The sequence below is a fragment of the Amborella trichopoda genome, chromosome 2, assembly GCF_054954075.1.
Source record: "Amborella trichopoda isolate Santa Cruz 75 chromosome 2, AtrichopodaSantaCruz75HAP2 v2.0, whole genome shotgun sequence".
Classification (NCBI taxonomy): Eukaryota; Viridiplantae; Streptophyta; class Magnoliopsida; order Amborellales; family Amborellaceae; genus Amborella; species Amborella trichopoda.
In genome coordinates this window covers 3,184,496-3,247,500 of record NC_142337.1, presented here as the reverse complement: position 1 = coordinate 3,247,500, position 63,005 = coordinate 3,184,496, and the positions used below count along the sequence as shown (strand labels likewise).

The window sequence follows — 63,005 nt, the reverse complement described above, 5'->3', positions numbered from 1 at the left end:
TGAACATTAAGAGATTTCTTGATGAACCTATGTATAATGCTTTTGGCCCAAAGGTGTACTTTTTAATCCTGAATGCGAGGGGTTGGTCCATGTGTACAGATTTGTCCTGGAATTGTCTTTGAGTGTGTAATGGATTCATATATCTCTAGTTGAATGGAGATTTTCATGGTCTGTGAATGTTTTATCAGGGAATTTGCAGGAAATTTGTTTAATATCCATGCATTAACATAACTTTTAAAAAAAATAAAAAATCCATGCATTAACATGGTAGTTTCTGTTGGAAGTATTGAATTGGAATATTGGTGGAGTTTCCATGTGTACAGATTTGTCATGGAATTGTCTTTCAATACCTTGTTTCTGTTCTGTAGTCTCTCCTCTGGCGGCACTAATACTACCAGCCTAGTGTCCAATTTTTCCTTTTAAGCATCTCCCTATTGATAACATTTTGTTATTCGAAAAAAACCTACGAGGATCTCTTATCTTTGCTTTCTCTCGTATTTGCCTCTTGTTACATACATCTATTTTTGCCTGTGTTATTTTAGTACAACTTGATTCGCACATCTGTCAGTTAATGAATGAATAGTCACATGTCTGAAAATATAGTAATTCGTATGTGCTCTCTATGTTCACCTTATTATTAAAATTTTATGAAGTCAACTTTATTTGATAATGTTCCGTACCTTTATGTTTGTTAATTCCCTCATGAGCCAGGGAATGTATTAGATGCACCTAAAGTCTTTCCTTAGTTTATGTTATTCAAAATTTAGGGCTTACATATTCTGATTAGGCTGAGGACTCACTTTTGTCTTCACCATCAGAATTTGAATTTTCTGACACATCTCCTCACGAGCTTATCATTGATGGTCTTGTGAAGAGCTGTGTATGCTGTTTCATAAATCAGTTTCTATATCGTTGTATTTAATATTTACTTCCATGAAAGTTTAATCCTAAGTTTAGAGTTTTGATGCATAATTGCGACACTTCCAATATTGGGGTCTCCGTGCATGGAAGGTACACACCGTAGAATAGGGATTACACATATACTTATTGGTATTGACTATATTTTGTGCATATTATTTGTTATAGTTATGCAATAGTTCTTAGTAAAGCTTTGCCATTTCTTGGTGTCAAAAATGTTATGTGGTTAAGACTGTGGTTGAGACTGTGGTTGTTACCTTTGACAATTGCACCTTTTTTAGGTGGAGTCCATTCTGGACAAGGAGAACTTTACATTGGAAGAGCTTCTAGATGAGGACGAAATAATTCAAGAATGCAAGGCCATCAATAGCCGTCTTATAAATTTGTAAGATTCTGTAGTTCCATTGCCTCCTAGTGTTCATTTTCATGTAATTAATTTTGTTTTTAAAATAGTTGTTTTGTTGCTTAATCTTATTAACTTGTAACGATGTGGATGGCGAGTATGCATGTTGAATGTGTGCGTATTTGTGTGCATGGATTTATGGTGGGTGTGAAAACATAACTTTCATTGTGTATGTGTGCATGACTGTCATTTGTTTACAGAAAACTGTTCTGTGGGTTTATATTGAAGCATGTTTTACAACTTGTCAACACCTGATTCTTCTTGTAGTGGAACCTTTTCTATTTTATTCAATTTTAACAATATCATGGTTAGGTCTATTTTATCTTATTTTTATTTTTATTTTTATGTTCAACTCATTGAACTTGTTCTTTTTGAAAAAATTGAAATTTCAATCCATTTCAATGTTTTAATTTCTTCAAGTGTCATTGCATGCTTTACATGTAATTATTTAATTGTGTACATTTATTTTGGTCATTGCATTGGGTAATGCTTACAGTACAATTAATATTCAATCGCTATCCATTTTTTCAGTCTACGAGAAAGGACGCAAGTGGAACAATTGATCCGTTACATTGTTGAAGAGCCTCCAGAAGATGCTGAAAAGAGGCGTATTTTTAAGTAAGTCAATTGTGGACAAGAAAATGATTTTCATTGTCTATGTCTGATAAATCTTTGGATACCATGATATGTAGAGTCGTTGTTCCTTCTCGGTTGTTTTTTTTGTTTTTCTGAATGCATTATTATTATGTTGCTTTTCTTTATTGATGACTGTATTCTTTTTGTTATTATACAGATTTCCATTTATATCTTGTGAAGTATTTACTTGTGAAGTTGATGTCATACTCAAGACCTTAGTAGAGGATGAGGAGGTAAGTCATTTCAGCGCCGCTGTTGCATACTTCAAATTTGGAAGCTAGTTGATGAGGAATATTAGGACATCTTTTTAGTTCATTCTGTGAGTGAGAAATTTTTTACATAGTTGTGCAATATAACCTTTTTTGCGCATTATCTATTTTGCTATCTACAGTTGATGAATTTGCTCTTCTCATTCCTTGAACCAAATCGATCACATAGCACCTTATTGGCTGGGTATTATAGCAAGGTAACGTAAACTTGACTCACAAGGTTGTTTGTTTTCTTTTGTTCTATGGTTTTGTATATACACAAAAGTGATTTAAGCTAGCCCTGTGTTTTACATCTTAAGTTATTTTTCTTATTTTAAAGGTAGCTCAGGGTTATTAATTTGCATAGCACTCACATTTTGCCAGGTTGTAATATGCTTGATGGCACGAAAAACAGTTCTTCTTATGAATTATGTTCATGTAAGTTTTTATTCTTTTCTTTCAGTAGGAATTGTTATCTATAGTCTTTTATTCTTTTGCAATTATCAATGCATTATTGGCATATAGCATACATTTTGAAAAGTTACCTTGCAGCAGAATTCCTGAAGCTCACAACCAAAGTTATCAGCTTAGAGTGTCTTCTTTTGCTTCTTTTTCTCAAACCAAACCCTGGGTGCTCCTTGAGGAAAGAAATTGAGAAAATCTACCTCTCCAAAGAGCCTTACCCACAAGAAACCCTTGAAATCATGTTCCTCAAACATCTATGAAACGCTCAACATAATGCAGTTCATACAATCCTTAAATCCCCCCAATCTTTTAAAAGTTTTATAGAAATGATGTTTTCCCCTCCTTGGAGCTAATGCTGCGAAATTCAGCTGTTATAGTAGTCTTCACCATCCGTAAACATTGACTTGACTTCTCTTAATTGTTTCTCACCATTTCATTGCAAAATGAGTAGAGTTGAAAATATGAACCAAATATTGGTCAATTTCATGATTTGAACTTTAGGAAAGGAGTTTTGACTAATAGGTTTCAGTTCAGATGCATTTGTTTGTTGCTTGTGTATTCAATTTGATAGATGACATCTGACTTATGATGAATACACTTTATGCACAGGTTTCATACTGATACCTGATAATCCTCTGATACTTTTTAGTGTAACATGACAGAACTATAAAAATTATATTATGTGTGAAATATAATATCATGCATAATAATATGGAATATGCATGCATCGTTGTGTTCGATGCATAAATTGATGGAATATAATGCTATAATACAAATTTATCATGGCTTCGGATAGGATACTTGGACCCGTATCTTGATTTTGAGGAATGCATATTTGTGTCTTCTCTCTGTATCCATTCCCATGTCCTTCCCATTTTGGGTCTTCTTGGTATGTCTCTCCTTTTCACTTTACCTTCCTTTTTAGTTGTACTTTATACCCTCAGCATGGCTGTGGTATTTTACCATGCCTCACATTTTTGGCGTTGGTATCAACATCTTGTGTCTTGTTTCTGCTTTTCATTCTTCCTTTAGAATTATAATAAAATAGAAGGTTTGTTTTTAATGAAACAAAAAAAGATAATTCTTGTTCAATTTTAAGAAAAAGAAGGGATGATTATTGTTGCTCACATATTATTTCATAGTATTTGAATTTTTTGACATTTTGCTTGTGCAGGCTCATCAAGAAATTTTACACAAACTGGTCGATTTGATTGGAATCACATCCATTATGGAGGTCAGTAACAAACAATGCCAGTTCTGTTGTATTGCTGTTCTATTTTGTACCTAAAGAATTCAATTGCTTGTGGAATAGGTCTTAGATTTTGTGCATATGCTCTTAGTAGGAACCTTGGAGTTTATCTTTATTTTTTATTTTTTTTGAACTGTTAAAGAGTGTTGACGATGTATAGGAACCTTGAAGTTTATCGTGTGGAACTACCGGTTTACCTGCAGCTGAAAGCTTTTCTAATAGTGGCTTTTCTTTGTGATTTGTGATTTCTAAACAGGTTTTGATTCGTCTAGTTGGTGCTGATGATCACATTTATTCAGATTTTGGGGATGCGATCCAGTGGGTAGCTGATACTGATGTGCTTGAGAAGATAGTTGATAAGTTTAGCTCTTCTGTGAGTCTCATTAACATGTGTATTATCGTTTCATGAACTTCTTGGTGGATTTCCTGTGTAATTGCCTGTGGCAGTGTCCATAATGGTTTTCCTTCCTTTTTGGGTAATTAGCAAATGTCGTTATCCATGATGTTTTTGCTGGAAAATATTTTCTCTTTCATGCTCTCACCATGTAAATTCTAGTGATCCTGTGATGAGCTCCTTAGGAAGCCAGCCACTTGTTTGCTTAGCCATAATCACTTTTTGTTGATCTCATGGACAGAACTCCCCTGAAGTACATTCAAACGCAGCTGAAATACTTTCTGCAATTAGTCGTTGTGCTCCTTCAGCATTGGCTACCAAAATCACTAGCCCAAGGTACATCTTTTTCATCATTCTACCTCTTTGACATTGATTTCCTTCATCATTGGAGTTTCTGTTGATTTTTTATTGTCTAATGTCTAATAAAAATTTTCATCGCTCTGTGTCATTTGTACAGCTTTGTGGGAAGATTATTTAATCATGCATTGGAAGATTCCAGGCCAAAATCTGTTTTAGTTCATTCTTTATCTGTCTGCATCTCCCTGTTAGACCCTAAGCGTACCACCTCAGTTCTTTCTGGTCACTTGCACCGGGGCCAACAGATCTATGAATCCTCCTCATTAGCTGCTAATCCTGAGACAGTTGATGGTATGCTGCAGAGGCTAGGTAAGTCATTCTATTTCCTGCTAAACGTTTTACTTATTTATGATCTTCTTATTCTCTTGCTCTTTATTTTTCATCTGGCATTTTCTCTTTACCAAGTGGATAAGGGGCTAAATCCGTTTATACCCGTTTCAACTGGCTGGTGCAGTTTGGGTTTTTTTCCAATGGCTGGTGTATCATGTGTACATTGTGTACAATGAAATTGTTTTATTGTTGCAAGGGTAAAATGTCATTCTGTCCCCAAACCATATGTGTATAAGTCTTGTTTTTTTTTTTTTAAGAAATTGTGAACTGTAGGCTTCATTATCTATTTTATGGGAACATATGTCCAATTCTTGCTTTGGCATAATATTAGAGACCTAAAGAAAAGGGCAAAGAATCTGCAGTTTGCATTTGAATGTAAAGTCCTCCTTTCAAATTCTTCATGCTTCTTCATCATGAGAATGAAGATATTAGGTTCGCTCTTGTGGAACATAGAAGTGCTACTAAAGAGCAACAATTTCTCTGACATTCTACTTTAGGGGTTAATATCTATCCAACCGTTTGTGGCATTTGCTGTGAGGGCATCAACAATTTGAGCTCTGTTTTGCATGTTATTTATATGGTTGTTACTGTATTGGCATTAAACATTTGATGGATTTCCAGCTTGGCTTGTTATTACATTGAGTATAGGTTGCCTTGAAGAGTTGTCTGTTTTGAGTGCCAATGGTCTTCCTCATTTGAACTTTTTCATGTGCATTAGATTTCTTCCAATAGTTTGTTGGGAATTTTAATCAAGCACATGTTGTGAAAAGGAATATCCAAATAAACAATGTATATGTACATGTACTGTTACAGATCTGAATAGTACATACAAAAGGAAATGTATACAATGAGATTATTTACTTTTAATACAAGGAGGTCACATTCATCGTTGGCCATTAGATTTGAAATTGGGTGCTTGAGGATGTATCATTGCTTGGGCATAAAGTCCAAAATAAAATTTTTCAAATATTGTGACACTTTCATCTACAGATTTCATATCTAATGGCTAAAAATAATTGTGACCTCCTTGTAACAAAAATAAATGGACTCATAGTGTACAATCCCAATACAAAAATATGATATGTTTGGGATAACTCAGACATTGAAAAAGAAGAGCGCTTTGGATTAGTGCCCTGAAAATGTAATGAGCACAGTCATGATATTTTGATGCAGGTGATTTGCTTCAGCTTCTGGATGTTTCTTCTGATGAAGTTGTTTTACCTACTACATTTGGAAAGCTACAACCTCCCCTTGGGAAGCATCGTTTGAAGGTATTCTGGTTTGGATCTGTGATTCTGTGTTGCATTTGTCAATGATATTATTGTTCATTAACCAATTTATTATTTCTGAAATGAAGTTTTCTGTAGGTCTAATTTTCTCTGTGGTGATTATATTTGAATTTCAAACTTTCAGATTGTAGAGTTTACCGCAGTTTTGTTGATGACTGGTAGTGAAGCCTCTGAAAAGGAAATGGTTAATCTTGGAGCTATTCAGCGGGTTCTCAATTTGTTCTTCGAGTAATTCACATGTTCTCCTTTATGATGATCTTTTACACTGTTGAAGTTGGAAGTGCTTTTATTTATTCTCATAATGATGAGATTGCAGGTATCCGTATAATAATTTTTTGCATCACCATGTGGAGAGCATTATTGTGTCATGTTTGGAGAGCAAGAGGGGTACAGTTATTGAACATCTTCTCAAAGATTGTGATCTTGTTGCGAAAATTCTCAATGCAGAGAAGCATTGCACATTGTCCACTGACTCAGAAAAGGTGTGATACTTGATTCGACTTTGTTATTTAGATTTCATTTTCTTTAAAATTTTCCATTTGTAATCAGATCTCATCATCTTGTTTTGTTGATGTTTTTCAAGCACGTTGCTCTTATTATTCTTTTCTTTTGCAGCCAACCATGCCTGGTGATGGGAAATCACCACCTCGGATAGGAAACATAGGACATATTACACGCCTGGCTAACAAGCTTGTTCAATTGGGGAATAACAACAGTCAAGTTCATGCATATCTTCAGGTTTTTGACTTATTGCTTGTTTCAAAATCTCTTTGATGAGTGTTTTCGTTTTATTGCTTGTAAAGAGGAAGTTGAAGGATTTTGGTTCTTGTCCATTACACAGGAAAACAATGATTGGCTTGATTGGCAATCTAATGTTCTCCTCAGACGAAATACTGTGGAGAATGTGTATCAATGGGCATGTGGGTATGCACTTTTGCAGAAGTTATATTAAAAAAGCAACTATTCCTTTATTTTTTGTTGTATAACTTTTTGTATTCATTTATTTATTTTGAAAAATGTTAGAATTTTCTTTTCTAAGTCTTTAATGTGCAATTGTTGATTACTGCAAGGAATTCTGGAAACTGGAAACTTTAACTAACTGAAACTTCCTGAGGTTGGATTTTGAAAAGAAGAAAATATAAAATGAAAGATATCTTTTTTGAGACAAAGAAAATACAAAATTAATTTCGAGCATGACTCGCATGCTTTCCTCTAAAAGAGAAATAGAGAACCGAGTAACATGGCAACTTGACAATCATGCTGTTAGCTATATGGAGAAACTTTAAAGGTGGAAGGTGCAAGGTGTCATGTAATACAGGCAGGTAGAGGCTAAAATAGCATGCACAAAGCACATAAGACAAAATTCTTGGTGATCTTCTGAATTGTACTTGTTATGTGAGGCTGTTTTAACTTCTTGTTGGGCAAAACTTCTATTTTTCTGTTTTCAAATGGGTTTTTGATGGTATTAAGTGCTGCTTCCTATTCACATCTTTTTGCAGTCGACCAACTGCATTGCAAGATAGAACCAGGGATAGTGATGACGACGATTTCCGAGACCGAGATTATGATGTAGCTGCACTAGCGAGTAACTTAAGTCAGGCATTTCGATATGGCATCTACAGTAGTGACGACATTGAAGAGGTACTTAAAATTGGTGTTCTGTCCAATTTCTTTTCTAGGTAGAGTTCTCGTCCACAGGAAGTTTGCCATGAAAGTGTTTTTTTGCACGAGTTCTCTTCTGCCTCTTCTAGGAAAATAATTTATTGTGCCCATCATAATTTTTTGTCAAGCGGAATTAATTTGGGATTCTGGAATTTTCATTAGAGTGATCTTCAGCTTCTGGTGTTTTCCTTTTTTTTCCTTTCAGATGTTTCATGAATTTTCCTTCGCATTTCAAACACATAGATAGGTTGATATTTTTATAACCACCTTTGCAAGTTTTACGAGACTCAATATCATTGGGTCGTTTGGGATACTAGAATATATTTGTATTATATTATAGTAAATTATTATATTACACCATAATATTATTATATTTTTACTACAATATTATATTGTTATTGTGTTTTTATTATAAAACACAGTAATTTATTATGATATTTTATAATAATTATCATATTATTTATTATAACAATATTATAATAATTTTAATTATTATGATTTTTATTAATTTATTATGATTTTTATTAATTTATTATAATATTTATTAATTTTGTAATATTATATTAATACTAATAAATATATTATTGCATAATTATTATCAGTTTAATATTATAATAATTTACTATAACATAATATAATGATATTTATTATATTATTATAATATTTATTTATTATAATATTATAGTAAACTGATAAAATGTTATATGTAATTATTATAATTTGGATAGTATTAGATAACTATTTATGTGTATTATTATTATTATTATTATTATTATTATTATATGATTTTGGTTATATGAGTGTCAAAATAAGATCTGAACGGTCTAACTTCTTTATCGTGCTATGGATGTCTTATTTTTAAGAAATCATTTTATTTAGACATCAACTACTATAGAATTATCAACTTATGAAATGAACGACTAAACTAGTTTAACAGCAATTTCTCAAACCTTATTTTCAACTTAGTATAGCCAAACTGGGGATTTGTCCTATATTGGGTTTTTCTAGAAGCTAACCAAACGGCACTGTTGCTAAAACCAGGTTTTACATATGCTAGAATTTGCATACCCAGCTTTTCAGCCATATCCAGAATTTGTGTATCCAGGGGACCCAAACTACCCATATATTTGCTGTTCTACAATTCCCCTTCTTGAGATAGTTTTTGTTGGTTGCTCAACATCTGTAGCAACTACCTGTGACAAGATGAATATTGAGGTAGTGATAATTTATTATACTTTGCTGGATATTTAAAATAATGTGGTTTGCTGGTGACTTGTGCAGGCTCATGGTTCTCTTGATCGAGATGATGAGGTGTGTGCTTTGGTAGACTTTAACATTAATCACATCAGTCCTCCGCCAAATGATGTTTAGTAATTTTGACCATAAACTACTACTTGCCATAAAAAATATTTCTGTGCAAGAAAACATTTAAGAAGAGTATATGTTGCAGGATGTCTACTTTGACGATGAATCTGCAGAAGTTGTCATATCTTCTTTGAGGCTTGGGGATGACAGGGACAGGTAAACGCCAAGCCTCTGTATCTCTATTCGTGAGAGTGAGAGTGAGAGTGAGAGTGAGAGAGAGAGAGAATGAGAGAGAGAGAATGAGCATATACTCTTACTCTTTGAGTGCGCAGAAAGAGAGGAGCACCTCTCTATTCCACGTCATGCAGAGAGTAAAAACATGCATATAACTTGATTCCTTTGTGGCAGCACCTCTCTCTTCACAAACTCAAACTGGTTTGCTTTCGGGGACGACAGAATTGTAACCGAACCGACACCCACCTCCCATACTCCTGATGACTTTGGGCTCTTGAGCACAGGGCCAGCTGCTGTCAGCGGTGGCAGCAGTAGCAGCTATGACGAAGTCATTGTAGGCGAAGATGAAGACTTAATCGACACCGCCTCCTCTTCTCATATACCGAAGTCCACCTCCAAGCCAACATCCAAACTTACTTCCAAACTGAAAGAGCCCATACTTGAATCTACATCTGAACCCATATCGGTGCCTACACCAGAACCCATGTCTAATCCCATTGACGGGTCCACTCCTGAACCCATGGCTGAGCCCACTCTCAAGACTATTTCTGAGTGCACAGATGGTTTGGGGCCTGAAATCAGCCCTACCGAGAATGGCTTACTCACTGACCCCATGGATGAGCCCACTGTGGCCACCATGGACTCTGACGAGCCCCTGGAATCCAAAGGATGTAGGGAGATGTCGGAATCTAATGAAAATGTGGGTTCTACAAGTTCAGACCCACCCAAAGAAAATGGGGAGCCAAGTGAGCTCAAAACCAATGATCATACTTCTGACCCCAGTGATGCTGAGATTAACGTGGACTCTGATGCCCCTGGACCTTCGAAATCTGAGGGTGTGAAAATAGGAAGTGGATCAACAATTGAGGCCATGGAGCATGATTTGGAGGAGGGCAAAAAAGAGCAAGGAAATTGAAGCCTGAGAGTTGCCGGATTACCGAGACATTCATCTCTGTGGTCTGGGGTGTTGTAACTGTAAGAGAGAGAGAGAGAGAAACTTGTACATTTTGGAGATAAGGGGCTGGTGTTTATTCTTTTCATCCCATCCATCCATGGCTGGACTGTACAGTGGCTGCCCTCCCTTGTGTGCATGGGGAGAGCATCCATCTTCTCATTCTTATCGCGTTTTCCTGATTGTTCCCAGACCAGCAGTGCTTGGTCCTCGAGACGATTAATTATACTCTCTCTCGCTCTCTCTCTCTCTGCGCATTGGTATACACGTTTTCACATCATATGGACCCCAAGGAAAATATAATGTACTCAGAGACATCTCTCTTCACCTCTCTCTCTCACACACGCACACAAAACACATTGATACGCTTATAGCTCGTTTGCGTTTCACAACACAGGGAAAGGTAATAACCTGAATGAAAATTTATCAAAAAAATGCCAAGAAGCGATGAACTATTTAACAATTTATCCCTCAGGAACTATTTCAACTCGAGACCATATTGTATGTTATGGGCATTTTCAAATTAAATCAAAATATGAGTGAAGAGTTAAATTGTTAATTTTTTGTGGTAATTTGGTAAATTGTCCTAAATTGTGAATTTCTTGTGGGGATTATCAACGTACATAGAAAGCTTTAGTTGGGAATCGTCCACTTTGCCGAATTATTGTGTGCAGGTGCATGAGATGCTTATACGCGTGTGCAGTTTATCTGTATCTATGTGCAGCAGATGTGCATAGAATTGGTGGGGTGGTGGATGTGTCGTGCACCTGTACACTGTGGAACTCGCCTATTCTGGAGTGTTAAAAAACACTGGCTCGTGATGGGACTCGGTAAGGTCTCAATCCCGGGTCACCTGGTCGGACTCGAGCGAGTCCCAAGTCGGACCTGTGGACTCGCATATCCTGGAGTGTTAGAAAACACTGGCTCGTGATGGGACTCGTCAAGGTCTCAATCCCAGGTCACCTAGTCGGACTCCAGTGAGTGCCAAGTTGGACCTAGTTAATGTTGACCAGAGAAGTTTTGGTTCGGAACTCGGGTGAATCCTAATTTTCTGCTTTCATGCTCATTGGGCCTCTGATACAATTTGGTCGCTTTCATGTTCATCGGGGTGGACCCCTGATACAACTCAGTCGAGTCCCGTCCGAAATCTCCAATTAAATTATTCGAACACAAGTATGGATTGGTCCAACAATCATCTGATCTCAATGGACCTGGTCATGAACATGTTGATGCTTAAGATTTGGATAGCAATGCTAGCGATATGGAGGAAATTTCTAAAAAAACTTATTTAGCACTAATTCTGATTCTTACACTAGATAAAGGGGCTTCTCTTTCTTCAATTTCTGTTTTTAACAATGTAATCATTTTGCGATAAGCGACTTTCATCAATAAAATTATTTGAGATTGGTAAAACAAAAAAAAGGGTCTGGGCAGACCCCGACCTGAGTAGGTCTTAGTTGGACCAGGACCTAGGTTAGGTCCAAATCATTGGACTCGGTCGGGTCTAGTTGAGGCCAAGATAAAAGAATAATAATTTAATATAAAAACATTATGAGTTATGTATATAATACATTTATAAATATCAGGTCAAAGTCAACTCAAGTGCTTTAGGTCATCTCAACCCAATTGCCACTTCTAGTATATTGTCCGTGCTTATTTTTCCAATTATGCAGTATTATTGGCTATCCTACTCACTCTGCACTAGGTGCCATGTGGTTTGGCTCAAGGAATTGTTGTTAACTAGTATTTGACATAACTAATGACTTACCACACTATTGCCCTGCAATTTGTTTGTCCTTTGATCGTTAGATGTGATCAGGTAGTTGGCAGCATGTTCTTTTTCGCATAAAGTTTAAGAGAGACTACCGCTTGCCATCATGTGAAATAGAACGAGTAAATATCTGTCATTGATCATATTCAAAGTCAGAGAAGTTGTGTTGAGGACTTTGAGCATGCTCAAAACAGAAAGATTTATCAAAAAAGATGCACTCAATATACAACTGTTGTTCAACACGTACTCTCCCTCTTGGAACAAGTTAATTCTAGAGCAATTTTTTCATAATGCAACCAATTAAAAAATTTATATAAGAAACTCAATGCATTGATTAGCACAAAATTGGAACGATACATAAAAGATTAGCATCCACTGTGCGAGGATGACACGCCCAAATCAAGAAACTCAATGCATCGATTTTGTAGCAAAGTTTAACCGTCTTGTTAATTCAAATGACCTAAGATACCACCCCTTTTTCTAGTTACATTCAGTAAGTGCGAGCACTATTTTCTTGTAAGCGTGTGCAGAGTGCTCCCACAGGAGCATACTGTACAAAAACTTCCTCGGGCTAAATAGATCCTCTATAGAATTTCTTTTGATCCGAATTTTTGGGATTAACCACCAAAGTATTATAATAAAGAAAAAAAAATAGATTTTGACTTCTTGAAATCCAAATCTTCCCTTCCAAGAATTTGATGATTCTTATTCAATCTTTGGGTGGTCACCTTTTTTTTAGGTACATTTTTTTTTTAATTTTAAATTTGATCACTGGATTCTGAAGATTACATTTCCAAAACTTCAGGTCCTGAAAATACTTTTGGATTGTGTTTACCCATGAGGAACATGAAATCTTTTCACTCCTCTAGTAATTTGGGTTCAGGTTGCCCATGAGAAACATGAAATCTTCACTTTTCTAGTAGTTATCCATACGATTACTTGAATAACGTAGAGCCATTTCTTTTTGGTTTAATATAAAGCCATATCACTATCAAACTCATATAATGGAAACTCATATAATGGATGTCATTTTTGTATGCATACAAATTCAAAAACAAATAAATTACCTGGCCCCACCTAAACTCATCAACAGTGCCACAGTGGGCGACCTAGCCCAAAAGTACTGCCAGAATTGGACTAGGGTTGAGAATGGCATGGCCTTAGTGGTAATATTGCCGAGCCCTCATAATGAAGTCTCTGACTCTATTCTCATCATGGTTATGGGGCCCAAATCCCCGCTAACTTACCAATTTATAACATCATTTAATACCCACATCAAATTTTTTTAAAAAAGTGACAGCATCCCCATTCCTACCACTAACTCTACGCTACTAATACCTTCAAAAATCTAACTCCTAATCAACTTAAAAAACGGGTAAAGGCTGTCTTCTTTCACTGAATTACCAAAAAAAAAAAAAACTGGACCCAACCCGTTTGGCCCAAGATTTGGCATTCTACATATACCCAAAAATACTAGGGCAAGCTTTCTATACTTCCCTTACAGCATAAAACTTATATACTTCCCCTTATCCAACCGTCCATTTTGAATGGACGGTTGATATGGCTCCAATCACAATGTCACGTCCTTACACTATTTTATTTTCAATTTTTTTATAAATTATTGACACCAAATTTTGGACTTCCACTTTTAAAATCGCACCTGTAAAAATATATAAAAAAATATTACCAATAAAATAAAATGACCAAAATACTCTTAGAAATTTTAAAAGGTATTATGATCATTATATTTTATGAAAAAAAATTTTAATATTTTTTTATGTGTGCCCCATTAATACGATCAAATTTCATATTCATACAATATATATAAATAAATAAATAAACTAAGAATAAAATACTCTAAGACGTCATATCTAAGATCAAATGGTCAATGACTCACTTAATCTAAATTGGACGGTTGAATGAGAAGAGAAATATATATCTTTTATGTAGTAGGGGAAGTATAAAAACCTTTACCCAAAAATTACATGTAAAAAAGAAAAAAAAACCAAAAACCACCAAACAAACACAAAAACTACTCACACACTGAGAAACAACATCAATTAAAAAAAAAAAAAAAAAGTTTAGGCCCCCCAAAATGCGCAAATAACACCAGCTGACATATGCCCTGAATTTCAAATTCCTGCCATTTTACAACCTAAAGCTCATAGGAACTGTATTTCTACCTACCAAAAGAACAGTTAGAAGTTCAAAACTGTGGATGCTCACATGCTTGAAAAGAAATATAAATAATGATTATTAGAAAACTAAAAATCCATATAAGGGGAAGATCATGAAATACACGATAGATGAGAACAGCTGAAATCATATGCTCTCTCACCTTTTACAATCAAAAGCTCTCCACCTTTACAATCAAAAGCCTCTACAAAACTGGTTATCTGCTTCTAATCTTCCGGAAGCCAGAAAAAAACGAAAACTCGGCCAAAATTTTACTTCTCATGGAAAAACTGGATTCCTAATCTGCAAGCTTAATGGAATGAATCGCTACTCCATTTAGGCCAGATGGGATGCGCCCCCATCTACCCACACGCGGTTCCTGACAAACAAATATAGAAGCACATGAGAATAAGGGTCTATATAAACATTAATCTATAAATGCCTGTTATGAAGCATGGGAGCATGAATGCATATCCACAGGCACACATGGGAACGCGCACACGCACGCAAAGCACATACAAATCTTTTCATGAGTTTCACAAATTCTTCTCTATTATCATTTCATTATTTTGTTTGAGTGTTTTAAAAGCCAGCCTGCCTCAGCACCTTGAGGTGAGCCAAGACCTTAGGCAACTCGCATAGGGCTAGGCAGGTGCCTAGACAAGATGCCCTCCTAGATGGCCAAGGCGCAGCCTAGCACCTTTGCCCGCCTAATTAAGGGTGGCAATGGGCAGGGCCAGGGCTGGGCCTAACCAAAAACAAATGAAGACAAATCAAAGAAAAAACAAATAAAAAAAAAAAGGGGGCCGGGCCTGCACTAGCCCCAGTCTAGGGCCACATTTTGTGGCCCAGACCCTACCTTTTTAGGGCCGGCCCCCTGCCCACTGCCAGCCCCATGCCTAATGGCCCAAGGTGGACAACTTGTGCCCTAGCCCAAAGGCAGAAAATGGCTTCCGACAAAGGCATTTCTTGACTTTTTCACCCCTAAAGTGAGAAGAGTTTTGGGGATATTCTGCCCCAAACCCCTTGTGCATCATTTAGAGAGAAAAACTAATTCAACAAAACCATGTGTGAGATGTTTTTTTAAGATTGAGAATTTTTTTTATTATGGGTTCTTTCGAAATCGAAAAGTATAAAAAATTATTATTTATAAACCTTGGAAGTGGTGGCAAAAAAGAGGTGTCTCAGCTACCAAAGCTCATAAATTCAATCCAAGTTTGATTGGGACTTGATTTGTAAGGTTGGAGTATTTTGATTATGGATTTGGGGATTCATGTAATTTTCAATATTGCGTTTGGATTTGTTTGTTTTACAAGATAGCCATTTGTTTTTTGTGGCTTTTTTTTCAAATTTGGGTCTGGATTTGTTTCCCACTTTCAAGATTGGGTTTGGGTTTAAGTTTGACATTTAATTAAGAATGAATTTAGGTTTTGTGATTTTCATCTAAGTTTATTGCCCATTCTCCATTTTTTTGATGATTTTTCTCAATATTTGGTTTAGTTTAGTGATTCATGTGACTTTCTGGTGTATGATGGTCATGGAGATGGCATGGACCGAGTATGGCATGTAATGAATGTAATAATTTAATACACAATTCCATACAAAATACCATGTTGTATGATTAAGTCTGAAGTGATTGTTATTGTATTTCAAATGTAACTTTCAAGTTTGGGCAGGTTTCAGTCTTCTAACATTTAATAATTCGACTTTCAAAATCCTAGTTTGAAATAGCACAAACAATACCGCACATGAAATGTCGATTACCACCCAGGCGACGCCTTCTGCAATTTAAAACATTGTTTCCTTTATGATTATATGTTTTTGCCCCCTTCTATTAAATTTACATATAATTAGGGGAGCACGAGCAGTGAGACAATGCATAAATATCCTGGGAAACGTGATAATAAGTTCTACCAAGAAATTAGCTCTACCCTATAAACATCCAGTTCTCTTCCCTGATTGAACAATTCTGCAAGGCACTTGTCCTATTCTTTCTGAAAAGAGAAGAGGAAGGTTTTAAATTGATCTGCGAGATGTGTCTCATTCAGACATGCCCTTGCTGCCACCCAGTTGGAGTATGGACTATAAAATCCATAATTCTCTTTAACTAGGCATTCCACAATCCAAAAGCGCCCTAGGGACCAATTTCACTGCGGAAAGGGTTCCCAAGAGAGCTACTATTGAAGTTTAACTACAAAATCTGCAATAGGAGCTTACCAACATCAACCATTTTTCCTTTTGCTCATAGGACTCGAGCATTGTGATGGGCCTCGTGAAATCACAAGAGCAACTGTCTTCCAGTCCCGAATCCATGTGAAAGAAGAGAACATTGACGAAAAATATTAAGTAACAAAGCGCCACTGTCTTCCATTCTCAAATCAATGTGATCGAGCAAATCAGTGGAAAACACGACATTACTATCTGTCAAACTCTATTGATAGAATGATAACCTCTCCAAGAGTAGCTAGGATATCAATTTTCCATTTTCTGCCTCCCTCAGACTTTGGATGAGCACCAGACCACTATTTCCAAAATGCTCACAGCAATCTTTAACTCATGCATCTGGATTTAAATACATTATGCCAGATAAGGGAAAACATACCTTAGGAGCACCTCTCATACCATACATCTTCCCAAAACATAAAAGCACAACCATTACCAACCAATTCTGACTAATCCCCTTCTTGAATCCCAAACTTGACTATCCAAAATGTCTCCAACCCCAGAGAATTCACACTGCCTATAATGATACCCACTCAAATCCCTAAGTCTCAATGTGGCCTCCTAATAATTTGGAAGACGCTACCATAGAAGTGTGTTATTCATCTCCTAATGACCGCCTCCTGCAAACTGCCCAACTCCGTACCAAATAATCAGAATTACTTCCATAGAAGCACCTCATTCATCTGTTCATTAAAGCAATTTTTCGTCTCCTAACAACCAGTTTCAACAGTCATCATACTCACTGCCACAGAAGCACCTTATTCATCTCTTGGAGCCTCTTAATCACTCAGTCCCTTCTTTTGATGCATATTGCGCCCACGTGACTGAATGGAATTCATCAAAATTTCGCCTCACTTCATGAAACTGTCATAATACTTCCCCCCTTTTTCTCAGGAATAAAAGCAAAGAAGGTATAGGAACCTAGAATGCACCTCATGGTTCATACCGTATCCCCTTCCTTATTCAATTTACCCCACATCTTATCCCCACTATGAGGCTCATTATGCCCAACTCCAACACAAATAATCATATAATTTGTTATTTTTCCTTTTATTTCCTCATGTTGTAATTTTCATGATGGCTTCCGTCATTTTTTCCGAAAATTTTCATTTTATCACATGGTCTTCAATGATTCAGGAATAAATGGAAGTACAACCACTACTACGATCATTACATGCAAATACACAGGAAAGACCTTTTACAAGAGAGAGAGATCACCAAAAGATAAAGTTTCATAAATTAAGACTGACCTGTCCAACTCCGGCAATGAGGAAGCGCCCAGATTTTGCAAAAGCGAGGGAATTTGCAAAACCAACCTGTTAAATGGCAAGGATCACTAAATTACTATAAAATTTGAGGATATACTTGCTTGATCATAAAAGTCCAAAACACAATTCATTGCCTAACTTGCAACTAGAAATAATAGTCCTTTATGAAGGCAAAATGACCAAAATTTAATTCAAACTTTACTACCCCAAGTTGAGGCAGGATATTAAGCTCCTCTCTATCTTTAGTCAAAATTGAGTTCATCAAAACATAGTCATGCCCCAATTGATAAGACAACCATGAGGTCCTCACTGAAAGCTTTCACACCTCAGCAACAAAAGCAAATATAGGCTCTTGGGGACTCATAAATAATCAAAATCCCAATTGCATGATCTAAATGGCCATTAAAGTGGATAAAGAAACAGGGTTAAGAGTCTACAACTGTTACACAGAAAAGAAAAAAGACGTGTGAGGAGAAAGAGAAAATAGGGAAAAAGAGGGCAAAGAAGGGGGGGTGTTAATGTTTGCAGTGAATAAAATATGCACAATAATTTTAAACAGGTGTTGAAACAGGGAACCCATTTTACTGAAACAGTTTAAAGAATGTACGGAAAAAAGGAACAAATGTTTGAAAGGAGCTCCAGCTATTGAAGAAGAAATGGATGTGGTCTATCACTAGCAAAACAGAAACTATCAACTCGAGCAAAGCAATCATTGAATAAACATGGCCTTTCAAACACATCCCATCTATGATCAAGCACTATGCTATTGGAAAAGTAATGGCACATTTCGAATTTTTTCTTCTTAAACAGAAGTATGATGCTTATCTTGATATAAGATGATATCATGATAGTAATTAAAGAAAATTTTGCAACGTTCAAGAGTTCATTAAAAAACACTACATGCTGAAGCCCAAAACAACCATTCATCCAACCTAAAATAGCCAGCACAGAATCAACCACTGCATAAATGTTAACCTCATTAAAAAAAAAAAAACCTACAGTTCAGAGGCCCAAAACAACCATTCATCCAGCAAATCAACATGAAAATAATAACCACTTTGTCATAATATTATTGACCCATGTGATTCTAAATGTATAAATGTTTTTCATCGAATTAAATTGCCAATATAGAACAGGACATTTATCAGTGGGAGATGTAAGCAATACCAGGGGTACATAATACAAAGGCTGAATGCTTTTATTAACATTATTAATTGCCCATAAGCGAACCATGCCATTGCCAGCTCCTGATGCAGCAAGATCACTTCCTCGACAAAGTGCAACTGATCCGACCCACGACTGCACTGATGAACTGGAGCTTACTGGCATGGAATGGTTATTTTCTGCATTAACATCACAATGGCATGTCAATTCATGCAATGCAACTAAGGAATAGAGCAAAATGCTCATCTGTAAAGGTCATGTAAGTAGGGTAAATGAAGATAAAAAATATAATGTCAAGGAAATCAATAAGAAAGGAATATAAGAGGATTAGACGAGAGATTCTAATGCAAGAACACAAAACTTGCTGTAGATCAGTGTTTGAAAATTCGGTGGTTGTAGATCAGTGTTTGAAAATTCGGTGACCCGATCCGGATCTCTTGGTTGTAGATCAGTGTTTGAAAATTCGGTGACCCGATCCAGAATCAGGAGATCCGGATAGGGTATCGTCCAGACCATCCCGGATCCAAAGAAAAAACGGGATTCAGCCGTCTGTACAGTGAAAACAGGGCTTCCCGACCGATTCCACCTTTTTTTTTTAAGGTTTTCTATTAAAATATCATGTGTTGGCCGCACCAACCTCGTAGCCCTTGCCTCATTTTCTTCAACTCACACGTAAGCTTGCACTACTTTCCAGCACATCACATTTACTTTGTAATAACGGTGATCGTTTAGCTTTTTATATGCCGTCTTCCTCCCACATCTCTTCGATGCGGGATAAATCAAATGGAGTTTCAACACCATCTAATAGACTAATACTACTACGTACTCAGCCATTAGTTCATAGGATAATATTATTAATATTAAGCTATTAGCTTATGAGATTATGATTAATACTAGGTTATTAGCTTATGAGATTATATAATTAATACTAGGCTATTAGAAAATTAGGATTAAAATGGAAAAAATATTACTAGCTCATAGGATAATAAAAAAATAATAATAATACTAATACTAGTTTATTGACCATTAAAAAAAAATAATAGTTTACTAGATATTTTAAGAGAAAAAAATAACACTAGCTCATATCACTTTAGAATCTAGTTCAAGTGGCTTTATCAGTTGAAATAAATAAAGAAATGAATTTATTTATTTCTTTTTATTTTATTCAAATATGATTACAAATTTATGTTTCTATATTCTATATTCTTGTCCACACTATTTATTACACATTGGATTTATTTATTTGTGAGGGTCATACCCTTGTTTTTTGAACCACGTTTATTATAATATTATAATTAATAATTATATTAATTACATTGATAACCAACACTTATATTTTATTTAGTATTATATTTACATTACAAATTATATAATGTATTATTTTTTGTTATAATTGTAAATTATATTTTTTTCAAATTAGATAATATTAGAAGACAAATTTCAAATTTCAAATTTATTCTTATTTGTATAGTAAAATGACTATAAAATATAAACTAATAATTCCAATTTCAACATATAATATTATAATTAGTTAGGTTGTGATAATTTTAGACAAATAAAGAGAATTAATAACTGTTTGATGTGATATTGATTTCACTTTATATGGGATTTTTTTAAATATTATAATATGGAAGTGTTTTCTAATATTTTTAAATTATTTTGTTTCAATATTACAATACTATATTATAACTAACAATCATACAAACATCCAGACAAAAGATCAACATCTCAGTATTCCCTATTTTTATAAAATAATGAAAATACATAATGCACCACTCCTAATTTCTTTTAGAAACTAAAAGAACACTACTTTTAGAGATTTATAGTGATTTTTTTAAATCTTTTTGGGACAAAATTTGCCAATTCGGCCGATTCTCCGATCTGATCCACCAATTCCCCAATCCGACACAGGTATGGGTGTGACCGATCCGTTTTTTTAAACACTGCTGTGGATAGTGAAGACCCCATGTAAAGGGCCAAGGTGGTTGGAGGGCCGGAGGAGGCAACCTAGGAGATATAGAAGCTTTATTTTGATAGCGTCTCCTTTGACTCTCCTGGCTCTAAGAAGTCAATTTCAAGGTCTCTTGTTTAATCTGTGTACTTTTTTCTCATGATTTTGAGGCCTCTGTATAAATGTACCAGTAAGCCTTCTTTGAGATTAGGAATTACAAAAGGTACGCTTTTTTCAAATCGATACACACATTATTGCACTATAGTAACCTCGTTTGGTTGTACCTGAAATCACTCCATCTTTCTTCTCTAAATCGTTTTGATGGTTGTCCAAGCTATGGGCATTTTTCACTATACATGTGGGCTTCTTCCTTAGCATGCTCCAAAGCTCAATACTTCCATCATCTGAGCCTGACAGATACTCCTCATTGCTGACAAAACAGGCACACTCCATAGATGCATTAGGTGCCCGGAAGACTAATTGTGATTCCTCTGGAACCTGGCATGTCAACAATGACATAAGGAACTCCAATATTACAAGCATAGAAATACCACAAACAATATGATGTAACTTGCATAAAAAGGAACAGAACTGTAACCTTTGCAGGTGAACAAAGTCTAGATGGGCTGCATCAAGATTACTGTGCAGAAATTCTCTCATGACTTCACATCTTGAATTTGAAATAAATAAGAGCGGTAAAACATGCTCATAGCCATGTGATTGATGCTCCAATTTTGATGTTCTTACTTATGGTCTTTTCTGCCAAACTCAGGTTATGTGTGAGGGTTAAGGGTATGCTCATGTGTGCAAAAACATTCTATGGTTCTGTGGGTCAATATTATAGTAATTGGCCGATCTCCAAATTCACCACTCTATTAGGTGAAGGACCCACAAAGGAACCAAATCAATTTTAGTTGGAGGAGAGTGTTTTAGAGGTTGTTTGAAGCCTTTGTGGATTTCTCACCGCATCGAGAATAATGGATTTAAGGGAAGGCCAGTTGCTAAAGTATTGACCTAGGACCATATAATCTTTTTCCTCTATATATTGACCTATTCAAGAAACTGATGAGGTATACACCAAGTTATACAAGAAGCACAGATAAATCAAGTGGGACAAAAGAAGAAAAAAGAATATATGGAGGGTAAAGAAATAAATTTGGAGGAAGTCAGAGTCAGCCAACAGAAGACAAGGAGTTTCCAAGAGAAATCTCATTAGAACGCACCACGTCCAGCTATTAATCAGCTACACATTTCATTTCTTTCAGAGAATAAAATCTTGCAGAAACCACTCTTAGAAATAATATCCTCCATTATGCAACTCTCCAAAGTTTGGATATGTTGGGTGGATCATCCACCCCACCAACCCCAATCCGGTGAGTCGAATCAGAAATCTGGCCAAAAAGAAAAAGATAAAAAAAATGATATATAGCATGTATCTCTTTAATCATTTAGCAAGGAGGGCTGAAGTGATTAGTGTATTTTGCAGCCTTCTTAAGAGGTGGAGTTTCATTTACCTCCTACAGCATTTTCTTTTTTCTAAGCTTAAAAAAAATTAATAAGAAAACATTAGAGGATTTTTAAAATGTGGAGTGCTTGGTGGGGAATTGAACTCTCAGCCAAGGGTTATCAGTGCTAGTCGACTGAGCCATTGAGCTTAGTTGACATAATAATACCCATTATATATTATATAGCTAACCTTAATTTAAATAAGCATTAATAAAACAAAAAGGTTTGAGGTTTTTAAAAGGTGGAGTGTTTGGTAGGGGAATTGAACCATCAAACAGCGTCCTAGCCGACTGAGATATTGAGCTTACTTGATGTAGTAATACCCATAATACACTATACATAAGAAAACCGGGTGATTCAGACAAGGAACCGCAATCGTGCCTACTGATTTGGATCGACCAATTCTAATTCAAGTCGTGTTTATTTTAACATAGTGCCAACCAAATGATGCTAAGCAAGTTCCCCTCCTTCAATTCTTGTCCTTCGACAATAACAGACAAACTCTAGGAGTGGTTAATAGAGCAGTGGGTCAGTCATCAATGAATCAAATGTGCCAGTCAGTCCCAAGAAAGGTACACCCATGGGTTCCCCATCAGTTGATAAATAAAAAATGTTGCTGATTTGATGGGTTTAGGTTGATCACATCGATAGTGTTTCCTAATTGAGACATGAATATTTCCTCTATACTTTGCTAAATCTATGAGGCCAAATGAGCTAGAAACAGCACTGAATGGGAATTCGAACATGAGACAGTGCTGCAATTGTCAACACCGTAGCCAAGCATATGCCCGAACAATGATAAAAAAAATGCTATGCAGTGCCTAGGTGGTCAAGGGGGATTTGGCTGTCTAGGCACTAGGCAGTTGTCTCGGCTTCAGGCATCCACACACGCACTGCGCGTGCACAACAAAATCATTGAGTCATGCTTCAGAATTGTAATAATCTGTATGTAAGATTTAACTAACAAACCATAAAGATAAGATTTAACTAACAAACCATAAAGATAAGATTTAACTAACAAACCATAAAGAGTAAAAGATATTAGCAACAATATACCCAATATTCGAAATATCATATAGCTCAATATGTTAAGCTCATGGCTCTAAGTCAGGTGTGAGACCATAAAGTCATAAACTTAAAGTACTCAAATACTGAAACACAAAACTAAAAGTACATAGTCAATATATATATATATATATATATATATATATATATATCCACAAAATAGTGAATATCACAAAAATAAAACCTTTCTTGATATTGACAACAATCCAAAAATTATGTTTGAGAAAACTGCTTAAATTTTTTGATATTGATTTTTTAAAAAAAATCCATAAATTTTGAAGCCCGCTCTGGCCTCAAGAGCACTTAAAAATGGGCACCTGTGTATGGGGTTCCCACAATCCCCCCAACCCCAGGGAAAAAAAAAGAAAGAAAGATACTTTTTCCCACTAGAAAGAGGGGAATGATGAAAGTACCCCTTGATCAAGGGAAATTTCAGCCCTCGGGCTGACCAACACCGGTGCAAGGTACCGCTAGGTCCACTGCCTAAGTGATCAGTATCAACCTAGGCAGGGCACTAAGGCAGCCACCGTGCCTTGGTTCGGCCACCTAGGCAATAGGCAGGCCATTTTTTACAACATTGTGCCCAAATTTGCATCTTTATAAACAATAGAAAACAGGACTATATATGACTTTTCTTTTCAATTGACAATATGACCTGCATGTCCTAGAAAATTATAAAATTTGTAATAAGATAGTTTAACCTTCTCTTTTTTTTCTTCTTTTTTTTTGTTTTTGCTTTTTTTTTTTTATAGACATCTTAATTTTTTTTACTTCTACACAAACATCAAAGGTATTTTACTAACTTCTAGAAAAACAATGATAATAGAACAGTGCTCACAGAATTATTATGTTAAAAACATATCACTAAAGCCCACCTTAAACAAACGCAAGGTTCTGTCACGACCAGCAGTCAAAACACGTTCTTTCCAAAGGCAATCAATTGTTAGTATCTCACTCTGGTGACCAAATAACGTGTCCATGTAAGTCCTGTCTTCAGCACTCCACAGCTTAATAGTGCGATCAAAAGATCCTGACATAAGCTGTGAAGTGCCCTGCCTGAAAACTAGACAAGACACCGGTCCCCTATGACCTGGAAATGCCTGTTACAAAACACAAGATTGCAGAGTCCATAAATATCATAATAAAATACTGAACTCAAAATACCTTTTTGAGAAATAAGCTTAGAAGAGTTAATTCAAGGGTACCTGAATATGCTCCCTTGTACGAGTATCCCACAAATGGATATGCCTATCTAGGCCACCACTGGCGAGATAGCGACCATCAGAGCTGACAGATAATGCTAGAACATGTTTGCTCCATTTTATTGAAGGGTTTTGAGGGTTTTTTGCTCCATGAGAAATCAATGTTTCGTGGTTTGGCCATTGATACTTCTCACTTTTTCCATTTTCCACATCCCAACAAAGAATTGCCCCATCTTTGGAACCAGAGAATCCCTTTTTGTCATCCTCTGCCAAGCAAACTGCAGTCACAGACTGCCGATGTCTTTTTAGGACATGAAACTCCTCAATAGCCTTTGGCTTTTGAACCCTACAAGATGTCAAAAGCAGTCGATTTTCCATTTTCACGATCCAGGATAGAAAAACTTAAGTGCTTATTTCCCTATCTTCTAAATGGTTTCAGGGTCATCACATACTTCCCACGCAATAAACCGCATGAATTATCATTAAAGTGTTTGTAAGAGCATTTACATTATCTTTTGACAATGAAAGATGTAAAAAATATTTTAAATTATACAGATGTCATTGAGAGATGCCACTTCTAAAAAAAATCACATTGAGATCATGAATTTATAACAATAATTGCAAGCTGAGCCCACCATAAAGCTTCATAAAGCTTCATTCTATTCTACTATAACTTACTGCCAAATTGGCATGTTATAGGAAATACCTTCATGTAACCATGCTTAAGTCAATCAAAGTTCCTTTAGAGTTTCATGTACTAGCATCCAACAACAAACCCAAAAAGGCATACAGAGTCAAAATAAACAATAATATACTAAAATAATACTTCAGGATAGCATTCACATTTCCGCTGCAAAAGGACTTCAATTCTACTTCGATAGTCTTTCCCATGATACAATCAAGCTTCCATAAATGGATGTTAGGATTATAAACAATGAATGCATACTTCTTTATGAAGACTTTTTTATGCATACTCGTGTCTTATTGAAAGAAAGGATACCATGTCCCTAACACGTTAAAGCTCATCACATTTTTATTTTCACAACTCTAAGATGACTTGCCATTAGTCAAAAGATCTATCATGGACTCATAACATAAAATTTGGCAGGATGCTTACTTGGAAGATTGCAGAGCCGGTAACAACTATACAGGTATCAAATAGCTTTCAATGTGAGTATATCATGACATATGTTGCATGTAACTACAGTATACAACTCTCGACTTGGATGAATATGCAGTAACATAATTTTCAAGAGAATCAAGACATTTACAGTTTCCTAGAATTCAATGAAAAAAAAATTGAAGCCCCGCATTCATCTTTCAAATACAAAAGGATATTGCAAAAATTGATGTATCCTACTAACATTTGCATCTATGCTGCAAAAGAAGGTGAAGTACATATTCGCAGTCTTTGCACTCAATTAAATAAAAAACAAACTGAATCCACACAGGGAATTAAAAGCATCCATTGCCCACCTAAATGAACTAAAATCCAATTATGACAAACAAATCCATTGCCCACCTAAATGAACTAAAATCCAATTATGACGAACAAATCATCTGAATCCAATTCACACAAAAGAGAGAAAAAACTATATGAAACAGTAATGACCTGGAGAATGCCAAAGGATTCCTTCTTCCATTAAATAAATTAAAAGCCAATTCCTTTTTCTATGTTTAACTAAAATCCAACTTTATTGCACCAGAAGAGACCGGAATAAACACCAAATCCACAAAAAGTAAAGCAATTCACTAACACCTATACCACTTGTTTCTCTCGAACATTTACCTCGACGCAAGCAATCTCCGAGTACGCCCACTTTCCTCAAGTTGTTCTTGCTGCAAAAGCTCTGCAACCAAAGAATCCCTTTTGCCAAGCCTCTCAGCTTCAGTTTCTTGACCAATCCCTTCTTCTTCTTCTTCTTCATCCTCGGCCTGTCCCTTTGTTAACTCCCTAATCCTTTCCAAATAATCTTTGGCATATATTAGACGTTTCTCAGCTGCTGTTTCAGTGTTTTCTTGCCCTAATTCCTCTTCCTCGCTGTTTTGTGAGAACCCAGCTTCATCTTCACTTTCTTCACTGATCAAAGCTTCATCTGATTTTTTTTTTCGCTTCGGTCCAGACTCAAAGAAAGAGTCTTTCTTAAAAGAAACCTTCTGTTTCTTCCTGGCTCCATTTGAAAGGGATGATCTCTTACGATTTCGATCCTTCATGTTCAATGTCTTATTGCTGTCAAATATGAGATAAATCCATTCAATGAGAGAGAGAGAGAGAGAGAGAGAGAGAGAGAGAGGAGAGGAAGAAGAATTTAAGAGGAAACTAATGAAATTTTAAGAGAGAGTCACCTCCAAAACGCTGAACCTCGAGAAAATGGGGCATACCGAGAGAGTTACAATGAAGATAGAGAAACTGAGGAAGAGAGGGATTCCCTTGTAAAACCCTAAACCTTGAGAGAGAGGGAAAGAGTTGCGAGGCGATAAACTTCGGGGAAAAAGTTTATGTAGAGCCGAGGCTCTAAACAACCAAATTTGAGCTAACCTTAAAATTTTTGAAGCGGTTGTTTTGATGCTTAAATATGTTATGATTTTAAGTTTTGAAAATAGTGTATTTTGTAATGTATTTTTTACGATTAATTTGATTGTTTTGATGCTCAAATGTGTTATATGTGGATTTTAAGTTTTAAAAATAGTACATTTTGTAATGTATTTTTCACAGTCAATTTTCAAGTTTTAATAGATCTAAATTTATATTATTTTTGAAATTTTAAACTTTATAAATAAATATTAAATTATATTTTAAAGGTATGATAGAGATTTCTAATATTCAAACTATATTTCTCGACAGTAGAAGGTACGCTCTAATTTGATTGTTTAGGACCTGAGCTCTATAGAAATCACACCCTATACTTTCCGAGAGAAACCGAGAAGATAAACCCTACTTATGACTTGGGCTTAGGCGTTAAAAAAATATCAATAAAAAGGAGGAAACTTTTCACTGAATGAGTTTTAGTTTTACTTATCAAAATACATAGGGGGTGGTTTCTATAAGGTTGCAACCTTAAACAATCCAATTAAGGTGCACCTCTAAATTTTATCATAATATGTAACGTTGGTTTAAAAGAGTATTATGATTATCTTAAAATCTATTTTCATATCTAATTATAGAATTTTAAACTTCAAAAATAGTTAAAAACAAACAGATCTATAAACATATGAAGATTTTGAAAATGGACGGTCTAGATAATGTGTTGTAAGATGCACTCAAATTTATTTATTTTTCATATCCATACATCTCGATGTCAAGATAATCAATTAGAGGGTTTTTCAACATTAAAACAAAATTTCCCGATGGATTTTTTAGGTGCATATGTAATTCTACATTTAAGGTTGCAATCTTATATAAACTTTTTCCAAATATAAATTCATGGTAATTTTTATAAGGGTATGATTTGCATAAGGTTGCACCCTTAAATAATCTAATTAAGACGCATCTCTAAATTTTATCATAAATGCAGTTTTGGTATAAAAAATTATTAAGATAGATTGAGAATCTATTTTCATCTTTAATTATAAAAATTTAAACTCTAAAAATGGTTGAAATCAAGTAGATCTATAAACACATGAAAATCTTGAAAATTGACAGTCAAGATAATGAGTAACAAACACTATTTCGTGGACTCAAAATCTTTTTTTTCTTTTCATATTCATACATATCAATGTCAATATGATAAATTATAAAGTTTTCCAATAAAAAAACTCCTTCTATTTTTCTTTTGAAACGACATAAAAAAACCCTTAAGTATTTCAACGTACCCCATTATCTCTTCTCTTCCACATTTATTGACTTTTGACCACAAAAACTAATCTCAAAAGATTGTTTTATTCTATCTCAATCACTTAGGTACTGAAAGTGCAAAATAGGGTTAAAAATACTTTTGGATTGAGATGGAATAAAACAATTTATTAGGGCTAGTTTTTGTGGCTAAAAGTGACTCGAGGGTTTTTTTTTATGCCGCTTAAAAAAACATAGAAGGACGGGTACCATGAAATAAGATGGAGAATTAGAGGACTGTACGAAATTTTCCCTTTCTCAATATCTAAACAACATTTTACAATGGATTTTTTAGGTGCATATTTAATTCTACATTAAAAATTTGCAACTTTATATAATGGAATATAACCATGCACTACAATGTAGGAAGCCAATCGCATTGCATATTTAGTTCACGTTAATATATTTTATATTTTAAGAAAATATTATTCATTTAAAATATTGTCTCATGTGGTTAGGTATGAAAATGTTTTCAATCTCAATGTTTCTTTTCACATTAAATCAGCAGGTAATTAGTATGAAAATGTTCTTTTACGTAATCACATGAAGGAATTTTTCACAAAATATTTTTTGAAAAATATTTTCACACAAACCAACGAAGTAATAGTTGAGTAATAGAATAACTTCCTTTCAGAAAGATTTATTTATTGGCTTTTTAGTTCTATCAAATGGGATTATTTTTGTCGCGTGGTCCTCTCTCCCTTACCACACTCTTTATCTACTTCCTCAGTATGTGCCATCAACAGGCTTTTCCTCACGGAAACTGCATCAATTCAAGGTTGATGAAGAGCATTCGGTTTATTCTTATGAGGTTTTTTTGTTTTTTTTTGACATATTGGGCGGAGGAAAGGAGTATCATCTAGTTAGTTGGGAGAAAATATATACATCAATGACAGACGGTAGTCTGGGTATTAGGAGATTGAAGCTAGTGAATCAGGCTTGACTGACAAAACGGTGGTGGAATCATTGATAGGGGGTGAATAGTTACGGAATGATGTTTTTGTTTCCAATTATGGATTGGACAATAATGGTTTGATCGGTCGGGGTGGAGAAGGAAAATTTCAATATCGTATTTGGAAGTGCATCTCTGTTTCAAAAGATTTGGTTGTAATAAATGTTAGATAGGTGATTGACAAATGAGGACATGACACACTGTAGAGCTCACGAATAGATTGGAGATAGGCACTAAAGGTGTAGTGTAAGGAGCTATTCGACAAGACTACAAATCAAAGCTTGAAGGTTAATGAGGCTTATGTTGGTGATGATATTCAGGTTATTTGGAGAGCTATTTGAAAATGCTACAAATCAAAGCTTGAAGGTTAATGAGGCCTATGTTTGTGATGATATTCAGGTTAATTGGAGCTTGCAATTTACTTATAACATAATCATAGATGTCCTTATTACTTAATTCACTTAATCTCATTGACAAATTGGAAGCGGTTTATATTTCACCAAATGAAGAAGATGAGGTGATCTAGGAGTACACTAATGATGGATTTTTTTAAAAAAAATTTACCTATCGTCTTCTTTTCCATATTCGTTATAAGGTGGTTGCAGTGAGGTTTGAAACGTATTTGGAAATGACGTATTCCCCACAAGGTGCAAATGTTCATTTGGATCTTATCTCAAGACAAAGTCCTAGCGGTTGACTATTTGCGAGAAAAAGGGCTAAGTTGATTGTCAATGTGTGTATTTGCAAACGAGTATGAAGAGATTGTGGATCGTCTATTTTTACTATGTTGTGGGTCTTATATTCTATGGGATGTTCTTTATCCCTACCACCTACTGTGTTTGTCTAAGAAAATTATGGTTATTTAAAAATATGGTTATTTGGGAGATCAGGGCTTTGCTTTGGGAGATCTAGTTGGAGATGAATATACATACTTTTGAAAGTGCAAGTTCAGACCTTTATAAGGTTAAAAAAAAGATCATCCACAATGTGTGGTTTTGGTATTTCAAAATGAAGGAACTCTCAATGTTCACAATTTGGTTACTGAATCTTTCTCAAAGGTTAAACCAAAAGGAAGATAGACACCACAATTGGATAGGTGTGTTAAGCTAAACTCTGAAAAGTTCCTTTAGAAACCTAGGGTCAGCTAGAGTGGGAGGTGTTCGTAATTTTGAGGGTAATGTAGTTTTTATTGTAGTTTTTGTTTACTCTAGGTGGTATTGTTACCGTTAATAATGCTGAATTGTTGGCAGTTTTACAAAAACTCGAGTTTGTGATAACTGAAAGGTAAAAGTCACCTGTAAATTGAAAGTTCTTTTTTGTTGGGAAAAACTAAGTTATTTAAAGAAGTTTATGAGTGTATATGTATAGATGGAGGTTTTAGATATGGGTTTTGTTAGGCTACATCATTTTGCAGTGTATACCCTTAAGTCCTCAATTTTTTGACACTTAGATGCCCATATCCTATATAGTGTAGCAACTTTTTGTTTATGGGTATTTAAGTAAGGAAAAAGTTTATATAAGGATGCAACCTTATAATGTAGAACTATGGATGCACTTAAAAAATCCAACAGAAAAATATAGGTTTTAATGTTAAAAAACCCTTTGATTGATCATCTCAACATCGAGATTTATGACCATGAAAAATAAAAAGATTTTAAGTCTCATGAATAATACATTTCACAACATACTATCTACACCGGCCATTTTCAAGATTTTCATATGTTTATAGATCTACTTGATTTAAGCAAATTTTTAAATTTAAAATTTTATAATTAGATATAAAAATAGATTTTGAGATAATCCTAAAAACATTTTTCATAAAAAATGCATACCATGATAAATTTTGAAGGTGCATCTTACCTCTCTACACCTACAGATGCATCAGTATGCCAAGTGGACCTTTGAGTAATTAGTCAAGGGTAAAATAAAAATTTATGATATAAATATTTAATAAAAAACAAAAATATTTATTAAGACATGATGTGTGACATCACCCTCAAGATGCTTTAATTGTTTTTTAACTATTAATAAAATGCCACTATTTTTATAAAAATATCAATTATAAATGACAAAAAATACCTCTAATTGAAAAATTCCATATTACAATTTAATTGTATTTAACCACGTCTTTAGGGACGTTAAACAGATGGTGGATATGTTAGCAAAATCTGGGGCTTCATTCTTTACAATTATTTGTAATATGATATAATTCATTATTATCAATAAAACTATGTGCCCTTGTCACAAAAAAATAAAAAGAAGAAGCTTGAACTTATGGAAACTTTATCCATGAACAAATAATATAAGCATATATTCCAAAAAAGGCGTGCATACTCTTGATTTTGTTGGGCCATGACGAGAGGATCATCTTTTTCTTTTTATTTTTTGGGGATTTTTGAATTTTGAAAAAGAAAAAAAAAGAACAATGTTAAGTAGTTCATTCCTCATATGTCCTTTGATAATTTTTATTTTTTCATTGAAACAATGGGATTCTAAAGCGAAGTCCCAATTCCCAATTTTCAAAATTCAAAATATTATCCTTATTTGCATCTTGGTAAGCAAGTCGTTGAATAACAATATATTGGCAAACCAAAATTATTGTAAATAAGTCAGTTTTGTCCCAAAAGGTTGAAGGCAAAAAAATTAGGTAAAATATATAGATTTCCAAAAAAAATTAGGTAAGTTAAAAATCGTGAATATTTTAGATTTGGGTCAAAATAACAAAGAGACAAATTTGGATATATACAGGTGACACAAAATAATAATATGATTTATGGTTATTAAATAGGTACAATAAGGTCGTTGAACAATAATTTCAAGTATCATTATAGTAATACTTGATAAATGTTGGGTTAAATCAACAATGTTGATCTACTGCCACAACATAAAACATATGATGGATTTATTAGGCGCATGTGACGAAACGACAATAATAAAACCAACCACAAAAACTACATTAGCAAATAACAAGAACTATAACACAAGGTATATGATTATTGTTAACAAGAAAAGAGAAAAAAGACCTTCAATATAAGATTGCAGTTTACTAAAACCACAAAACAAAAAATATAAGTTAGTGGTCCATAAAAAATGTTGTATTGTATACACCAATGAAACAACAAAAAATGAAAATGTGAAGAAATTGCCAGAATTTTTAAACAAACCCAAATATTCGAACCTCACGATGATTTCCCAGTTGCCTTAAATTTTACTTGTTACTGGATCTCATTCTCGCCATTTATAATGATACTTTAGTTTTAGCGAAAAAGGAAAATATTTCATATATGATTATTTTTGTATATTATTGATAATATATTGCTTATAGCTATTTAATGCACTTTTTTTTTTTTTTTTAAGGGAGTGTATTGGTGAAATTTTTTAATAAAATCTTTTGTCAAACCAAGATTCTTAGTTCACTCCCATTATTTAATGTGCTTAAATTAGAATAAGATTAAAGACATCAAATCAATAAAGGAAAGGGAAGTTCAAATGCAGAATAATTTTTTTATAAAACCTAAAGATTTTGTACTGCGGTTGCAGCATGCTATCCATCTAGTCCTTTAGGCAAAACTTATACTAGGAATATCTTTTAGATCTCAAAATTTGAGAATGCGATCTCTAGAATGTGGAAACCAACCTCAAAAAAAAAAAGAAAAAAAAAACTCACTTTCTATGTGCATAAAAAAATGGCAATCCAAATTTTGACTGGAACCATCCAAAATTTTGGAGGGAATGTAGATGTTCAAGAAATCAAAATTCATTTATTGTATTTGAAAATAATCATCTATTTATAATTAGGTGGATCTCAATTTTTTTTTTTAAAAAAAAATCTCCCTAGTGTTTTTTTTGATGGTGTAAATGTATAAAATGATCCTAAAGGAGCATAATATATGACCTCTTCTATAAAAAAAGCTTTTATGAAAAAGACAAAAATACATATATTAAATTTTTTAAAATATTTTTTTTAAAAATTATAAACAACAACAAAAAAACAAAAAAAAAATGCAGAGAGACGATTTACTTTTGACGCTAGAATGCCATAATCACTCTTGTCCATCCAGTTTTAAATAAGGTGATTGTAAGTATATTGTTTATTAGACTCAAAATTTAAAACAAAATTTCCGGAATTTCATAGCAATTCTGAAGGTATACAATTTGACATCTAACAGCTAAGCTAGGAGTGGTTGTGAAATAGTAGTCCTAAAAACATGTTTTAAGTCCAGACTCGCTAATCACGCCCTGCATATAACATGTTCTCGCGAGAGCACGCTGTACATGCTCGTGGACGAGTTAAAACGGAAAAGGACATGTTTACTTGTTCAGCCTCTCTCTCTCTCTCTCTCTCTCTCTTTCTCTTCGTCAGGAGAGGTTTAGTCTCTCTCTCCCTCCCTCCATGGAAACATAGGAGTCTCTGAGTCTCTTTTCCATGTTTAAAGTCTTTTCCCATCGGTTCCTCTGAACCTCACTCTCTGTTTGCCCTAAAACCCTTATTTGGTTATCGCAGTTTATCCTTCTTAGTTCCCGCCTTCTCTCCCTCTAAAACCCATCTCAAAGAATTGCAGCTCTAATTCTTGGACCCATCTCTCTCTCTCTAATGAGCCCATCCTAGAACCCAAAAAGGCCCTAAAATGGAAGAACCAGAAGGGGGCCTCAGCTTCGACTTTGAGGGTGGCCTTGAAACAACCAACAATCCAAACCCAACCGCAATATCTCTCATCCAAAATGATCCAAACGCCCCAATTTCTAGCAATTCAGTTGCCGGAAACCTTCCTGATCCGGCCGCCATGAACCTGCAAGGTCGCAGGAGTTTCCGGCAAACAGTTTGCAGGCATTGGCTCAGGAGCCTTTGCATGAAGGGAGATGCTTGTGGGTTTTTGCACCAATACGATAAGTCTCGAATGCCAGTTTGCCGATTCTTCAGGCTCTATGGAGAGTGCAGAGAGCAAGACTGCGTTTATAAGCACACAAATGAAGATATCAAAGAGTGTAACATGTATGTATTATGCTTCCTACTATGCAATTATGTGTTCTAATTCATATTATTGTGTTGTTAATCTCGTTTATGTTGTTTTTGTTTTTTGTTATTATCATAATCAAAATAATTGCTACTACTTATGCTACTTTTGTAGTGATTTTTGTTGGTACCAATATGATTTTTGTTATCTTTGTTATAATTTTCCCCATTACTTGTTAATTCATAGTGGCCTTATCATCACTCCCCATTACGTCTGCTGGTATTGTAATTGTAGTTATGATTATTATTGCTGTTGATTTTTGTGGGTGATACTTTTTGTAATTACTATTGTTTGAGGGAAGTTTAGTTTGTGTGTTAATTACTGATTTTTACGTGTGTTTGTACGCGCGTGCATGCTTTTGTGCACGCCCGCTCGTGTGTGTGTTGCTGTTGCATTTTAATATTACCATGGTCATCACTGTTTGCTGTTATTATATTTGATGGGTGACTTCTATTAGAGCTTCCACTATTTTACTGAAGTTTAATTTGGCCGTTGTTGTATTATGTTTGCTACTGTTGATATCATGTTAATATTCTCGTTAATTTGCAATTTAAATGTAATTTATGGATCTTTTTGTTTTCTATGGGCAAAGTTTTTTCATGGCTCATTACTACCATTACTGACTAGTAGTATTAGTCCTAGTGCTTTCCTATCTGGAATTTTGTTGGGAGACATTATCTCAATGAGATAGTTTAGCCAAATTGATTTTCTGAAAAGGTACTTGATTTATCAACTGAAGTTTGCATTACTACATGTTTACCAAAATTCTATGATCCTTACTGCAAACTCTCAGGAAGAGGCAGGTTTGGTAGAGAATTTTCTGGACTAGTTGTCAAGTTAGGTGCTAGAAGAATCACTCTATGAATCCAAATTGTGGATTTCTGTATCAATCAGTGTAGATTGCATACATATTTTAGATGTGTAATTCATATGGTTCCCTTTTATACATATCATTTACGCAGTGATGAATGATGATTGCTGTGATCTTTCTGTCTTGATAGGCAATATGAACAAATGTTTTTTCTTTTTTCTGTTGTTTTTAACCAATTTTTGAACCCTTAGACTGCTTGAATCCTGTTCCACTAACTTGTGACATATCTATTTATGGAAATGAGCGGGTGCAACTAGCTAGTTTCATTATGATAAGTGCGTTAGAGGTCATTGAGCAATGCTCAATTGCATATGACTGTAAAAGTCTACAGATATGCCACAATTTGGGTATGAAAAAGTTTTGGATGTTACCGATCAAATAGAAAAAAAAAGTTTGGATGTTAGTAATTAAAAAAAAGAGAAGGTTTGCCTGTTGACTGATATGGTATGACTTCTGCTAAAGGATGTACTTTTGCAGAATCCTCTGAAATTTGATCAGTTCCAATGAACATAAGGATTTGCTGGGGAATCTTGTGTAGGTTGAGCTTGCATTCTTAGCTTAATCCAAAATGGCTTTTAATATTTGTTCTAGCAGTGTGGATCCAGCTTAAGTGAGGGACATCTTTGTGAGGGAATGGGGTCAGGGCATCGGTGGTCAGGGGAACAGGTGTCTCAACATAATGTCCTACTCTATTCGCACCGTTAACAATTAAAAAAAGAAAAAAGAAAAAAGAAAAATGGAGTAGTTTTTTGAGGGTGCATTTCTCTGACAGATTCATACAAGTGACATACCTCTGTAAAAAATAGTATTAGTTTTGGCTAAACCGTTCTAACATTTATCAAGTGATGGTTGTGCTAGAAGTTCCAAGTTACCTAAGTACGCTTTCTGTTTATGGGCACAAAGATTTTGATCCCGTCTAGCTCTAGGTTCCAACGGCGTGATTTGGAGTTTGTTTTGAAGGTTGGATGGAATTGGGGCAGCAGTTTCCCCTGTTGTTAGTATCATGCTGTTGAGATGGGCTCGAAAGAGAGAGAGACTAAATGGGAGGGGCAAAAATCCAGGGGATTTTATTTATGGAAAGAGGTAAATAATGAAATTTCAGAGTTGATGATGTTGAGAACTTGATTCATACTGTCTAATTATGGTTGCGAGATGGGTGGTGAGCAAAGATATTCTTTGGGGGTTATTTGGAGCCATTAGCCATTTGTTAAACATGCGAGTATGGGCACACTGTTCTAGAGGTTTCAATGTTGCCTCACGTTGACTATTCACATTCTCTTTTGATAATTGTAGCTAACCCTGCCAAGTTATATTTCTGGATTAAGCTTTTGGGAAATCCTTGAGAATATTTTGTCATTTGTTTTCTATAGATCCTCTGGGTGTTGTTGAGATGGCAATAGCTGTGGCTTGGGTGGTAACACATTAAGTTTCATGTTGGGTCTTTCATGTTTCCTTGAAATTGGATGAATGTAGAAATTAGATGGATTAAGGAGGGATGGCATATGGGGTGTTAAGTCACCTACCTTATGACATTCTGTTTGATTATTAACTCATCTTCATAAAGGACAGTGTGTACTTTGTGTGTGCCAAGTTGTACTGAAGACCACAGGCAACAGAGACACATATGCAATCAACAGAAACTGATTGAAAATAAAACAAAAACCGAAAAAGAAACCCCAAGATGAGTCTAGAAGGCTAGAGAGAGGAGAGAAGATGGTTGCAGGCAAAATCAGGTACTAGGTGGTAACCTAATTTGTGTAATTCATGAAAAGTACAAGGATTCAGATGATTTGTCACACTTGATGAGGCCCTCATTGCGTCATCTACAGCATTGTGGTTGTCTTTTCCCAAACATTTGTCAGGGTGATCATTGGGTCTTGTCTGTTTTGGTGACTGATCTCTTAGAGTTGGGTGCTCTGCTCGAATGATTACTTACTTTAGAGGTTGTCCCTTGTAGCTGGTCTTTAGGGGATTTGGAAAGAAGAAATGGTTGTAATTGTGTTGGGGATTGTGTGAACTTGTTTCAATTTTTGACAGGGTAGGCTGTGGTAATTGGTATTTTTGTAGTCCCTTGTTCAAAAGCAGCTGTTATAGTTCTGGGCTCAGTTGGCAAGTGGAGGATCATCACTTGGTTAAATGGGAAAGAATAGGCTTAGTGGCTTAACAAAACCAAAGGGGTTTGGGATTAGGGGAATCTGAAAAACAAATGCAGCACTACTGGCCAAGTGGTGGTGGAGGCTTGGCACACAATAACTCATCCATGGAAAGAGGTATAGTATGGGAAGGATGGAGCTGGGGGGCTAGTCAAGGCAATGGAAAATAGTACCACGCTTTCAAGGGTGTAGAATGGAATAAGTAGGTGTGGACAAGACCTTATTTAGAACATAGGATACAAGTGCGAAATGGTCTGCGAACAAGGTTTTAGATGGACTTGTGGCCTGGCCTGGGCATGATACAATTATGGACAGGCACCCATGTGTTGTAGTTGCCTTAGAACCAACATGAGAATGACAAAGTAGTAGAAGGTGAGGGCTTTGAGTCACCTGGATCCCTTCCCTTGAAGAACCTTGTAAGAGGATGAGATTGAATGTTTGGCAAATCTACAGCAGCACTTTTACACAGTGAGGAAAGAAGGCAAGCTGAATTTGAGACCTGACAATGAAAGTAGTGTGTCAGTTAATTCCATGTACCAGATATTGACTCAGTGCTAACATCAGCTTAGTTATTTGCTGGTATTGCGTATACCTGCTCCACCTGCAACTCAAATCCACAGTAGATAAAGTTGTAACAGTTGATCATCTGGTAAAGTGAGGGATGATCATACCAAGTATTTGCTCGATGTTCAATCAAGAGGCAGAAATAGTAAATGGTCTATTTTTGTTTTTTCCAGTAGCCATTAATAGACAGTCTTTTGCCTTCAATCTTTTTGGGTTAGCTGGATCAGTACAAGTTCAATAGTAGCAATGCTTCAACAGTGGCCATTCCAAGTTCCATAGGAGGAATGCTTCAGTATTGGTGTAACCAGTGTTTCAAAAAGTGCTAGGCGGCACTGGGGCGGCCGTGGGGTCCAGGCTGCCCAGCGCCTAGGTGGCGCCCAAAACCTGAGCGGCCCAGTTGAAAAAAAAAAGAAGATAGAAGTCCAGAAGAGAATTTTGATAATCCATAAGACCATAATCCATATTTTCATACAATGCTAAAACAGTAAAACCATACAAACATACACTGATAGTCTGATACACTATAAATTGTACACACAAAAGTTAGATAGTAGAAACTAGAAAGTAGAAACTAAAAATAAGAAAAAAAAAATATACAGAAATTCAAAAAATATTCTATCTAGGACACAATAGTCAACACTCAACAGTCAACACTCAACACCAAGAGTCAAGCACTCAAGCGTCTTCAACTCTTCATTCTTCAGTCATCATTATCATTATCAGAAGGAATAGGGTAAGCCTCATCATATGCATCAGATTCTATGCAATCATCATCAGAGTCATCTCCCTCTTCAATATAATGCTCGTCCTCCTCTGTTTCTTCTGAATCTGCATCGTCCTCCTCCTCCTCTTCTACCTCCCTCTTACTAGTATGTGCAGATACCTAGGAGTCTTGGCTGCTCTACCCTTTTCTATCTTTTTGTGCTTCCATGAACTCAAATATTGTATAATCTCCTCCCTTGTAGCTTCAGGAACATTTTTACATGGGGCAACATCCCCCTTAATACAGGCAAAGTATTTTTTAAGCCTGTAAATGCCCCCATTAGTATCCTTTCCACAATAATTACATTGAATATGATTTTGTCATTCGGATTCGGGTTATAACCATACTTCCAACCCTGATCACCACTTCTAGAAGAACCTGGAGAAGATATTTCCATAGAACAAGGCTCATTTTCATCCTTTTTTGGTTCTTTTAATTTCAGAAATTGTTTAATCTCATCTCGAATAGCTTCAGGCTCCTTTTTACAAGAAGCAACATGCCCTTTAATACTGGCAAGGTGTTTCTTGAATCGGTTAATATCCCAATTGGTATCTTTTTCACAAAAATTACACTTTATACAATTTTTATCGTTTGGTTTTGGGTTATAACCATGAAGAATAAAAATAAGATCTATTCAAATGACAAGGATTTTGTTCCTATTTTTGTTTTACAGAACTCATATATTGCTTAATCTCCTCTCTGATAGCTTCAGGAACATTTTTACAAGGGGCAACATCCCCCTTAATGCCGACAAGATGTTTCTTACACTGGTTTATACCCCCTTTGGTATCTTTTTCACAATAATTGCATCTAATGCAATTTTTGTCATTTGGATTCGGGTTATATCCATATTTCGAACCCGGATCTCCACTTCGACTAGATCCTGAAGAAGACATCTCAAAATAAAATAAGCAATCTAAAAAATAAAGTTTTGCACTCACTTTGATTGCTCGAACTCCAAACTCCCACCTCTGAGATTTTTTTTGGTGCTAAAATGATAAAAAAACCTTCTAATAGGATTAAGAAACTCCAAAACTAAATCTAATCTACTTGGGTGATGCTTGTATCCATTTTCGCAACTTTGAGAAACACTTCGATGCAATGAAAATCACAAAATTTAGTTTTTTAGAGGTTACTTTATTTCTAAAATGGGTTCTTGTGGATTCATTTCAAATGAACCTAAAACTCATCCTTAAAAGCCTTTATGTTTCAAAAAAGTCAATAGAACAAAAAAAATTCATTTCCGCCTCTAGGCAGGGCGCATGCCCTGGGCGGTTGCCTAGGGCTGGGCGCCTGCCTAGGCGGGTTCTGTACCGCCTAGGCGGCTGCCCAAGGACTGCCGCCTAGTTTGGTCGCCTAAGCTTGGGCGATGCGCCCAGGCCTGTTGGATTGCCTAGGTGCTGGATGGTCCGCTTTTTTGAACAATGGGTGTAACCCACCATTGCTCAAGCTGGGACGCATATCGTGGAAACTGACCATGTTGTGAATCTTATGTCTAACATGGTTGGAATGCAATGAAAAGTGCTTAATTGACCAGCTATTTAACCATGACAAAAGTGCTCACATGTATTTAGGAGAAAATCAGACACACTAATGCACTAGACATAGGTGTAGACATGCATATAGGCACAAGAAATCCGTGTCGGCACGTGTCTGGAAATTTCCATTTATTTTGGGGTTGCAGGTTTGGTGTGTGTGCTATGTGGATGCGCGAGTCCAACAAATTGGACAAATGAGAATGCTTGACTGCTTTCTGTTTTTGTGAGAGACGTGTTCGCTTGTGGGTCTTATGATTTTGCAACACGTGTCTTTGTTGTGGACCCACGTCTTTTATATATTTCAATTTATTTTGTTATTAAAAGTTACTAATTATATTAAAAACCCATAATAGTGTTTTTCTGTGGTTACTCCCTTGAAATCCTATAGGTTATATTTAGAAAGGGGTGTGAACTGTGAAGATTACTTTTTTCCTTTTTTTTTTGTTTACTGCATGTTTATAAAGTGAATAAGGGCATTTTTATCATTTGAAAGGGTATTATTGATATTTTCACTAAAACAAAGGGCATGTTTGTCATCTCAAGGAGGACATTTTTGAAATATTCACTAACAGACAAGGGCATTTATAGTGATAAAGTACCTAAAGTTTCACTCCATAATTATTCTTATTTTTTAGTGAAAATATCATCAACATCCTATTCAATGACAAAAATGTCCTTACTCTTTTTATAACATGGAATAAAGACAACAAAAACTAAGGTATATATATATATATATATATATATATATATATATATATATATATATATATATTCACACCCCATGAAATCCTAGAGCAAACAAATGAACATACCACACACACATGCATGCATGGACACATGTATATGCACACACACTCAAATAGACTCAAAGATTGACAGATAGACACTTATGCATCCCAAGAACTTGTATAGATGTTTTGGAGTTGGCAAAATATAGGTAGGTGAATTGGATTTCTTCAAACCCGAGTCAAAAACAGCTTCCCATACCTGTGTCCTTCTAGATGACCAAAATTAATGTGAAAGAGAAGAAAAGAAAAAACAAAAATTATTATAGCCTCATAGGCAAAACCAAGCGAGGAATTCTGGGGGTACTCCATGCTTTATTTTGAAACTAAGTGGTAATAAATGACATTGCAAAATCTTGCTCACCTACTCATGCCCTATACGTGAGTGCATTGCAGTGGGGCTGAAGCCTGTGCCTTGTTTATTGGGCTGAGAATCTGAACTCAAGCTGGAGTGATGGTAGAAGGGGATCCAGCTACAGCGAAAGGATGAGGCTCATTGCCAAAAGAAGGAACATCCTAACCTTCATTACTAGTAAATATCTTTCAGGCTCAGGATAGTAACTCAATCAAGCACTATCATGTTTATACCAATATATGCATGAGTCTAATATGCCTAGATCCGTTTTGTGTAGCGTTTATACTTATACAAGCATTTCTATCGATGAAATATATATTGTTCATCATACTCAGAGCCTTTTCCCAACTATTTGGGGTCGGCTCAATGCAATATTGCTAACATTATAATAAAAAAAAACAGGACAATCACTTGTTGCATCTCCCTTAGCATTCCCTCATATTAGTTTAAATTCCTATGGAGGGATTTTGGGTGGCCCTTGTTTTATTTATCATTTTGATTATATTTTCCCTAGCAAATAGCAAAAATCTGCCTCTTTCTGACTTGGAGGGGATATTTCACGTCCAGAAAATGCCATGGATGTTAAGGAACTAATAATATATGTCCATGAATAATTAATCAAATAAAGAAAAAAATACATGTCCATGAATAAATAATATCCTATCTGCAAAAGAGCATCTACATATATATACTGTAGATTTATCTTATACATTATAAATGCAGTTTTCACATATCTATGCATTATATATTGTCTCTGTTTTGTATTAGCATCTGTCAGTTTGTATTATACTAGAGCATTCACTAGCGTATATTATTTATCTATATTGTACAATACAAACTAAAAACATGATTTGGATATTTTCTCCCCAAAAAAAAAAGAGATTTGTATTTTGTTATTAGTCAAAACATATGGTTTTTGTACACATCTATATAATTTATTTGATATTCTCTATGTCGTCTGATGAAGGATATATAACTGCACTGAGAAGAATAATGTGTTTTATTTTAAGCTGAATGAATATTATATGGTGTTTAAAATGCGGCTCATGGCGAGTGTTTGGGTGATTTCTCATTACACATGATTTCATGTGGATGCAGGTACAAGTTGGGTTTCTGTCCAAATGGTCCTGATTGTCGATATAGGCATGCAAAGCTGCCTGGGCCTCCACCTCCTGTAGAAGAGATTTTTCAGAAGATTCAACAACTGAGTTCCTCATTCAACCAGGGGTCTTCAAACAGGTTTTTTCAACACAGGAACACTGGTTATGTTCCACAAGTAGACAAGAATCAAATGCAACAGGGTTCAGCTGTAGTTAATCAGGGTGCAGCCTTGAAACCATCTGCAACTGTAGACTCCTCTGGTTCTCAACAGCAGCAGCAACAGATTCAGCAACCCCAACAAAATGCAAGCCCAAATCAAATGCAAAGCATGCCAAATGGTTTATTAAATCCAATTAACAGAGTTTCTGCTGCATCTCCCCTTCCTCAAGGACAATCTAGGTGTGTTCCATGTTTTGAGAGATTCATTTGAGTAATTTTTTTGGTGTAACGAAAAGAAAATTGCCCAGACTTACTTGAGTAAGTTCATGTCAGCTTGTACAGTTTTGGCATCCACAGGGTGTGGCGCTTGTTATGGTATTGTTATTATACATTTATAGCTCCCTATTTTACATTGGGAGTTTTCCTTACAAAACAAAGAAGTATGCTTCCAGATGAATACTCAATATTAAACTCTCTTTTTCAGATAATTGCTCTTTGTTCGCAGTCAAAAGAATGGGTTGAAATAATGGTCCTTATGTGAAAATAATACCTTTTAGAATGGTAAATGCTGCCCACCTACTATGTGATTTAAAATTAACCGCCAAGGAGTATTTGTCTGAATATAATGACATTCTCTTTTGCATATTAGCCATTAAGTAATTTGTAACGGCTTAATGGATTTGGGTTCTTTCAAATTAACAAGACTTGAGAAAGTGGCATTACCTTCTAAATAATAGCCCTTGCAATGGCTTCTTTTGAAGATAGGCATTTTTTCAGTCTAAATCATTTTTAATTTTTCCTTTTCTCCATGATTTTATGTTTTCCTATTTCTTTTTTTCAGTTTTTCTATTCCTAGATTCTGCTGTAATGGAGCATTACCATTACATGGTGGTGGTGGACCCTGCGTCATGTCTGTTTTCTGCTTTTTGTACCTTGGTTGAAATGAGCTTTTCTAATATTCATAATTCTTTAGTGCCTTTTGAGTTTTTTTTACCATTCAGTTATGCTACTTTTTGGTATGGGTAAGTGAGGATTTGAAGGATAGTGTTGACATGTACTACATGATTCCAAATGGACAAAATGTAAAGCAAAGGCATGTGGAATGTGCGTTAAGTTTAATTGCATTTGGAATGTATGTTTAAGTTCAATTGCATGTGCCTATCGATTTCTTTTTGCCTATTGTCCACCTTCAATTTCTCATTGATCAATATTTTTCCTTTATATATATTGACTAATTTCAGTTTATACTACCATAGAGCATCTTTGATGTTTTTGAAGAAATGTGTACAAACCGATTCTTTGGTTGGACTATGGAATAATTATGCATACCTTTTGCAAGTGCACAAGTTGATTTCTATTGAGGTAGAAATTTAAAGGTTTTGTAACCTGAAATATGCAAGGATTCTGTCAACCGAGTAAGCTATTCGCTTCACATATTTCCATTCCATAATTCAAAATACTCCAAATTGACAGTAATCCATCCTATGACATGGGTAGCGGTGGCAATGGACCCGTACTTGACAACTCGGGTCAGGGTAGGGTCCAAAAAGTTGGACTTGGCGGGTCGCGTCCGGGTCTATGATTTGGACCCAAACACTACTCGGGGCTGGGTCTGGGTCCATGTAGATTATTTTTAAGTAGTATTTAATGTATAGTATTTAAATAAGTATGACTATATATTTTAATTATAATATTTAAATAATATATGTACATATTTAACACAATATTTAAATATATTTACGTATGCATATATATATTGATCTGTGGGTCAGGTCTAGGTCCGGGTCCAATAGGGTCCAGGTCTGGGTCCAGGTCCAGTAACTTTGGACCCGACCCCGTTGCCACCCCAGACATGGGTCTCTTTTTGTTTTGCTACCTGTATGCCCTAACTTCTAAGAATTAACCATGAGTCCAGACCGAATCCCCATCAGATTTCCCTACTCTGGAACATGTGGGTTGGATTCATAGGAAGCACTTGGTGCAGAGATGTTATTCCTTTTTACATTCTGGAGGTGGTTTTGCAAATTTTGAAGTTTGTATTTATAAATTAGGACGTCATTGGGTATGTAACTTAGGAAATAATAAAGTTGCATGTATACCTCAGCCACAAATTATATCTTATCAAAGCTACTCTATGGATTCATTGACAGGACCATTCCATCCTTTATTTCTACATAATCCCACAAATTTTATCACCAGAAATTATACTTTCCTAGCTATCCAACAAAAACAAGGAGAAATTATACTTATACTTTTCTGGTGAATGGTGTACAAAAAAAAAAGACCTTTCTGTTTCGCCTCCATCTTAGGAATTTGTGCCAACATCATAGAATTATTTGGGTCTATATTAGCATTGAAGTGTTTAGGCTGCATTTCATATGTGTAACCACAGATTAAGCCTTGTTAGCCTACTTCATCAATGAGAAGAAAAGAAGAGGAAAAAAGGCCTTAGTTGGCTACAAGGCGGATACACAAACAAGGCCCTCTGTCAAACTGCAAGATCTATGTATGATTCAGTCCCCCATTCTGCAAAATTTGATCATATTCATCCATTTCTTGCCTTTAGATCAGAAGATCATAATTTTCCTTCTAGGGTATTTTATGAACTATTGATCAATGGGCAGCTATCTGCTACTCCAAAAGGAAAGGAAATGGGAAGTTCAATGATTTCTGTATCCTCTCATGAGGATCAGAACTATAGTTTGCTTCTTTCTGGTTCTGTGGTTTTAGCTTCCAACTTTTCTGCACTACCATTCTGAATATCTGATGATGGATTTAAAGCATGATGTAGGCTTCTGGTAGTGAAAACTTTGTACTTGATAGCTGAATTTGTGGTTGATAGTTTGTTCTTGTTGTGGTTATTATCAAAGTTCTCCTACCTCACAAGCCACTTAATATATTGTATTAATGAGTTCACATTGAGCAATAGGGAATAAAAAAGGGTTTTAATTTTCATGAGTTTTAGCAAAATTTTGAGCAGCTATTTACAGTTTTGGGGACCTTTCTTTTTGTTTGTATGTTTATTGGGGATCATGTATGAACAAAGGTTAGAGGGATGCAAATGCTTTGGTCTCTGAAAAATGAAATAGGATGGTATGCTGTATCAGACTATCAGGAGTGTGGAGGGGGTCTGCTAACTCCACCTCTTAGGTTAGGATACTAACTTGAGAATTAGAGAACTTTCTAATTAACCCCCCAAAATAAACAAAGAACGAAAAAAAGATCTTCCTAGTTGTCTCGTCACTATATCCTATGTTGTGGTGCCACATCTAATTGAAGCAAAATAATTTCCTAGGACTTATTTGGTTACTCGTTTGCCATGTTGTCTAATTATCTACTTGGTTACTCCTAGGACCTATTTGGTAGGCAGTATCTGACTATCAGGAGTGTGGAGGAGGACTGGTTATTCTACTTTTTAGGTTTGTATACTAACTTGAATAGTAAAGAACTTCCTAATTATCAAAAAAATAATAATAATAATAAAAGAAAGATCTTCCTACTTGTCTCGGTTACTCCTATCCCATGTTGTGCTGCCACGTCTAATTGAAGCAAAATAATGTCCTAGGACCTATTTGGTTTCCTTTGTAATGATAGATCACCCAGACACTTGGATATGTTTACTGCACCGGTGCCAATATGATGCTGGAAACTTTTTTATGCAATTGGAGCAACTAAGGTGGCTCATCGTACTTGATTTGGGTGACAGAGAAAAAATGTGTCATGTAAGGGGTGTTGTCTCGGATTTGTATTCAAGTATGATAGCATTTTTGGATCTCTATATTTTGACATGATTGACTTTTGGAGGGGCTTGCTTACCTGGGCAAACAAACCATTAAATGTGGTAAGGATTGGACTGAAGTCACTGAAAAAATTTTGGCAATGCAGGAACAATTATTTTCAGTAATATTTTGTATCTTCACAGAGGACTATAGAACTCATTAGGCTTTTCTTTTGATGATGGACTTTAGAAAAGTGGATCAATTCCTTTGTACTCTAGATGTAGTTTGTGCATTGGAAGTTCAAAGAATTTGTGAACAAAGGGTGGAAACGTTCTTGCATTGAATGTTGGTGGTGGTGGTTTAAAAGTTATCTGTTCAAGGGAAAATTAGATCTACGTATCAAAATGAAAAAGGAAGACTTAAATCTTTGGAGTAAAGAGGAGTCGGGGATCACTGGGGAGTTCTTAAAGATGAAACCATCTCAATATTGAGGAAAGTGGGAGGAATAACTTGTGGAATACCTTGAAAATGTATCCATTCTACAAGAGATGGAAGTCTCAAATGCAGTGGTTCGCAGTGGAAGATCCAGAATCCGGTCTATTCTTGAGTAGATGCATGGGTTATTTTGTTTTATATCCTTGGGTTAACCTGTGGAAGCTTATAGACTGAAATTATGTGGTAATAGTGCAACTTTTGGCCCCAATTTTTAGATTCATCTCGGAACCAAGGATCTGCGATGGTGTTCTTGACTCTACTTTAGGCAACCGTCTCCAATCAATTCTTGAACGTCAACTAGAAAAATCAGTATTTCATTAGTTGCCCTCCAATCCCTTTCCTGATAATTGTAAACTCCCCAAAACTCGGTTGCTCCATGAATTTTGGAGTGAAACCTTCATCATGTTTCATTATATTGATATTGTCAGTTCACTAGTTATGAATGTTCTCGGGATTCATGCAACTGGTGAACCATTTTCTACTGCAATTAATTATGCTTGGGGGCTTCTTTTTAGCCTCTCCCTTATTACTTTTAATTCCAGGCCCGTATCGGAGCTTGGTATTTGTGATTTGGAGCTAGCATATAGACAGGCACCTCTTTTGGTTGGAGAATCCTTCCGGTGGTGCTTTCTAGCTTCTATAATGATAGGGACAACCACAATTTAGAGGTATTGTTTGAGCATTGATTATTGGGGCATTATTAATGTAACTGGAACCGGGATTCTTGCATTAGTGCCTCTTTGAATTAGACTGTAGTTTTAAAGGAAATCCAGCTCTGGTGGGGTTTGACTATGTACTGTGAAGTGCTATATGAGTCCACTTGGGGATTCATGATCTACTTAGATGTATGCCTGTGCCCTACTTTATGTCATCGGTCCACTCTATATTGAGCCAGATTTAGTTGGTCGTTTAAGCTCCATTCTTCCCTCTAAAAATGTTCTCATTACTTTTCCTGTTTATAAGTTCTTCCTCATTCTTACTTTTCTCTCCCTCTCCTTAAAATTTGTCTTACCTTGCTTTTCTCTCTAAGAACCTTCTTGTTCTCGTTCTTCTTATGGTTTGTGTTCTTTCCTATTGATGTTATCTCTCTCTCTTGAATCTGTTTGTAACCTATGCTTGTATATTTCATGTTCCATTACTTGTTATGTTGTACGCAAATGTGAATGATGTATCTTGAGGAATGTTTTGTTCCATGGAGGTTAAGTGGCATTTTCAGCGAGTCTTCTTTCCTAATTTGGCAAAAAAACATAAAAAATAAATAAAGAGGGTTATCTCTCTCTCTCTCTCTTTGAATGTAAGGCTTGGAAATCTCATATAGCAAGATGCTGACAACAGCAATGGATCCTTTAGTTGGAACTGGTGTACTTGGGGATGAGATGGAGGCATGTGAGTTCCCCTGAAAATTAATTATCACATCGAAAGTGGTGGATTGGCTAGATATCCATGGATTTGTCATAAATCTGTGGGTTTTAATATGCATGAAAAATGTATATTATAAGACATGTCATTTCCATGAAATTATTGTCAATGTCTATCAATGGAGCATCAGATGTAATTGCTGATACTCATTTTGTAAAGAATGTGACTATACAAACTGACTCTTCTTTCTTTTGGCTGCGCTTTCTGTTCTTCTTCCTTTGGTTGCATTTTCTGTTCTTCTTCAAGGGATGAGCTACTTTCTTCCACATACGATCTAGTTCTCCTGTAGTGACATCTAGATCTCTATTGGCGTTTTTCAATTAAATAGATGAATGGTTCTCATTTATTCATGTTTTGGGTGAGACAATTAGTAAGTTTATCTCTGAAGTCACTTTTCTCCCTACAGCGTGAAAGCTAAGTAATATGTGCTATTAAGTGGTCATATTCCACCAAAGTGTAGATGTTTTTGGCAATGTTAAGGCAATAATTGGGTTATTGCTGTAATCTAATGTTTAGAGACCACATTGGGAGGAAGTTTCATTTTGACTCCTTTGCTGCGATACTTTGCTTATATGAGTACTTTTTTCATACTTGTTCAAATTTGGCACTGATTTCCTTGTTTGTAATTTATTAGCACTAATTGGTTTCTCATTTATGGAATATGAGGAACTTAGATATTTTATCGTGAAAAGTTGCAACCGTGAGAATCTGGAGCTCTCCGTGCAGAAAGGAATATGGGCAACGCAGAGAAGCAACGAGTCAAAACTAAATGAAGCTTTTGATTCCTCTGAGAATGTAGTATTGATATTTTCGATCAACCGGACTCGCCATTTCCAGGTACATATGGCATTCATTATCAACCACTCTGGTGTATTAGTGCACAATTTCTCGGATTTAGCCTGAATATCCATGCAGAAACTTTGGTCAATTGTACTTCATAGGTAAGTTTCCATACTTAGCACGTACATGGAACCTGGTACACAGCTGGGGCCTTAATGATCAGCACAGATTTATCGTAGTCCCTGTTGACCGACATTCAAGGAGATACAAACAACCCCTACCACCCACTGTAGGCATGAGCATTGTATTGCCTGGCTGTGCACCATGTGCCACATGTGCCATTCACTGGCTGTGTATGATATAATTTCTGTTACTTAATTGGGTTTTCTTTGTGCATGGTAAAATGTTGGAATGGTTATTGTTTTTTCAGGGGTGCGCAAAGATGACATCTAAAATTGGTGGATATGTTGGTGGTGGGGGATGGAAATATGCACATGGAACTGCTCATTATGGCCGCAATTTCTCCCTGAAATGGTTGAAGGTAATATTCTTTTACTTATAGAAATTAAAGGTAATATGCTTGGCTGTTTGCAATGCGCAAAAGTAACAATTCTATGTTTTTAATAGTTTGGAGTGTTCTCTTAGCAGCGAATCCTAATACTCGATGTTAAATATTCATCATCATCATTGTCAAAGCCTTTTCTCAACTAATTGGGGTCGGCTACACAAATTATGGTTCGTCATTATGCTCTATTAAGGGCCATACACTCAGTGAGGCCATAAGTCCCCATATTTTTTCTCTCTACTTCCAATCATGGCCTTTTGGGCATACCTGCTGCCTTTTTTGAGGCTCCTACTTGAACTCAAACCTCCTAACAGGTGTGGTACTGGGCTGTGCCACACATGGCCAGCCCACCTAAGTCTACTTTCTCTCATCCTATTACTTATTGGTGCCACATCTAATTTTTTCTAATGTATTAATTTCAAATTTTATCCCTTTTTGTCTTGCCACTTATCCATCTCAACATCCTCATCTTCGCTACACTTATTCGATTGGGATATAGTTTTTTGACCTCTCGACATTCCGTCCCATAAAACAAATCTAGTCTCACAGTTATCCTATAGAACTTGCCCTTTAGGTTCTTTGGTATGCGGCGATCACATAAAATTCCTGGTGTACATCTCCACTTCGCCCACCCAGCTCTAATTCTATGTGCGACATTTTCCTCAATCTCTCCATTTTCTTGGATTATCGGCCCAAGATATCGAAAGTGTGCTTTTTTGGTATTTCCTAGCCGTCAATCTTAACTGCTTTCTCGTCTCTACTCCTATTATTACTAAACTTGCATTCTATATATTTTATCTTAGTCCTGCTAATTAAAACCTTTAGATTCTAGAGCATCCCTCCAAAGTTCTGACTTTGTGTTGACGCCGTTTTGGGTCTCATCGATCAAAACTATGTCATCTACAAACAACATACACCACGGTACCTCATCTTGTAGTTGCCTAGTTAAGTCGTCCATAACTAAAACAAAGAGGAATGAGCTCAATGTTGACCCTGATGTAGACTATTGTCATTGAAAAGTCACTCGTCTGTCCAAGTTGTTTATGCACTGGTTAGCGCTCCATCCCACATATCTCTCACCAAGTCGATATAGTGTCTAGAGGCTACTTTCTTTTCCACTACCCACCAAATCAAATCTTGAGGTATTTTATCATAAGCTTTCTCTAGATCAATAAAGACCATGTGGAGGTCTTTTTCCTCCACCCTAAGCTTCTCAAGTAGTTGCCTAAGTAAGAAAACGATGTTAAATATTCAAAAGGTACAAAAGGAGAAGTTGGATTAAATTATGAAAAGTGATCGGCTTAAGGGAAAATATATCATAGCTAGTGTCTTGATGTAGTGAAAGAGGGCAAGTCAGGTCAAGTTGACTCAAGATTCGGACATTTGGTTCACCAAGTAAGGTGTATGTTTCAAAAATATATATAAATTTTATTTATTAAAACCTCAAAATAAAAAAAGGGAAATTTTGAAACTAAGGGTACTTAGGAAACAAAATAAAAAAAAAGTAGTTTTATTATTCATAAATTCACTTTCACAGCCAAAATAGTTGTAAAGCGATCGAGAAGTGCAAAATTTTTTGACATGGAATTAGATATCGTTTAGATCCATAGCTTGAATATTTTGGGATGGGGGTTTTATGATTTCTTGTCAATTAGGATTTGGTAAGGTTAATTCCCAATTATTTCTTCACCAAATGGTTTTGGTAAGCTATCCAAATAGAAGAAGATGAGAAATGGTAACTGCAATATCAATCTGTGGGCATGAATAAGGAGGATTGGATTCCACATGTTTCACCAGCTCTAGTTTCATCTATTTTATAAATATCCATCTTATTTTATTTAATGTCAAACTTCTATTTTGTTTTCAGTTAACATTTATAGTTTAACTGCTCTTAGTAAGTTACTTTCAGCTCTAAACAAGCACACTCATTAAGCTTTTCATTACTTTCAGCTATGTGAATTGTCCTTCCATAAAACCCGCCATTTGAGGAATCCATACAATGAGAATTTGCCTGTGAAGGTACAAACTGCTCTCTCTCTCTCTCTCTCTCGGAGCTCATTTTATCATTGGGGTTTGTACACTATATTTGCATTTTGGGTTTTGCTGGCACCTTCAACAACAAGCTAATGTCAACAAGGAATATATTATTCCTCCACCCAAAGTCCGACAATTTTTTACATTTTTTGAGCCAAGAGTATGTCTAAGAGACGAATGATTTACATATGATGGATTTGGAGGTGCTAGTAAACTATGCTAAAGCCAAATAGAATTAGTCGTACTGAAGTGGGTGATTGATGAATTTAGAAAATCTGTTGTCTAAATCAGGTCTACTGATAAAGAGAAATGTATATCGTGTTTCAAGAATAACGAAAAAAATAATGCTCTGGAAACATTTTGGATTTGATCTTTTATAGGGGACTGCAGTCATAATTCATAGTGAATAACTTTGATGATCATCTTGGCGCTGAGTGAGATGAATGGCTATATAAATTGTACTAAGAGTAGTAGATCACAATGCTAAACGAGACCATTGCTTTGTGAGGGTTTACTGTTGAGACCGGTTTTTGCTTTTGAGATGAACTGAGTATCTGTGGTCATAATTGAGGCTGGCAAATGGTGTTGAATAAGTGAATAATCACTTTTAAAGATCAAGAATGAAGATATTGTAAAATAATCACTTGGAACCATGTATAACTAATTCACTATATGATGAGAAAGAGAAAAGGCTAATGATAATGTCCATTAATCTATAATGTTTAGTGGTCCACAACTAGCGTCTTTATTTCAAGAAAGGTTAGCATGATAATAGTGAACAAATTAAAAAAAAACAAGCTTAGCATGATGGTAATATTGTTGCCAAAAGATTATATGCTCCTACAATTATATACTACCTCGGGTAAAAACCCTATCTAGGATATTTTTCGGGGATGTAACGTTCTCGACCTTGCAGATCCTAAGATTGGATAGAGACCATTGAATATTTGGACGGTCAGATCTGTCTAATTTTTTAGAAACTCAAAATCCGATTTTTTTTCCTTTTTTAATTTTTTTTTTTTTTTTTTCCTTGTGTGATCTGAAGTGGATCACAAAATTTAGAATGAGATAATACTCCTAAGTAGGTATTTTACCCAAGAGAGTACTTTACAGTGTGCTTAGATAGGGAACATGCTATGCGCTCTCATACTTGTTAATTAGCTCTGCCCGTGCTTGATTTTTATGATAAAATTTTGATAAAAGAAAAACATGTCCTTTTTTAGATTTGCCTTTCTAAATGTGCCTGCTTAACACTTTCTGCAGATTAGCCGTGACTGCCAAGAGCTAGAGCCTTCTATTGGTGAGCAGTTGGCTTCATTGCTGTATCTCGAGCCAGACAGTGAACTTATGGTAACTGATCGCCTCCATCCATTCTGTGTTTTCACTTACATTTTTCTGGGTGGCCTAATTTTGTTTATTTTACCTATAGAGAAATAACCTTTTTCTTTTGTTAAGATTTTCGATGGGCAAACTTTACGTTAGCTTGCTTGTAAATTTTTATTTTTTTTCTGTTGGGGTGAATGCAATATCTTTGTAGCTTGTGGAAGCAAGTTTATCATTTTCGCCCAAGTCCAGCAATGAAATGGTGAATGGTAATGCACCAGCGGTGTGTGGTGTAAGTTTCATTTTGGGGACATCCACCATCCATTCCTGATGATGGACGATGGAGATTAACCATTCCTGAATGAGCTTTTGTGTGATAGAAAACTAGGGATCTAGTCTCTACCATATGACACTGGGAATGGAGTGGAACATGGTCCTTTTTTTATGCCCAAACATGGGAGCCAAGCCAACCAAGTTTAATGTCCATGATCAGAAAATATGGTTTATGTCCACTTTTGGTCTTTGGAGTGGACTTCTAGTGTGTCATATAGTCTGCACCACTTGGATACGGCTTACCATTTTGCAAAACTTCGGTAGCTTTTATAGGAATCCAATATTGCCTAGGGAAGGTTGAAAGAGAAAATGAAACAGAGGCGCTCCAGTTGAAACTGAGTGGTTTTTGCTTTCAAGATAATGTATTCCAGAACTCCTGCCATTTACCTAAATAGTACTCAACGGCACACTGTTGAGTTTAAGGGATTGATGCCCATGCATATTTTGTTGGCATGCAAGAGAGAGGGTGGCAACCATGTGTTTCGATACTAATTAGTTGATTATCTTGCCTATCGTGTCTACTAGAGAGAGAGAGAGACAGAGAGAGAGCATCCATGTGCCTTGATACTAATATTTAACATCACTGACAGGCAATCGCGGTCGCTGCCAAGTCAAAACGTGAGGAGGAGAGGGCCAAAGGGGTGAGCCCGGGAGGTGGTGACGGCTCTGAGAACCCCGAGATCGTCCCTTTTGAGGACAACGACGATGATGAAGAAGAAGAGGAAGAGACCGATGACGATGATGATGGGTCATCAAGCCAACCCCTAAACGTGGGTCCTGGCGCCCGTGGTTCCAGGGCAAGGCCCATGTGGGCTCCACAAATTCCCTTCGCACGAGGCGGGGTCCGCCCCATGCCCCCAGGCCTCAGGCCCTTCTCCCCTATGATGCTTGGGGGCCCCGAGGCCTTCACATATGGTGCAGGACCCCCCGATGTATACAGAGGTTTTCCCCCGTATGTTGCCCCGAGGTTCTCAGGTGACTTCTCAGCACTTGGGCCTGCTCCCGGCATTGGTTATATTGATGCAGCGGGGCCCACAGGGGCAGGGCTCATGTTCCGGGCCCCACCTGCTGGGGCCATGTTTCCTGGTGCTGCCCCTGGACTTGGCATGATGATGAGCTCCACTAGGGGACCTGCATTTATGGGTGGCATGGGGATAGCTGGTAGGCCTAGTAGGCCAGGGCCAGTGCCTTTTCGACCAGTTTTACCCAATGTGAATGGGTTTGGAAGAGGAAGGAGGGATCAGAGGAAGACAGAGAGTGGTGGGGGTGGGGAACAGGGGAAGGAGGGGATGGGCCCTGATGGTGTAGGCAGTGGAGGGGATGAGATGAGGGCTGGAGGACCCATGAGGCCATATGGGAATGATGAAAGCGAGAGCGAGGATGAGGCCCCGAGGAGGTCGAGGCATGGAGAGGGGAGGAAGAAGAGGAGGGAGCCTGATGGTGAGGGCGAGGCATCGGACCATTGGGAGATGCCCCTTTCAGAGCAACAAAACCAATGAGACCTCTAACAATTAGTAGCTCCTATCGTTAAGAGACACAAGACCATTGAGGCCCCTAACCATTTGTAGCTCCAATTACTACAGCCATTGAACCGATGGGGCTTTTGACTTCTAAGAGCTTTGTGAGAGCACAAGGAAATACTCTTGCCTTAGATCAACCTTTTTATCCTTGCAAAAAAACAGGAAAAGTTAAATGATCGATGAGGCCCTCTACTACTTGGAGCTCCCAATGTCGGAGTCACAGAACCAATGGGACTGCGGCTACGCGATATCGTATCCTATGAGTGCTTGGACATGGCCATAAATATCAAGATTCGTGATGTTTGTTTTGTAATTTTAACCATGGCACTTGTTTTCCTGTATCTGTGTGCCATTGCTGCTAATGTCACCATTTCCAATCAACAATGGGATCATGAGCCTGCTGAGTCCTTATCTTGACTGGTGTCTCTCTTTGATAAACTGAGAACTATTTAGTTACTTGGATTTGGGAATTGTTACAAACGGTTTGTACTTTATACGGATGTTATCAAATCCGCTTTAGAGAGCTCTTTATTTTGGCTGGAAAAGAGAAGTGCTTTGGCGCTTCAGTAATTCGGGAAGTCTTTAGGTGTATTGTTGGAATAAAAACTTAAAAAACAAAGAAGAAGTGTAATTTAAAATATATGTATTGAAAACTTTTGAATATTATGCATCTTTTTTATGAACTTTTTAATATTTTAGAGTTATTTATACAAATTATGAATATTTCAAGTGTATATTTGAAAGTACAAACGGTTTTTTGAAAATTCTGTGAATTGGTTTGTATTATGCACTTAGAATGCAGTTCTTTCCTATTTTTAGCGCTACTTTCATTTCTTTGGGTTTTATTTTGTGGCCCTAGAATTGCTTGCCATGTTTTCCAGATGGGTCATGTGGGTTTGTTTTCCTCATTCCATACTTGCATCGCTTGGGACTGAATACTTGCAGTACGACAAAACATATCATTTTTCATTTTTCATTGTACCGTTCTTTGTTTTTATTTTACTATAAAGGGATACCTTTGAATGTGTCTCCGCCCACGTGTGGTGTTTCAAACGTGGACCATAGATCGCTATCAGATCTCTTGATCAGTGATTCGAATCGGTCTTGACTAGTTCAAGTTAGTGATTCAGAAAAACATTAAAAACAAATAATAAAACAAAAATTGAAATATGGTTGGATGGTCTTGACTAGTTCAAGTTAGTGATTCAGAAAAACATTAAAAACAAAGAATAAAACAAAAATTGAAATATGGTTGTATGGAATGGGGCTTGAGGGCGGCCAATAAAATATTAAATAAGCTTTGAAAGAGAAAAAGAAAGGACATGGATGATTATTGATTTGGATCGGAAAGAGTTTGGTTTTTAACCACAAATTTTATGTACTAGAGGATTCAACCCTCTAATTTTAATTGGATGACTGGAAGTGAGCAGAAAACAATGTAATAATTTTCAGCCGTTTAATTAAGCTTGGATAGTTTATATCTTTGTATGTATAATTTATATGGATAGATACAGGAGAAACCTCAACCTTTTTGTTGAGAGAATGAGCATTTGAATTTGAAAGGGATTTTTTAGTCGTTAACATATCTTTGACTTATCTTGACTTATCTTGGTTTGTTGTAAATATTGGTTGTAACATGTATCCTTAATTTACTCGGTCAATAATCCTTATCTAGTTGTTGTCGTGTTATGTTATATATACCCTTGCTGTACCACTCAATTAATTAATGATATATGCCAAGATGAGAAGTCCCTTTGATACAACGATGAATGTGTTTAACCACAACGAGGTATTTGGTACGAGGTTGGTGCATGAATTGGCAGACCTGATTAATTGCATATGTGATATCAGGTCGAGTCATTGTGAGGTATTGCAATGCATCGATAATGCTGCAATAAGTTGAGACATCACTGAGAGGATTACCATCATAGAGAAAAATCTTGGAACCAGAAGTGACTAGAGAGGAGAAAGGCTTCACACCAAGCATTGCTGATCGTTTAAGGAGATCAAAGACATACTTGCTTTAGCTTAGGTGAATGCCAAATGAAGAGTGATTGACCTCTATACCAAAAAAAAAATGGAGGTCACTCAAATCTTTAACCTTAAACCTACTGCGAAGCTTAGCAATAATAGTAGATAGAAAACAAGAATCAACCACAGTGAGTATTTCAACATATAAGAGAAGTATAGTGAGTCCATAGGAGCCATGATGACTGAACAATGGATGTGTTAGATGAACTACACAAGAAATTCAGCTCTAGGAGATAAGAGCTAAAACCAGTGAACCAGGCACGAGGGGTTTGTTTGAGACCATAAATAGATTTATGCAGGCGACAAACATGGTTACGGTAGTTCTTGTCAACAAATCCTGGGGGTTTATGCATATAGACAACTTCATGAAGTGTACCATGTAAAAATGCATTTTTAACATCAAGTTGTTTGATGGGTCACCCACGATTAACTGCAATGGATAAGACCTGTTGTATTGTAGGAGGTTTAACCTTAAGACTGAACATTTCGTCATAATCCAAGCCAAATCGTTGATTAAATCTTTTCGCGATTAAGCGAGCTTTATATCGCTTAATCCATCCATCAGCCCATTCTTTTAGCTTATACACCCATTTGCATCCAACTATATTAGAGGCTCATGAGGCAGGAACCAGTGACCTTGTGCGGTTCTTTAAAAGTGCATTAAACTCATCAACCATAGCAGCCCTTCAATTAGGATCTTTAGCAGCATTGGAATAACATGTGGGTTCAATAAGTTGGGATGAAGCAAGAGAGGTTTGAAAGCCATTGAGAAGAGGATTCCTAGAGGCAAAATAGTTAAAGAGAACTTTTGGTTGGTGGGTCCCATCTCGAGTGCGAGTAATCATATGATGAATGGAAGTGGAAGAAAGAGAATGACCAAAGGAGGTTGGTATGCAGGACTCAACTGATGAAGGAAAGACTAGGCTTGATTCAAGAGAGGAAGACATGGTTGGTGAAGAGGGAATCTGAGGAACATTTTATAATGGAGTGGGCACCTCAGAGAGAGGTGCAACAGTGCTAGAGGGGGGAACATTGAAAGCATCATGTGGTAAGGAGATAGAAGGAAGTGGATTGAGCCAATAGTCGAAAGGGTCACTATTGGCGGACTGGTCTTCCAATGACAAGCCTGCACAATGATAGAGAGATTCATTAAAGCGAACATGGTGAAAAAGATAAATGCGATTAGTGACTGGAACAAGACACTTGCAACCTTTGTGTTGGGACCCGCAGCCAATAAACACACAATAAATAGATCTAGTCTCTAATTTATCAGACCGATAAGAGCCAAGAAATAGATAGCATTGACATCAAAAACTGCGCTAAATATTGTAATATGGTGGAGTACCAAATAGAACTTTATATAGAGACTTGTATCCCAAAGTCTAAGTTGGCAAACACTTTATTAGAAAAATAGCTGTAGAGAAGGCCTCCATCCAAAAGCGTCGAGGCATGCCAACAAGGTAGAGGTGAGTAAGACTAGTCTTAAGATTATGACGATGCTTGTTCTCTGCCACTCCATTTTGTTTGTGAGCATGAGGGCAAGACAAGCGGTGTTAAATACCAGAGTTCGACAAAAATTGCAAGAATAATTTATTAACATTTGCAAGAATAATTTATTAACATACTCACGACCACCATAAGATTCCACAAACTTGATTTTAGTAGCAAAAAGATTTTCAACCACATTCTTAAATATTTGAAAATAGTCAACAGTCCTAGATTTTTGCTTTAGAGGGAAAATGCAAGTGTATTTTGAATAGTTATCCACAAATATCAGGTAATACCTATAACCCCGACAAGAAATCTCCAGGGTTGCTCCCTACACATATGTATGAATTAAGTGCAAAGCAGTAGGAGATAAAGAATTGGAAAGATAAAATTTCAACAACTTTTATTAACACCACAATCCATTAAGGTTCGTCTACCAATCACAAAGAGACATTTATTTTTCATTAGATAATCTAGATTGCGAGAGTCAGGATGACCCAAATGCTTGTGCCAAATATCACCTGTAGAATTCCTTTGAACAAATCTAGAAAATTTGTGGTGTTTCACACTAGTTGCAGCTTTGATTGGGAAGAGCTTATTTTGAGTTGGTCCTTCGTGCAAAATCTTCCCCGTTCATCGATCCTTTATTTAAAATCCAGAAGAATGAAAGATAAATACGCAATCATTGTCTTTAGTAAACCGTGATACAGAGATGAGATTTGCTGGAAGATGTGGTACATGTAAAGTATCTCTTAAAAAAAAATTCAACAAAGGAATATGAAGGTATGTAGTACCACTGCTGTTAATAGGAACAATGTTACCATTTGCCACCACAACATATTCTTGACCATTATAAGGAGATGGATGCATGATGCTACTAGCATTTGTTTTCATGTGGTTGGTTGCTCATGTGTCAGGGTACCAAGTGGAAACATAAGGATCTGTGGAGAGGTTCACAGCAGAGAAAGTTGGCAAATCATCCGGTTGATATGTGAAATTGTGGCACTGCCGACAATGCAAGGCACTATGACCAGCCTTGTTACAGATCTGACAAATAATAGATGAGCATTTTGGAGGGCCAGGTGTACCACGAGTATTGGAAGCAAATGTCCCATGGCCACGAGAGGCATGAGACGAACCACCTGAACGAGCCTGAGTATCATGTCCTCTGCCACCTCCTCGACCACGACAACGAGCTCGATTCCCACGACCACAGCCGCGGGCGGTAAAGAAAGCAGATCCAATATTTTCATTTGTTGAATAATAATATTGTTCTAACTGCTTCTCACGATTAAAAAGCATGTTATAAACGCTTGTGGTAATTGATGTAATCAATGAATTATAATCAATACCAAGACCATCCAATGCATATAAAATGATGTCTTTTGTGAGACTGGCTATTGTATGGCTATTGTAGAGAGAGACATTAGGTTAATGTTTTGGGTTGGTGGTGGTGGGACACACAACTAATATGGCTGTAAAAAAAATCAATATAAAGAAAAAGAATGAAAAGAGAGAGAGATACAGAAGCTACCAGCAAAATAGTGAAGCTCTCAAGAGAGAGAGAACAACGTCAATATCGAATGTCAGGGTCTATCGCTTTGATATATAATTATCTTTAATTAATTGAGTGATATAGCAAGGGTAAATCAATGGTACGTGTTACAACCAATATTTACAACAAACCAAGATAAGTCAAAGATATGTTAACCACTCAATATTTTCTTTTAAATTCAAATGCTATTTCTCTAAATACCTATAAGAAACTATGAGGTATAATCAGGTAGAATTGAGGCCCAATCCCCATTCAAATAAATGGATGGTTGGGGCCTACGATCTGCCACGTTGCTCATATCATCTTGTACTAGGCCCCACCCTCTCTCCCATACCTTCCATTCATTGATTAGACAATGTTAGATTGGGATCCACCCTTCTCTAGAGCATCCAATCTTACAAAGGAGTGATGATCATAAAGATCCATTTTATTCTCTCTCTCAAGTACATTGAACCAAACGAAGGAATGATCAGGTGCATTACTAATAATTTATGAAATATTGTCAAAAAAAAAAACAAAAACAAAAACTAAGGAATGATCAGGTAGATCTTTTTACTCTCTCTCTCAAGTACATCCAACTATAGAAAGGAATGATCAGGTAGATGCTTCTTACTCTCTCTCTCCCTCTCCAACGTCGATCTTAGGAGGTTGTTAATGTTTGTAATTTTTTGTTTGAAAAATATTAAGTATTTTAAGTATTATTTTAAAATAATATCATTTTAAACTATAGTTTTTTGCTTTTATATTGTTGAGAGATTTCAGGTTAAGAAGTTATAAAGTGTATTGTTTGGGGGAGGGGGGGGGGGGGGGGGGGGGGGGGGGGAGGGGATAAGAGAGAAAGAGGTAGTGGCGTTTTGGTCTCTCCTGGAAAAATAGAGAAAATAAAGTGATGTATTTATTGACCATTCAAATGAACAGTCACAAAGTCATTGAACAATCACAACTCTGAACATGAAGAACCACTTTCTCGCTATAAATATGGTTCGAATTTCTCTTTTCGATATATGAATTATTCACTCTCTCTCTCATACTTATTTTTTCTCTCTAAAATCAGACAACTCTAATTTATTAAGGTCTCACTAGTCTTGTGCGTGGAATAGGCGAGTTAAAATCTCCACCCTCTATTTTGATGTACTTCAAGGCCAAATTTATCCAAAGAAAAAGTTTATATAAGGTTGCAGCCTTAAAATGTAGAATTAAGGTGATCATAAAAAATCCATCATAAAAGCTTGTTTTGATGTTGGGAAACCTTCTAATTGATCATCTTGACGTCGAGATATGTGAATATGAAAAGAAAGAAAAAATCGAGTCTTAATAATGAATCTTACAACATATTATTTGGACCACCTATTTTTAACATTTTCATGTGTTTATAGATGTGCTCGATTTAAACTATTTTTAGAGTTTAAAATTTTATAATTAGGGATGAAAATGGATTTTTAAGCCGTCCTAAGAATTTTTGACACCAAAATATATTTATGATAAAATTTGGAGGTGTGTCTTAATTTGATTGTTTGGGGGGGGGGGGGGGGGGGGGGATAAGAGAGAAAGAGGTAGTGGCGTTTTGGTCTCTCCTGGAAAAATAGAGAAAATAAAGTGATGTATTTATTGACCATTCAAATGAACAGTCACAAAGTCATTGAACAATCACAACTCTGAACATGAAGAACCACTTTCTCGCTATAAATATGGTTCGAATTTCTCTTTTCGATATATGAATTATTCACTCTCTCTCTCATACTTATTTTTTCTCTCTAAAATCAGACAACTCTAATTTATTAAGGTCTCACTAGTCTTGTGCGTGGAATAGGCGAGTTAAAATCTCCACCCTCTATTTTGATGTACTTCAAGGCCAAATTTATCCAAAGAAAAAGTTTATATAAGGTTGCAGCCTTAAAATGTAGAATTAAGGTGATCATAAAAAATCCATCATAAAAGCTTGTTTTGATGTTGGGAAACCTTCTAATTGATCATCTTGACGTCGAGATATGTGAATATGAAAAGAAAGAAAAAATCGAGTCTTAATAATGAATCTTACAACATATTATTTGGACCACCTATTTTTAACATTTTCATGTGTTTATAGATGTGCTCGATTTAAACTATTTTTAGAGTTTAAAATTTTATAATTAGGGATGAAAATGGATTTTTAAGCCGTCCTAAGAATTTTTGACACCAAAATATATTTATGATAAAATTTGGAGGTGTGTCTTAATTTGATTGTTTAAGGTTGCAACTTGATGCAAAACTGACTATTTATCAGTAGGATGAAAATATTATCTTGATATAATACTCCTAACTTATCTAAGAATATAATATCACTCTTCTATTGTTTTCATAAACTTGTATCTTGGCTTTATGGCTATGGTAGTGACCAACGAAACTAACTGGAAGCCAAAAACTAACAGTTAGTTTGGTCTCTACCATAGCCATAGAACCAGCTCTACCAAATCACTAGGCGAGCTCCCCTTCTCGGAGCAACAAAACCAAGCTCTTATTTCTCTTTTGAATTCTCTTATCGGAGCAACAACACCAAGCTCCCCTTACCTAGGTAAAGGAAGTAGATTGTGTTAGATACGCAGCCAATGTAAAACTCTAACAAAACTTTTATTGGGAAAAAGCTTTTGATGATGAAGACGATAATGAGGTTCGAGGACCATGTAATATGTGTTTGAAAAGTAGGACTTGGTTTTGACTCACCCGGGGTTGACCGAGTCCCCTTTGTCTGACCTGGTGAATCTGAGTTCCACTAGGAAGTATTTAATAGTAATAATTACCAGTTTATAAAAAAATAAGGAGAATTGGGCAATCTTGGGAATTTTCGGCTCTGAATCACTTGGCTCTTGATCCGCAGTCGATTCAAGAGACTCCAAGTCGGCTTGGCAGTT

At 36.0% G+C, this 63,005-nt stretch overlaps 3 protein-coding genes and 1 non-coding gene across 5 annotated transcripts in view; 3 read left to right on the top strand and 1 right to left on the bottom strand.

Annotated features, from left to right (window-relative positions):
- Positions 1-10,769, top strand: part of LOC18435925 (SIT4 phosphatase-associated family protein) — an 11,154-nt gene extending 385 nt beyond the window's left edge. Inside the window, exons 2-19 of one of the 2 annotated variants that reach the window (XM_006845957.4) lie at positions 1,200-1,303; positions 1,853-1,939; positions 2,115-2,190; positions 2,349-2,423; positions 2,590-2,643; positions 3,845-3,904; positions 4,176-4,292; positions 4,555-4,649; positions 4,771-4,979; positions 6,174-6,271; positions 6,414-6,517; positions 6,606-6,771; positions 6,905-7,027; positions 7,131-7,213; positions 7,789-7,930; positions 9,233-9,262; positions 9,402-9,472; positions 9,665-10,769. In XM_006845957.4, the coding sequence (XP_006846020.1) occupies positions 1,200-1,303; positions 1,853-1,939; positions 2,115-2,190; positions 2,349-2,423; positions 2,590-2,643; positions 3,845-3,904; positions 4,176-4,292; positions 4,555-4,649; positions 4,771-4,979; positions 6,174-6,271; positions 6,414-6,517; positions 6,606-6,771; positions 6,905-7,027; positions 7,131-7,213; positions 7,789-7,930; positions 9,233-9,262; positions 9,402-9,472; positions 9,665-10,406 (2,436 nt within the window). In that variant the 3' untranslated portion in view covers positions 10,407-10,769. The remainder of the gene's footprint in view (positions 1-1,199; positions 1,304-1,852; positions 1,940-2,114; positions 2,191-2,348; positions 2,424-2,589; positions 2,644-3,844; positions 3,905-4,175; positions 4,293-4,554; positions 4,650-4,770; positions 4,980-6,173; positions 6,272-6,413; positions 6,518-6,605; positions 6,772-6,904; positions 7,028-7,130; positions 7,214-7,788; positions 7,931-9,232; positions 9,263-9,401; positions 9,473-9,664) is intronic. The other variant, XR_016048849.1, reaches the window with a different exon arrangement.
- Positions 10,770-12,535: 1,766 nt separating this feature from the next.
- Positions 12,536-12,634, top strand: LOC148783041 (U6 spliceosomal RNA). The gene has a single exon (XR_016050763.1). It is a non-coding gene; the product is annotated as a U6 spliceosomal RNA (small nuclear RNA).
- Positions 12,635-14,443: 1,809 nt separating this feature from the next.
- Positions 14,444-27,310, bottom strand: LOC18435926 (U3 snoRNP-associated protein-like EMB2271). Its single transcript, XM_006845958.4, has 8 exons — positions 27,114-27,310; positions 26,557-26,997; positions 24,771-25,113; positions 24,441-24,665; positions 21,279-21,492; positions 19,047-19,222; positions 17,862-17,927; positions 14,444-14,767 (listed from the first exon to the last, which is right to left on the bottom strand). The coding sequence occupies exons 2-8, from the start codon at positions 26,979-26,981 to the stop codon at positions 14,687-14,689; spliced, it is 1,530 nt and encodes a 509-aa protein (XP_006846021.1). The 5' UTR covers positions 26,982-26,997; positions 27,114-27,310; the 3' UTR covers positions 14,444-14,686.
- Positions 27,311-33,893: 6,583 nt separating this feature from the next.
- On the top strand, positions 33,894-55,574 carry CPSF30 (cleavage and polyadenylation specificity factor 30). Its single transcript, XM_006845959.4, has 7 exons — positions 33,894-34,544; positions 42,694-43,095; positions 49,163-49,325; positions 49,699-49,809; positions 51,784-51,852; positions 53,131-53,217; positions 54,114-55,574. The coding sequence occupies exons 1-7, from the start codon at positions 34,180-34,182 to the stop codon at positions 55,020-55,022; spliced, it is 2,106 nt and encodes a 701-aa protein (XP_006846022.1). The 5' UTR covers positions 33,894-34,179; the 3' UTR covers positions 55,023-55,574.
- The last annotated feature ends 7,431 nt before the right edge of the window (positions 55,575-63,005 follow it).

Bases quoted from the DNA above. Each gene is read 5' to 3' on its own strand.
- CPSF30 (XM_006845959.4), top strand. From the start codon at position 34,180: ATGGAAGAACCAGAAGGGGGCCTCAGCTTCGACTTTGAGGGTGGCCTT. The intron at 51,853-53,130 runs GTACAAACTGCT...CACTTTCTGCAG, and splicing joins ATGAGAATTTGCCTGTGAAG to ATTAGCCGTGACTGCCAAGA. The intron at 53,218-54,113 runs GTAACTGATCGC...CATCACTGACAG, and splicing joins AGCCAGACAGTGAACTTATG to GCAATCGCGGTCGCTGCCAA.
- LOC18435926 (XM_006845958.4), bottom strand. From the start codon at position 26,981: ATGAAGGATCGAAATCGTAAGAGATCATCCCTTTCAAATGGAGCCAGG. The intron at 17,928-19,046 runs GTATTGCTTACA...GCCATTTAACAG, and splicing joins CTTTGTATTATGTACCCCTG to GTTGGTTTTGCAAATTCCCT. The intron at 14,768-17,861 runs GTCAGTCTTAAT...TTTGTTTGTCAG, and splicing joins TCATTGCCGGAGTTGGACAG to GAACCGCGTGTGGGTAGATG.